General features: G+C 39.3%; 3 protein-coding genes across 3 annotated transcripts; 1 reads left to right on the top strand and 2 right to left on the bottom strand.

Annotated features, from left to right (window-relative positions):
• Positions 1-12,885: 12,885 nt before the first annotated feature.
• On the bottom strand, positions 12,886-17,034 carry LOC144474475 (uncharacterized). Its single transcript, XM_078189316.1, has 5 exons — positions 16,897-17,034; positions 16,680-16,815; positions 15,225-15,620; positions 14,531-14,673; positions 12,886-13,449 (listed from the first exon to the last, which is right to left on the bottom strand). The coding sequence occupies exons 1-5, from the start codon at positions 17,032-17,034 to the stop codon at positions 12,886-12,888; spliced, it is 1,377 nt and encodes a 458-aa protein (XP_078045442.1).
• Positions 17,035-40,129: 23,095 nt separating this feature from the next.
• LOC144474302 (peritrophin-1) lies at positions 40,130-61,536 on the top strand. The gene is made up of 3 exons (XM_078189024.1): positions 40,130-40,365; positions 55,916-56,326; positions 59,109-61,536. The coding sequence occupies exons 1-3, from the start codon at positions 40,314-40,316 to the stop codon at positions 59,417-59,419; spliced, it is 774 nt and encodes a 257-aa protein (XP_078045150.1). The 5' UTR covers positions 40,130-40,313; the 3' UTR covers positions 59,420-61,536.
• Positions 61,537-61,618: 82 nt separating this feature from the next.
• Positions 61,619-68,926, bottom strand: Cpap3-d (cuticular protein analogous to peritrophins 3-D). Its single transcript, XM_078189025.1, has 5 exons — positions 68,743-68,926; positions 65,646-65,864; positions 64,652-64,919; positions 62,036-62,170; positions 61,619-61,945 (listed from the first exon to the last, which is right to left on the bottom strand). The coding sequence occupies exons 1-5, from the start codon at positions 68,795-68,797 to the stop codon at positions 61,930-61,932; spliced, it is 693 nt and encodes a 230-aa protein (XP_078045151.1). The 5' UTR covers positions 68,798-68,926; the 3' UTR covers positions 61,619-61,929.
• Between the last annotated feature and the right edge of the window lie 3,163 nt (positions 68,927-72,089).

Genomic DNA, 72,089 nt, shown 5'->3' with positions numbered 1-72,089 from the left:
CGGTCTACGATCGCCCGTGTACGTGTAAACTCGGCGTGGCTGCCGTCGATTCTTGCCTCTACCTACGATTATCCAGCGGACAATTATCGAACGCACGTGCACTGTCTACCAAAGAAACCGCGACAATGCCCCTTCACGACCCGCCGCTCTTACCATTAACCCTTTGCTGCCATTTCAACTCTATTTCAACTCTGAAATCTAAGATCGTCTTTAATGGAATATGCAATGAACGCCCGTGGCATTATTCACGGAGCTACGCTACCCAGAAATCCGAGCGAACGCGGCGTCTTCAAATTTCCTTTGCAGTTATTAATATTTTGTATCTTTTCTTCACGTCTTGTAATCATATTTTATATTTAATCTATTCATAGTGTAAATTTTCACTCGTTACCATTGTATTAGTTTTCCAATCAAATTTTATTCGACATATTATTCGAAAGATTGGTCCAATGCAATCTCGTTCGAATAAAATCGTATGCGAAGAATTTATTCGATATACTAGCCGAATTAAATCGTACTTGCAGAGTGCCGGTGTCGGGCCCATTCGAACGGCGACGACCCGCGCGGTTTCTTCCGCGATCGAATTGAAAATAAAGTGGGCGGCGACCGGTTCAGGACCGGTATGTTTCGCGCGAAGAAAAATCTGCGGCCGTGCAGGAAAGAGCACCGGGAAACGCGGCAGCGAAAATGCGAAGCTGAGAGGCAGGGGTAACCAGGGTAACAGGACGGCGGCTTGTTTTGCATACGGTGGAAAGCCGTTTGTGTGGCGGCGCCGCCCGTCGTCTCAGTTTGCTCTTGTTCTCGCGGGCTTGCTCGCGCTTGTTCGCGCTTGCTCGCGCTTTCTCCGCCGCCTCGACCGGCCGCTGTCACTTCCACACGATTTTCGAGATATCGGAAATTCCTCCGACGGGTAATCGCACTTAATACCCGCGATCTACCCGATTCTAGATCCACGCGACTGCCGGCTTATCGATCGCGACGATTTCACGCGCCTCGCCTCGCGTCGATTCCAAAGCGACGAACAGAGTCCCCGGAATGCTGGGATCGGCGGAATCGACACCGTTCGATCTCTGTGATTTTATGAGCCTTGCGACAGCGATCGTAGGTCACTGAACACGTACAGGCTACTTGCACTTTCCTTCTTGCATTGTTCACGGTTGCGCTTAAGCCCGTGGACGCTCAGCATTTATTGTTGCCGTTAACATCGGGTAAAGTTTCCGCGTCAACTAACAGATTAAGAAGGAAGCCGAAAGCTGTTGCCGAATCCTGTTAATAACCCATGCAACAAATGCGTAACGATTCGGAGTGCGGTTATCAATCTTGACTAGGTTTCTAGATCATCGACTGGATCGACTTCGTTTTATCCGTGTCTTGAATAAACGCGTGAAAGTGCAACAGAACCAGAGAAAAATCAAACGTCACGGGACACTCCGGTCGCAAAAATGACAACGATTTTCAGGAACGTGTTTCTGCAATTTTTACGGCCATTTGCGGCCCTCGAAGAGCGAATTAAATACAGTGAAAGTGCGTCGGAGAAAAATCGGATGTCTCGAGATGCTGATTTATACGTACATATATATATAAACATAATGTTAATTTATATAAACATAATATTAATTTATATATGTATATACAAACAGACATCTCTAGATGTTCCATTTTTTGATGTACAAAAAACATTGAAATGTCCCAATATACTAAATAAATATTGTGTAGTCATAAAATATGTTCATATAATTATAAATTCTTATTATTACACTTCGAACGGGGTATCCACAATTTATCTCGACGTATGGCGTGACAGTTTACCTCTATGGTTCGATCGAGATCCACGATCACGGTGGCCGATCTTTCCGTTCCTTTTCCCGCGACGAAAAAATCTGGGTCACGGTCACCGAGCGACGAGGAACCTTGGTAAGTCGAATTTCGAGCGAAATTCGTCGCCGCGATCTCGATGTGAGAGCCCCGCGTTAATTGGAGAAGGCCAGAAAAGACGAAGAACGAAAAGACGAAGAAAGCAGCCCGTCCATGTCCGGCCGGTCGGGTGAAAGTCGTCCAAAATGTCACTGGAGTTTAACCTTACCGCGAACGCGTACGCACGAGCCGAGAGCCTGGCGAGCCAGAGGTTCATATAATATGCTGTTGCGCAACACCTTGCCTCCTTTTTCTTCTTCTCCGTCTTCTTCTTCTTCTTCTTCATCTTCTTCAGCGAATCGCATCAGGATGAAACTGCGTCGCCTCGTAAGGTCATGCGATTGCACTCCCCCCCCGGCGAAAAGCATTCTGCAGCAGGACTTCGTTACTTGTTCAGAAATGCATTTTCTTCTGATAGAAGAATCGTTTTGTTTATTTAATATCGTTTATATTGTTCATTCGTTTAGCCCATGGAAATCTTCTTGCCACCGACAAAGAAATAAAAGTAGAATTAAATTAATATGTAACGAGAAGATTTACAGAATATAAATAATATATAAAGTAGTGCATAAAAATATACGAAAATATATAAGAGTATATTAAAAATATATAAAATAATGTATAAAAGTATATAATAATTTCTGCGTTAATTTTGAATGGCAAAAAGTCACATATCTTTTGGTCATCTGTAACGTATCCGAGAAGCGAAGCGATTGGAATAAGATGTAAAAATCGTTCCTTGCAAGTGCAATGAGGAATATGAAGGCAATGCAGGAATCGTTGAACCTGTGAAGAGTTTAAAAATAATTCGTGGCAGGAAACGGATGCATTCCGCAGTTCGCCGGGTGCATCGATATTCGATAAGCGTGCGTCGCGAGATTAAACGCGTCGACACCGTCGTCGTTAGCGGGTTCGTTTGACCGGCGCGGCGTCCGATTAAAATGCACGCTTACGCCTGCGAATTATTAGTTACATAAAGAACCTTCTATCTCTCGGTGGGAAGCGAGCCCGCGCGGGAGTGGTCGACGGGTTTATCAGAGAGCGCGTACAAACAAACGCGGCACTTCTTCGCGAATTACCATGCGAATTTACACTCTGCTATCGGCAAACATGGAACTTATTTTTCGTTCGATCTCTCTGTACGTGTTTCTCCTCCGGTGAGGAGAACAGGCGGAATTGTTTATAAGTATGTCGTACATGTTTTCGCCAATTGACTTCAACTTTTTCGGCTGTAATTTACAGAGATTTTACGTAGTGTGAAAAATTCCCCTCGAAGCGATATAGAATTTTGCGATTCCTGTTATCGATATTAGTTTGACCATGAGAGTGAGCGCGGATAAAAGAATGGATGTATTGTTTTCGCCTCTGCAAATTTATGATAAAATTATTTGAAACGTTTTGGAACATTAGAAATACTTTTTCTAACGCTAGAAATATGTGTGTCTTAACCACTAAAAAATGATGTCATAAAATAAATATAAATAAATTAAAATATCATCTATATGTATTTTATAAATAATATAAATACATAAAATAATAAGTATTATTAAAACTGATTAGTTTAATTTTAAAAATATAAGAAATAGTAAGTGATCAAAGTATTACCGATGGTAATTTTTGCACTAATCTGACACCGAGGAGAGAAAGGTTCTAATCAGCTGGAAAGATATCGAAAGCAAGGGACCCAAATATAAAACTAATCGGGAAGCTAGTTTGTATCTATGGAACGATAGTTGCTAAGGGTTTTCCGTAACCACGATTCCGTGATATTTTATTGAAATATGCCGGAGAAGGCTGGCACGCATTGTTGAAAAGCGAAGAGAAAGGGAAAGCGGCCTTCCATTTCTCAAGCGTCCCCGACAGCCGACGCCATCGACCTTGCCGGATACCGATCGTTATTTTCCACAAAAAAATCCCATCGATCATCGTTTGTTAACGAATACCGCGCCGCCGATGACAAAATTCAACGACGCTTTCATTTCTCGTTCGTTCACCGATCTAATCGGACATTTTCCTTCTCCGTGAGGCGCGCGATTGGGCTAAAGACCTCCTCTTCTTGAGCAATACGAAAGATCTTCGCCGCGAGTCTGGCTCGTTGTTACCGCGCGGCAGATCAACGAAACACTTTAACAATGAAAATACGCAACGAGGAAATGCAAAGTTGGAGTTCGATGATCGGAAATCAGAATAAATGAAAAAAGAACTTCTAGAGTTTAATGTAAAATTGGCCAGATAATGTAACATTGGTCAACTTTGACTGGTAATAACTTTGCGGAAAATGATCATAGAATTATGACTTTATTTTGAAATTAAAGCTTGAAACCTATAGTTTCAAATAGTCTTTCTCGATTTTAAGTATCTTATATCTTTACCATTGTAAGTCTATAAATGTGAGCCCATGTTTGTCATGTTGAAAATTGCAAAGATTATTTCAAAGTTATGTAACTATATGAAAAAAATTGCAGCGAGTTTCCTTTTTTTTTTTTTTGATTAAAGGGAAAAGATCAAACTTATAAAGTTCGTGCATTTCGTCAAACTTGGTAATTTTCAATTTCACAAATATGGCGTCACACTGAAAAGGTTACAATGATGAGGGTGCGGCCGCAACAGTGTCTTAGAGTAGAAATTTCAAGCTTTAATTCCAAGAAAGGGGTCATCTTCCTGCCATGAAAAATGAAGACCGTATTACAAGCAACAGAAGCCATGTTGTAGCGGGAGCGGTTCAAGAAGTACCTGCGACACCGAATCTAGTAAAATCGAGCCGCGATAAAATCGAAAGGCGCGTCTAGACCGAACCGCGAGGTCTTCATCAAGCAGTCTTCGTTCTTGCATAATTGCAAAGTTCTCTCCCGAAGCCCGAGAAGCGGCGAGCCGGCTGTGGTTAACGCGTTCCAGGAATTTCACGAAAGTTTATCCGACCGGGCCCATTCCCCCGGACCGAAGCCAGAATCAGCTTCGCCGATTTTCCCAAAACCGGATTTTCAGTCCGCTGCGTTTGCACTGTCGCACAGTGGTTCACTCTGTATAGAGATGCGGTCTTTATTACTTTTTTCTGAAACACCAGGTTTTCTTTACTTTCTAGCTTTTTGGTTATGTTTATCTGTCCGATGCAATTATAATCAAATATTATTGTGGCATATCTGTCTTAAAATACTTTTTCTTTTCTCTTATTACTTTTTGTTTGCTTTCTTATTATTATATATTAGATACGGCCGTTAATTACTAAACAACCCTTACAATAAGGGTTGTTGTAAAATGAGGGTCCCAATTAGGATATTATTATTTGTTTGTCTAAAATTATATTGAATAACATACGTCTCCAACATTGTGAAAATAGGGTTTTGTCCGCTCCTGAACCGGTGTGCGTCGTGATCCGCCCCTGCACGCCCGTGTGTCCACACACATGGCTCGTATAGTTCTCTTAGGCTGCCTATCGGAGTTGCAAAACCGCCGGCAAGGTGACCCAGTTGCGCCTTCGATCGAAGTAGGTTGAAGAACCTCCGGATTTTGTTGAACCCGTCCGTCCCCTTTGTTCGCCACGGCTACTGTCGCAAAGGACGTTGACCGGCCGCTGTTTCAACATCCGAGAAACGCGAAAATTACCGGTTACATCGGCCACGAAAAATGTCGCTTCAGACCGCTTGTTCGCACCGCTAAATGAAAACTTAAATAGAGGAACACGCTGTTCTCTAAACTCGTCTTAAGGGGTGGCACGTCGAGTCTGAGGGATTTTTTAAATGGTTTCGCTCGCTGAAAAATTCTCCTGGAAAATTAGGATCTTTTTAAATAAAGGAATATTATAAGTAAAATATAATGTTTTGAATGAAAGATAAAATTTTAATTCAAATATAAAATCTCAAATAAAATATGAAATACAAAAACAAATATCATCACGTTGCAAGTAATTATTCTATCTGAATAGTTCTAGGTTATATTAATATTTTTTACATCATATATGGATTGAAATTATTTTATCTGAATTAATTTGTAATATAAGTTTGATTTACTTACTTTTAAGTGGGATAATATTATCAATTAAATGAATTGTCGTTATCGAACTAAATTATAATAAAGTTTCAATATGAATTTTGTCAAATAGATCTATTTCTTTATTACTTTATTGCGAGGGTTTTAATTTGAATAAACTTCTATTAAAATTAAGCAATTATAGTTAGAAAAATTGCTAGTCTTGAAATTACTATAATTATTTACTATTAAAAACGATATAGGGAATTGTTAAGAGGAGGAATACTAACAAACTCGCAAATGTCTGTTTAAAGAAACGATTCACGATAACCTAAGGTTGCTCCGACACAAGTGAATATTTTTCTGACCACGTCCGTACGTGGTCGACCATGTTGGGCAGCCGCGATAGCAAGGTGGAAAGGTAGGAAGAAAGGAATGGATAAGGAAAGAGGGAATCCGTGGAATTCGAGTCACACCTAGTAACAATGACTTCCAAGAGATATTTGCCTTTCGAAGGGAAAAAATGCCACGGCACGGCGTGCAATGGCGGCGAGCAGGTGGGCGAGGAAACGTAGAGGCGTCTTCATCCGTTTCTTTTTTCGTTCCTTTTCCAGCCCAAGGCTCTCTGAATCGACCGGCTGGTATCTACGGACGTGTCTCTATGCGCGAAATCTTCGTGTGCAGGATAGAGCCGCCTGTGCTCTCGCTGTGTGTCACTCGCGAGAAATGCAGTTAGCCCGCCCACGTGGCTAAGAGAACTCGGCCCTGAAACAATGTGTTAGGGTTCCGCGACCCGAAACCACAGCCAGCTTCAACTGGGACTTCGTTAGGCTCGTTTCGCTCTACCCGCAATCATTTCCTGCACCTTTTTCTGTGAATGAAATAAACAAATTGTGAATTTTGTGTAATTACTTAATCTTAACGCATTTATGACGTATGCGGATTTTTCTAATGCAAAGGAGAGTATAAATTAACAAGGACCAACAACATTGTTGTTTTCTACTCGCAATGAGTAACTTTTTAGTGTTTTTTGGAACAAGGAGACTTTCCTTCAATTTTAATTTTTCTGAGATGAAGCATGGAAGTGAGAATTTGCATAAGGATCTAGAATCTAGTAATTATTAGACCGTGGTTCTTTGTGCAAATTCCTATTTTTATAAAAATCTGAGAAGGAACTATATGCAATTAGTGTCTGCATATACAGGTTGCAAAAATCACGCTAACTTCCACGAAGCTCCCATCGAAACAGAATGAAGTGATAGTTAATTTTAATTTTGTAGTTCTTTATCTATTATACTTTTCCATTGTTTAACATTTTTTATTAGCTACTAGTATTGAAGAATTGACATCGAGGAATTGATATTCAAGTTTTATTCGAAACTCGAAGAATACTTGTATTGTTTGTTAGTACCTTTTAAAATCGTTAGTTTCGTCATCCTAATTATTGGCTGTCTAAGGAAAGCCAGTTTTGCTGTCAACTCTCGTAGATTTCAGGTTACCTTCATCCCGCACCGGATTTATGTAATATTCAACGATATAAATTAGCCTCGCCAATCGTGCAGTGATCGGCATTCGTTCCTGCATACGAATCCTGTTCGGTCGAAAGTTCCAATTGATTAGATCACTGGCGTCGGGCCAATCTTTGAATTCGATTTCATCGAGGATTAGATTCAAATTGCGGCTCATTTGCAGTCGTACTCGCACATCCAAAAATACTGCGACGTCTATAGATCTCAAAGATATCTACTTTTGTTCGGCCATAATTCTTCAAAACGGAGAAGTCGGTAACAAAAACTAAACCTGTCAAACATTCAAAATATCGTGTGTTCGTTTATAATAAATAAGAATAACAGGACTAAATTTGTATAAACTTTTTAGTATTGTTATCATAATCTTTTGTCAAGTATTATCAAATTCAGAAAAGTTTTCAATTATTTCTTGTAAAAGTGTTTTTAGAATTAGGTTAAGATAATGGCTTCAAAGTCGACGCCATATAAGAGAACCTAATTCTGCCCAAAATAATGTATCGCAATTATACCATATAATAATAAATAATAGCATATAATTTTTTATTAACGTATTGTACGATGATAAGATCACTATGTTAATGTTATCAAATTAGGTTTAAGGTTATCAAAATCGTAACGACCAATTTCGTATTAACTGAGAAGCTGACAAGCTATTTTGTTAGTGGCATAGTTATTTTGTGAAATGCTTGGGCGACATATTGATCATGTTTGCCGGAGCGTATGCGAGCGTAACACGTGTTCCTCCAGTCTAGTGTGTCCGAATCTACGAATCTCGCGCGTACCAAGCACGTAATCGACGCTCGTTTGCAAGCTTAACCGATCCCGAACCGGGAATATTAGTGTGAATTTATAGCTCGCCGATACGTAGCTGCCATCACGTAATCAAATCATCGACTTCCTTCTTCTGTTTCGCGCGAGAATCGCGCGATGTTGTTCAATATCCTCGGGAAAATTAGCCGGCCGTAAATTCCGCGTAAAACTTGCAATTAAAATTCACAGATCCACGTTCACTCCTTTATTCTTTTACGATTTTCTGTATTCTGCATTCCGCGAGGCCTTTAGACGTTCGTTAATGATTTAGATAACTTTTTCTTTCGTTGGAAAACAATTTGCATTTAACGGTTCGATGATCCGTTTCTTGGATTTTTCTAGGCTTCGTGGAATTGTTCGATTTTTGCTATGCTTTGCAGAATTCTTAATTTCTCCAGGTTTTGTAGGATACTACAGTCTTGCTCTGCTTTATACAATTTTTCTCAGTGCCGTAGACTTCTTAATTTTTCTAAGCTTCGTTGAATATTTCAACTTTTCCAAGTATCCAAGAATTATTGTTCAATTTTTTTAAGCTCTGTAAAATTTTTAATTGCTCTATTTTCGTAGAATACTAAAAAGATTGTACCAAGATTTTAGTTAAAAATTGATGTTAAACGCTTTTGTTAAAACGAGAGTTAAACGAACAGCCACGGGCCTCGTCTACATTTAACTAGATACCTAAACTATCGAGCTGCCAGTGCTCGGTGTCTCGATCGTCATAATCAGTCGCACTTCGCAATCCCCGCAGAATTTTCTCAGCGAAACGAACGTTGTCTCCCGAACGTTGCCGGCGCCGAGAGAAAGGAGCTGATGAAATTTCGTAGTGATAACCCGTAATTTTCTAATAGTTCATCCAACTCGGCCTCGCAGAGGAACGTTCGTTTGACGATGCGAGGCTCTCGTCGTAAATCGAAAGCTTTTCCGGAAAGGTCGAGGCCGTTCGCCGTGTTTAGACGGTAACATCCATTTTCGTCTCGAATCCTCTCTTAATTGCGACGACGCGCGATAATCATCGCGTTTTCTCCGCTTCGCGTGCCTGCAATTTTTACGGCAGCACTCTTTCCGTATTTACAGACAGAGAAAACGGCAATGCTTGCTCTTTTCTGACGAATAGTTTGTTAACATTACTATTCTGTTATATCTCGTTCCAGTTCTCCGCATATTTCGTTGTGAAACAAACAAATTATAATTTTTAGTGGTTTTACAGATCTTTGTTTGTGATTTACAGACGCTGGTCCATCTATTTCAAATACTTTTCACTTTTCATTTAGTTTTCTTTTATTTTTAATCTTTTAATTTTGATCTGTGTATATTTTTTATACTACTTATGGTACGTGATCCTTGAGACAGTAGACACGTACATTTTTAATAAATAAAACTATCGAGATAGTAGAGCAAACTTGGTTCTGATTTTTATCGAATTATCTGTGAACATTTAGATTTGCAGAAAGATCTGTTGGTCATTTAGGTTTCATTCTACCGTACAATCAAAATATATACACAGCATTATTAAATTCATTAATAATTTTCTAAGCATTCTTATCTCGATAGAAATGATTAATTGTCGGATCGATCAAAGCAAAAGCATAAAATTCGTTCTCACAGATAGTACCAGTAAATTCATTAAGAACTTCCGAAGCGATCTTATTTCATCAGAAATGATTAATGTTCTGACTTCAGATGGAGAACAATTTCGAAGTGTTCTCTCGGGTGTTCTAGATCAGTCAATCCTGGAGCAACGTATTAGCACGAAATTATGCTCGCACGGCGTTTCTTACCGCACCATCTTGGCCGAACGAATTTGAACAGGTTCGCGACGACGACGTTCGATTTTCCATTCCCGTTTTCTCCTGAACGGGGAGCGTAAAAGCTGTCCAAACTTGGCTCCGGCTTGTGCTTCGGCGAGAATATGAGATCCTCTTTTATTTCTTTCGTCGAGCGTGGTTAGTATGCGCAGGAGGCCACGCGTTCCGTTCAAGTTCGTACAAAAGTACGGTAGTCGGGCGTGGCACCATGAAAGCCGGGAAAGTGATATCTCTTTGCTGTCAGTGCGCTCTGTTCCATTCAGGTGCGGATTAACAATTCCATTGCCCCCGTTACCTTTGTTGCCGGAGGCCCACGCGTTCACTGTCACACGATCGTCGCCAGGATTCGACGCGCTGTCCACATGAAATACGTGCAGTTGCCACTAAATTGCTCGAAATGACATTCTCTGAAAGTAGAATATGCAAAGTCAAATTATTGGAACAATTGCCGGTCGAATATCGGCTCCAAAAGATCCAGCGGAGCGAAAACAATTGAATTAGTGAAAACGAAACTTGGATCCTAAGATCATAGTGATCGTGTAGTGGGCTTGTCAAATACTTACGTATCCTAAACGTTCTAATCGGTCTCATTTAAATTCGCGTTCGAGACAATTTCACTTTTCCTTCTTCCTTTTTCATCTTTTAGCGTCGCATCGGTAGTCTATCATTTTAATTTTGGAATGTTAACCTTTTACACTGAAACGGTAACTTCGAGACGCCACTAAAAATCGTAACACAATTTTCAAAATGATTAACATTAGATATGGTAAATTTTAATTCCATTGTTAAATTTATTCATGTCAAATCAATCGTTCGAACTGTAAGTGGTGACGAGCAAACGGTGGTCAATATTACATGCACAAAATGAAAGCAATTATCAAAAGTAAAAATAACTATAGTTCAAAAGAATTGTCTTTGTTCAGAATTGTCTTTGCTCAGAATTGAAATAACTTCGTAAAGGATTAATTACGGAGATATAATCTACGGTTAACGAAATACTTACGAAATTACGAAATTTTCTAACCATGCGTCGCTTTCGAAAATGGCGTCCACTGTTTTGGCTTTTCGCGCTCTCCCTACTACGAGCCGGCGATTGATCAACTGTGTAAATTCCAATTAGGGAGATAGTTTTGAAAATGGTCGTCGCTTGCGATCGGAAGTGGATGCTGATAGTTCTTGCGAGAATATTGTTCAAGGATGAAGAAAGGTTGGCCGTAGGATTATGTAAAAGCTTGAAGAAATCGAGCATGCCTCGCAGGCTGCTCGAAATATATCACTGGGGCAACGATCTACTAACGAACAGGCATACCCTGCGGCTAACTATTTCGAATGAAACTATTTTTTTGACTCCGAAGGATGACTTAAGATTTCTAAAGTTAATAATAAAATAAAAAGTTATATAAAACATATAACCAGCAATTAAAACTTGACCTTGTTCATAACGTCTTTTTATACTATCTAATTGAACGAAAGGATATTTATGGTGTTTCTTTGGTGAACTTTCTATTTTTAAAAGTCAATCTACTTTTCAGAATTAATAAACAATCGTTTTTATATTCTGAAATGAATGACAATCGTAAAAGAATAGTTGAAAAAAGATTGCGCTCGAAGATCGAATTTTTGTTAAATATTAGAAATATGTATCGGTGCTAGTTATAAAGCTGCTATTGTTCTCCAATATTTTTGAGATCCTTGCCATTTACTCTTTCCGTTCTGGAGAACGTGGAGCTACAGTGTCGCACTCTCGCAGTGGAGAACCGAACAGTTTGCCATTTTCTTCGTTCGGCTCTCGAGTTACCATCCAGAGGATAAATCCTTGGTTGATACAACATTTAGATTTTTCATATTCCTTTCTACGCAATTGTTGTCTGCCGACGTTGCACTTTCGATATGTTATATTTTGAGTTCGACTCGAATATTCCAGAGAAGAATAATTTATAAAATCGAATATTTAAAATTTTAGATCTTAAATTTTATAAACCTACTACTCATTTTTATTCAATATCGTCTTGATATTAGTATGCAGTTCATTAATTATTCAGCACTCTATGAAATTATTTTAAAAGTTACAATACACGATTGTCTTCTATCTCTGTTAGATTTAAATCTAATTCTCTACTCTCTTATCTGAAGATTTATCTTTCCAATATCCTGATACAAAAACATTCCGTTGCCTAAAAATTTCAGTCAAGTTCTCTACCAGATAATAACGTGTCTAAATAGTACAACGACTAAATAATAGAACGTTTAGGTTAAAATACACGTTTCGAAGAAGATTGATAGAATTTTTATTATAAATTTTATTTAAACTTATAAAATCGAAATCGAAACAATTCCAATTACTGAGCCCTTAATTATTCTAAAAACGGAAGAAAATACGATAATTTATGCGTTCAAAAAACAACAACGTACTCAAATTCTGAGGAAGATCGATGCTTTATTTACGTTTAAATGGCGATCGTACATAGTACAAAGCGTTAAAACTAGGTGACACGTTGATTAGCTGAAACAGAAACAAAAGAATACTGATTAACAATGTTTATATTTAAGAACCGATCGATTATTTTAGCCGAAGCCCGTCTATTCCCTGAGGAATCTATCGGACTATTAACCCTTTGCACTGTAATGACGAGTAAGACTCGTGATACAAATCTCATGCAAGATCTACTAAATATTTTTCTATATAAATTAATACAAATGTAATTTTCTCTTATCAAAGTCTAGAAACGAAAGTACATAAAGACAAAAAAAAGAAACAAAAAACGTTTGGTCCTATTATTGAAAATTTTAAGGATAAATAATTGCTAATCGTCACGGCATGAAAAGAGCGATAGTGCAAGGGGTTAAAGAAATGTTGACAATTACCATTTGGCAACGGAGATAGGTTGACAGGCGTCCGAGGATCTGTCGAACGCGAGTCCCGACGAGCACTGGACCAATTGTGGCCTTCCATTCCTGCAGACGACCACGTTGGTACACGCGTGGTTCAGCCTGTGGAGATCTCCGTTCTCGCAAGGCACGGTCGCCAGACTGGCAGGAATGTTTTGTATCAGGTTCCAAGGGTTCTGGGACTGTAGCTCGGGCTGAGGGGACCGGGGATGCTGTTGTCCGCTGGACAAATCTCTCTCGTCGTCGTCATCCTCTTGGTCGAAGTCCGAGGGCGGCTCCGCAGCATGCTGCTGCCAGCTTTCGGGATCCAATCTGCTCAGCCAAGGATTCTGATAGGTGTTTCCGCTGCCCGGATAGGAAGGGTTCGAGGGATATGAGGGATTTGGGTTCGACGGATTGGTCGATCCTTGAGTCGTTTGAGAAGTCTGAGTCGCCTGGGTTGTCGACGAGGGGCTCTGCGAAGTCGTCGCTGTCGGCTTAGGGGTTGCTGCACCCTTGCAGTCCACGTTGTACGGGTAGTCGCACACGCCTAGCACCTGTTGGAGAGGAAATGATGTTACTTCACTCGAATAGCAACATTTTTCACAAAGAATTTTAACCTGACCGTAGGTCGAATTAGTTATTTTCATTTTGAGAAATGTTTCGAGGACCCTGGAAGTTTCAGATTTTTATTTTCCAGTGCATAGTTGTCGCTGGACTGTGAATTTTTACGCATTTATGATATGTTTAGATTTCTAAAATGCAAGGAAATATTTAAATCAACAAGAACTACTAGCAGTTTTATTTTCTTGGTGCAATGAGTAATTTTTTAGTTGACCAAAATTGGCTAAAAGACGAACCTTACGATTTCTTTTAAAATTCTTTTTTGGCATTCATCTGTAAACATTGTCTTTCATACTGCTGTCATATTTAGAACATTGCATATTCCGAAATTCAATGGAATTCATCGTAAAGATTGTCTCAGTGCGACATTCCTCAAAATTACTGTCATACGTTGCACGTCAAAAAGAATTTATCTCAGTAAAATAACTAAAAACTTCGAAATCCTCAAAAATTTTCTGGAATTAAACTTATAAATTGTCTCGTTGTGTCATTCTCAAAATGCACTATATTATATTGCACACCGAAAAGAATTGATCTGAGGAAAATGGTAAAGAACGAGATGCCTTCCAAGATTTTTTGGAATTAAACTTGAAAATTGTCTTGTGACATTTTTCAAACTTGCTGTTATATGTCGCACATTGAATAGAATTTATCCCAGTGAAGTAACTAAAATTTTGTCATGGCATGCTTGAATCACGTTGTCGCATGTCCCACGACAAGTTATTTCTCAATGGAATTAGCAAAGACGAAGTCACCAGGGACATTGAACCGCCATAAATTCCTTTTTAAGGCAGAAGGATCTCACGAATTCCGGTCCGATATGTTTTAGTCATAGCGTGGGCAGGTTGCCGACAGAACTAGGAATAGACGATAACAACGAATTTGATTTCATGGAACGACGGCGGAAGTCGCGGGCGCGGCCTTTGACCGCGAACGTTTGAGATCGCCGACGGTGATTTCGCGACTTAAAATTCCGCGAGTGTTCTGCCGGCGATTTCAGAATGGGTTTCTTACGTCATTATAGACCAGTCCGCGAGGGCAGCTGAACTTGACGGGCTTTCCGAAAACGCACACGTAGAATTCCGAGCAGTTCGTCGCACTCCTGTAACGGCCGTTCGGATCCGGGCATAGTTGCGTACCGTTTTGCATCGGTGGTTCTGCATCGACGAAAACAATCGTTAACGATTACGTGTCATTCCATTCCCGTCGTGAACATAATTCTAATGCACGCAGAATATTCGATTCTTTTTTGAAAGAGTTACTTTTAAAAAAAACAAATTCTGTGTTCTTAATTCCTACTTTGCGTCTAATGTCGTACCTTCCATTGATATAATTACTAAAAAATACTCCATACGACTAAAAGAATCAAGAGAAATATAGCACGGGAGAATGCAAATATTTGAAATAATAAAAATGATATTACAAATCGTTTCTCGTAGCCACAATGAATGGAGACCAATTGATAAACTGTTTAAAGAGTTCAAAAAGGAATGACAGATTTCATGCATTTACAACGAAAATAAATGACGACACACTATCTTCGACTTATTATAATAATTTAAAAAACAGCTAAATATATATAATAACTCCTAACAATTGACTTAGGAAATTTGTATTCTGCAGAAAGACTTGGTATTTCCACAGAATCTACCGATCAGCAAAAGCACTTTATCACTTTTTAATTGGATCAGAAATCGTATTTACTCACTTGGCGTGGGTACGGGCCGGTTGCCGCAGTTCACGTTATAGTCATAGTCGCATACCAGGCTGACAGAGTTGAACAACAGACCGTCCGGGCAAGTTTGCTCGATCACGACACCGTCCCAACAGTTCAGATAATTGGCGCAGCTCTTCGGGCTCGGGAATTGTCCCCGAGGCTGCAGGCATCCTGGCGGTGGCTGGACAGTCGTTGTCGGCTTCGACGTCACTATGGGTCCTGGTAGTTCGTTCGAGGTGTCGGGATTTGTTTGTCCCGGATAACTTTGCCTTCCGACCAGCTTGATCGTATCCACCGACTCGGTGAACTTCGTCGCCGACGTCGGATTCTTGGTCCAGAAATCGGGGTTGTCCAGCTTCTGCAGCTCTATCAGGTCCCAGACGTTTCCTGCAGCAGAGAATTAGTATAGCCAATCCTTTTAACTCAAATCTGTTTAGTTTTGGTTATATTTAATTATTCGAATAATTGAAACTAAATGATATAGTAAATAATAATAAAATAGCAAACAAAATTGTGATCAATGGAATATAAATGTAGTCGAAGTCAATGAATAATCGCTCGAAGGATCTGGCTAGGATGATTCTCAAGAATCAGAGCCAAATAAAAGAAGGAGGCTAAATTATTATTTCAGGCTAATCGAACTTAGTTAAAAATTGCTTAATGGACCAAGTCAGAGTGTTTCTTAATGACCAGGATCAACTAAAAATGGTTGAGGAAAGAGACTATAATCTTTCCCAGTAGCCAGACCTAACTAGAAATGACTTGAAGGATCAGTGGAGAATTTCTCACAATAGCCAGACTCGACAAAAAATGCCATAAAGGACCAAGATAGAATTTTTCGCAGTAGTCAGACACAACTAAAAATTCTCTAGAGTATTTAGCTAATATTTTCACAGTAGTCAGACTTGGCTAAAAATGGTTCAAAGGACCAGATTAGAATTTTTTTCTGTAACCAGACTTTACTTAAAATTAATTAAAGAACCACGTTTAGAATTACACATAGTAGTCAGACTGAGCTAAAAATGGCTTAAAGGACCATTCTAGAATTGTTCACAGTAGCCAGACTCAACAAACAATTGTATAAAGAACCAATTTAAAATTGTTTACAATAGCCAGTCTAAATTAAAAATCTTTCAATGGACCAAGCTAGAATTTGTCCCAGTGCCAAACTCAACTAAAAATCGCTCGTAGGGCCGGATTAGACTAGTTTAAAGTAACCAAAAATTGTTTAAAATACTAAAGTTTCATGGACTAGCCGGATTAAACTAAAATTCTCTGAAATTGAAGCTAGAATTTGTCTCAGTAGCCAGACTCAACTAAAAGTCTGTCAAAGAACCAACCTTGGATCGTTTCCAGTAGTCAGACTCGATGAAAAATCGATCGAAGAACAAATGTAAAATTTCCACGAAGAGGAGTTTAAAAAGAAAACTGTCCGATTCGACTCACCAGGATGCGATCCCCGTCGTCCAAGAAGCTGGCCGTCCTGCGGTTTGTACTCCGTGGCCGGTGTGGTAGACCTCCTAGCGGCGTCGCCGATGGCGAGCAGGACGGACATGAGTATCAAGATGACCCCCATGATGATCTACGAGTATATCGTGGGATAGTGGACGGCAGTGTTCCGTATCGTGTTACCACCCGTTGCCCCTCGGTCTGATCGCTGAACGTTGAACTCCGCGGCCACCGATGGGAATCGGTCACAACGTCGACAACAAGGCACGCCGTTCGTATGTTCGAGTCCTTGCCCGATGTCCTGATGCTGGATGGCCTGGACCTGGACGGCTCGAGGGCTTACATAGGGCATCCCCCACCATCGGTCCTTCGTAGGGAGTAGCTTGGTCTTCGCAGGACCCCAATTACACGCGGGCGCAGGATCCTGCGGGTCTCAGGAAGTGCACACGGTTTCTGCACCGCTCTTGTATTCTTCCCCTCCATCTGGCTCTCGTCACCCGGGGTCGATGCTGAACAACGACGACCGAGAAGAAGAAGAAGAAGAAGCAAAAGCAGAGGAGGAGGAAGGAGGAGGAGGAAGAACGAACCGAAGCAAGGACGATTCGGTGCGCCGCGGTTTTGCGCGCTTATTGGAGGAGATTTAGAATGACCGGTCACCACCACCGGCCATCATTCGTTCGCCAGGAAAGAACGCTGCCAAGGTGGTGGTAGCCGTAGGATGTCAAGGTCCCAGGATCGACGTACTTGTCGGACGACGATTTTCGAGGATGCCTTGGTAACGGTAGTCGCCGCCTGCTCAACTTCTGACGATCAACGCGTCCTTATGCTGGCACGTGTCCTTATGCAACACGTCGATACCGCGCTATAGTGATCGCCCTCTATGGCTAGGAGCAACCTGATTGAGCATCCTGACACCGATCTTCTGGGCACCTTGCGGTTCTCCAGGCCTACGATACTGTTAAGTCTCTTCTCGTCTTCTCTATGACCTCCTCTTGAATCTTGCCGGTCGGCTACGATGTGGGCTCGATATTTGCATACCAGAGTTTGGCGTTATTCATCTGAAATAATTATGCTTTTTAGTTGAATAGTTAATTTTCAATAACGATTATTCATTCCTTGTGATAAGTAGCTGTTTGGTTGAATAATTTTGCATATTTCGTTCGAACCAGTTATTCGTATACAGATTGTAAAATTCTTCAAATGTTATTGCCGACTATGACGATGATTCATCATTTGTAACAAATTATTCTAGCTGTTTGTTGGAATAATCATGCATTCTTTTATTTGATCTAATTATTCCAAAAATAAAATAAATAAGTAATAATAAATTCCAATTTTGGGACAATAATGCGAATAATATGTTGAATACAAAAATGTAAATTGAAATTAAAACCGCACGATCTTGGGGACCAACGCCATCCAATGCAAAGGGGTTAAAGACCAATATTAATCAGTGACGCTTCGGGAATAATCCGCGAAGAGACGCGCAAGGAAAGTAAGAAGCCGACTCGGTACCTTAAACTAGACAGTTTATTCGGCAAATTTTGGGAATACATAAATCGAAATTAAAACCGCCCGACCTTGGGGACCAACAGCTTCCAGTGCAAGAGGCTAAAGACCAATATTAATCAGCGACGCTTCGCGAAGAATCCGCAAAGAGATGCGCAAGGAAAGTAAGAAACCGATTCAAGGAATCGTTGGTCCCGCGGATCCAAAGCAGGAATGCGAAGGTAGATGCACTCGGGAGATTGGCCTTCTCGCAGGACACTCATTACCGAAATCCACGGAGTAGCTGGTCCCCGAACGTTCTCGGGGGGGACGCATTGCGTGGATTTTATGGGAATTTTACGGTGCTGGTTACGTTGCCAGGGCCGAGGCGGCGAGGATCATCGGCTCCTTTATTATCCGGCAATAAGGAAGAATCCTTCGACCAGGTCCTTGAGAACAAAAAGAAGGGGAGGCTGCGAGCGAATTCTCGTAATCCTGAAATCCAGATATCCGGTCGGCCGACGGGCCAGTCGCGGCCCGGGCCCGGCCCCACGGTTCTCGCCGAAAATGCGCGCGCGGCCGTGAGTCACGACGCGTGACCTCAGCACATCGTTTTCATTCGTGAGACGATTTTGGAAATTTCGCTGGAACCGTTTCACGGTGCTCCGAACGATGTCGATGATCTCTGCGATTTTTTTCTTTGGGAAGCAGAATTTAACAATTGAACTGGAACATTCAGTTCGACTCAGAGACATTGACAAGTTGATGTGAAACGAGTTGTTGCTTCTCCGATTGTAAAAAATTGACTACGTTTTACTCATTTTTTAGTTTAATTATGACAAAAGTTACGAAAAATGAGGATATCCTATAACAATTTTCTCTGGTTCATTAACGTATTTGGTTATACTGTTTATTTGTATTTATTACTATAGAATATTTAAATGACATTTGAAAGAGATACGGATGTGTATAAATATAGGATATTATTTAGGATATCATAGGATACTCTAATGATAGGATATCTAATTATAGGATATCATAGGATACTCTAATTACAGCCTATCTAATTATAGGATATCATAGGTAATCACTAGGTATCTGTAAAAAACGTGAGACAATTTTTAATAATTTATGATATTGCAATGATTTATTCATATCTATAATAAAAACGTATGAATCATTTAGATCAAGAATTAACAATTAAGTATAAATAAATTTTAGAAAGTAGAAAGAAAATGATTATATATTAGTACGAATAAATATATAGAGATTTGTATAATATACTACTGGATTACACTTATTATAGTTGGATATACATATATTCACAGGCTTAATTTATTAATTCTAGAAATATATACATATACAATATACTGCAGGGTCGGCTAATAAATTATTTCGTAAGAAAAACATTTTTCAAAAATTCACTGCCACATGAAAAAAAATGTTTTCGCAGTATTAGGCTATTGTCGCGTGACTATTTCAGGGTTATTCATCGCGCGTCCTATTTCGTCCTTGCCACGTGAACCGGAGCCCCCGGGTGCCCATGCGCGCTCATATTTCTCTCTGGCCGCTTTATTTTTCGATTTGTTTTGGTTCGGAGACCGCGGAGGCACAGGTACAGGTTCCTCCCGATTATCCAGCGTCATCTCTAGGCATCCCTTGCCTGGCTAAAAGGGACTTTGAAGAGGAAAGTTGGCCGCGAACGAGAAGAGCAACCGGACGCATACACGCACGCACGCACGCGGCGGCTCGCCTCGGGACCGCAAAATGAAAACGATCGGGACAGATTAATCGCGCCCTCGGATAAATGATTTAACACTGTAAGCGTCCCGGGTACATGTCAGATTAGGCTCTGGTGTCAGTTTAAAGATTTCGTTACCACGATCTTCTCGAGGGCCGATTTCGAAGCTAAAACACGCCGTGGTAGTTGCACAGGGTGGTCCCAGAGTTAAGGGAGTCGCGAGCTGTCGGAAATTTACTGACGCGACACACTTTCCGCGATTATAAATTCGAACTGTAATGGAGTTTACTTTATTTTTAATAGAAATTTAAGATACAGCATATTTTTGGTAAAACTTTAAATTCTACTATATAATTGATAAAAATTTAAATTTTATATATTCTTATATTGCAGTATATTCTTAATATAAATTTATGTTATAGTATATTTCTAATAAAACTTTAAACTCTACTATATTTTTAATAGAAATTTAAATTTCAGTATGTCTTTAATATATTTTGAATGGAAACTCAGGTGCTAGTATATTTTTATAGAAATTCATATTCTAGTATATTTTCAATTGGAATCTAATTAGAAATTTCAAGTTATAATTAACTTTGATATTAAACGTTCATTATAATTGGTTATAATACATCGCAGTTTGACATAATTTACGTAATTTACATAATTTATTATAATTGATAATATATCCAAACGAAAACAAAAATCCATTGCTCGTTACATGTAATAGCAACGAACAATCGACTCTCGTTGGCAAATGTAACCGACACTAAATTGTACCTAACCGCGAAAGTCCGGCGTGCCATAAGCCCGTGTAAAGACTTCAGAATGTTCAGAAGAGCACAGTGGAATCGGAAATTCGACTCACGGACGCCCACGGTGTTCGGAGCCATAATCTTTTTTGCCGCCATACACGGTGGACGTATAATTACGAGCATCTGGGAACCTAATAAATGAAACCGACATGACGTGAACCTGTTTAAACTTGATCCAAAATAACCTACAGCCTTGTCGCCGTGGTAAATCTTTTGATTGCCTGTGCCTCCGTCTTTAATTACTCAACCACTTCGCAGATAAGTTCGTAGCTACGGGAACTTGAGGACGATTTCTGAAGGATTAACCAACGGAAACGGAACCATCGTTAGGTCATTTATTTTTCTTCTTCATAAAAGATCCAGTATCATTCGTTTGGTCCAATTAATTCTTCTTTCGGTTGCTACAGCACCGATATCTGACTAAATATAAAAATAGTGGTACTTGTTGGATTTGATTGTTGCATATGATGCCAATTAAGCCATTTTCTGAAGACAAGAACAATGCGGTATATTTTTATATAAGTTATTAGAGAACAGTATAAATTTGATAAAGTCTATTTGATATCGAAATTTTATAAATACAATATCAACATTTTACAAATTCTAGTAATTCGTTTTGACAATTCTTAACGTTTAATAAATCGATGTCAAAGTTTGACAAGTTTCATAAGTTAGAATACAATTTTATAAAACACATTTATTAAATACGAAGTAACTAGTATGATACGTAGATCGTCTTAAATCATAGCGCAACGCATCTGAATAACAAACAATTCGGACATTGAGGTTTCAAGATAAAAAGACAGTGAAATATTTTAATTGACCGTCTTAGGGCCAAAGTACACGGACACCCCTGCGCTGGCCGCTGAAAAGAGGTAGTCTAACTACAGGTAGCTCGTCTGTAGCCTTCCGTACGATTAATTTCGGTGGCTGGTGGTCGGCTAAAGCAGCCAGCTAGATAATTGCTGGACTATAAATTCGACGGAACTTAACACGGCCCACCGCTCGCAGCCGAACACGACTGCGTTATCTCCCGGGGACGCATACTTAAGCGCGCCCTAACGCGGCAATCCTTTGCGATCCTTCGCGATCCTTTACGAGAGTCCTGGGCAGATGTAGCGAAACATATCAATTCACGTGACGGACGCTGATGGACGGTAAGAAGCAGTAACCGCTTCTTCCTCTCGGCTCGGAGATCTCATTATCGTGTCTACTGGCTTTTTCTGCGTTCGTCCTCTCTCTCTCTCTCTCTCTCTCTCTCTCTGTGCTTCGTATTGTTCGTTCAAACGAGGCAGGAAATGACACCGCAGGACTCAAGGTCCCGCCAAGGACTTTTTAAATATAAAATTCTGCCCAAAGAAATTATGCTACAGAAAATTTTTCGATGGAAAATTCGACGAAAATTGCCAAGTTTGACGAAATGAGCGGACTTTGTAAAATTTCCTTCGGAGATGCCGTTTGTTATGGAATAAATTACGATGCTTTTTCCTTAATTTAAAATTGAAGTAACCTCGCTACGATTTTTTTTTGGAAAGTTGTAGAACTTCAAAGTAACCTTTGCAATTTTCCATACGGCAAACATGGCATTAAATTTATAGGGTTATAATGATAAGGGTGCGCCAAGCCGTAAGTTCAGAAAAATGATCTTAAAGTACAGGTTTCCAGCTTCAATTTAAAAGAATAGTCATCATCCTACGATGATTTTTCGCAGAGTTAACATAAGTCAAAGTTGGCCATTTCTTATTCAAAATTTTCTATGCTATGACTTTCTGGAGCAGCGCATTTTGATTTTCTTATATGTTGCAGAATTTTATTAATAAACTTTTGTTTAAAATATCTAGAAATAGAAATTGTAAAAATGCAATTTAATCATTAGATTGCAGATTGTGTGCATTTATGACAAAAATGATTAAATCAAATTCAAAACAGTGAGGACATTCAAAGAACTCATTTAAATTATTAAGAATACATATATAAATGTTTATTAAAACCTGCGCCTTGCCGACGACTCAGTCAACTTTCATTTTGCATAAACATCCGCAGTGCAATCATTATCAATAAACGAACCTCCAATTTTCATCGATTTTAAGTCGGTCCGACGGTTTCCTTCGACGAGCTCCCGTAAATACCGAACTGCCATAAGTTGCCAGCAATTTTGAGCATCCTTGCAACAATAAAACGAAAGAAAGAAGAAAACTGCATGTTTTACGACGCTTCGGAGAACGATTTAGACAAGGTCGTCTCGCGGGTTACGAGAAAACGAACGAAAGCTCGGTTCAGAAAAATGGCGGATCCGTCGGAGCCGCGCGAATAAATTCGATCCGTCCGAATGTATTTTTAGCCGGTCGGTTCTTTATATTTATCGCGTCTTCAGCGTCCGAAGCGTATTTTCAGTCTAAGTACCTGCCGAGGACCTCGGTCGCGGGCCCATTGAATTTTGCAGGGAGTCGTTATTCACGCGGAAGAACGACGCTTCCAAGGGAATTAATGTCGATGCCCTTTCAAGAGTGCCATAGTTGCTCGATCCTTTTTTTATTTTTCTGTCAGTTCGAGCACTGGACCCGGCCAAAATCAACCGGACATCACAGTAGGACGGTTGGCGTTAATACTAAACAAATAGATTTTCAAAATATGATATTCGTCGTAAGAGAAAACACTCGTAAATACATATACTCAATACTTTCTGAGTGAAACTTTGTTGTATATATAAGTTATTTGTTTGTTCGTAAATAAATTGAAAATATTTTATTTCAATTGTTCTACACAAATTTGGAAGTTATTGTGTTCGTAGTTACTAACTTTCAGACGGGATAAAGAAAATAAATAAAACTTCATTTCTAAAAATTAATTTCTCCTGTTTCCTTTAATTTGGTATACGTTTTATCTGCTTCCGACTGTTCTGTCATGAGATATTTTATTTTGTAGAATACATTTAAAAATGTCTACATTTCATAATTATTATATCGCTCGTCAATTTATTAGTTGACGACAATTATGTTATAAATTAAATTCACTGAGAATAAATATGATAGCGTTACCAGTAGTAGTATTAGAATATAAATATTTTAATAGAAAATTGATTTTTTCAGTGATATACTCGTCACACCGTGGCGAGAACAAGAACGGATACCAATGAAAATGCAGGGCTCGCGGTCGGATACCGTAATGCTCTTTCGAATTCATCGGAGAGGGTCCCGCGGAGGCGTAGCTCGAAGGGAGACTGAAATAGGTGGACCGACTCTGTCCTTTTTTCTCGAGTTTTTGTCGCGTTTCGATGCCGTACCGCGAAGAACGGGGAATAAATTGCGCGAGTAGATGATAGCAGCACTCAGCGCAATCGTGACTCAGAGTTTTCGGTAATTGCTGCTAAAAGTGCGTTTCAACCGATCGGCACTTTAATCGCATTTTTCGGCACGTTTGAATAGTTTTGGCGATTGAGAATATTTACCAGCCTCTGGATATCTTGGCTTTTTAGTGACATTGTTTTTTTTATGTTTTTATACGGTATGAACGAAATAAAGAAGAGCCGCTTGGGGGCTTTTTTCTCTCTTCAGTAACTTTAATTGCCCGAAAATAAAGCGTGCAATCTAATGATATCGTTCTGGAATAATTCGACTTTGTGGAACCAGGTTTATAGTATTTAAATAAAGTTTATACAATTTTATAAGAATTGCATCAATTTTATACAAGTCTCTACTGTTCTATATAATTTTATACATCTTTATACAATTATATACAAATTTTCTAAAATTCTGAACAATTTTATACGATTTTATACAATTTTATTCAAGTTCATATGATTTTATAAAATTTTTAAACAATTTTAAACGATTTTATACAATTTTATTCAAGTTCATATGATTTTATAAAATTTGTATACAATTTTGAACAATTTTGTATAATTTTACTTAAATTTATACCATTGTATAAAATTTGTATACAATTTTATACAATTTCGCACAATTTCGCACAATTTCATACAACCTCTACAACTTCACATAAACTGTACAAATATTTAAAGTTTCACGTAATGTGTCGAATTTTTACATAATTAAATAACAATAATTTCTTTAATCGTGTTTGCCGAAAAAATTGTCTGTGGTATTTATTGATGTTTGTTCTTGACATTTTGTGAAGAAGCTGTCGAAACGTTTATTCAAATGATCACTTTCTTTGGCCAATGTATGAAAACAGGATGCTGATTATTGCACCTTTATTATACCTGCGACCAGTTTCGCTGGACTTCAAAATTATGAAATGGACTGCTTCCGAATGTCGCATATAAATTAAGCAATTCATTTGGCGATCAGAAGTTATCGATTTAGTTTTGAGTCGTTCGAGTACAGTAAATATTAGAAATATGCAAATGAAGTTTCACTATACTTTGGAGGAGACTTTCTCGTTTTCCTTATGCCTCCTAACCGAATTTAATTAGGCTATGTAGTCACGTTGTTGCATCGAACCCTCTCTTTCGACATTTTTTCCTCTATTTGATAAAATTATTACGTAAACCTAGTCATGAAGAAGTAAATAATAAATTAAGTCATAGGAATGAAATAATTGATTAAACCATACATATGAAACTATTGATTCAACCATAAGAATAAAATAACTGATTAATCCACAAAAATTCAATAACCGATCAATCCATAAGAATTAAATAGTAGATTAAATCACAAAAATTCAAAACTTTAGTTGATAATAAAGTTAAGCAACCAGGATTAAGTAATCCCAAGAAACGGAAGTTAAGCAATGAATTTCAGATATTTCCAAAAATAGATGCATAAAACAAGATCCACTGGCCGTTAAAAGATTCCACGACGTCGCATGCAAATCAACCGGTTCGTCTAAATTCGAAACTAACCTCACCAGAACCACGTACCATTTCCTTCATTCGCATACTATTTACCGGTTCCCAATTTCAATACACGGTTCAACGGCCGTGGTTCTAGTTTTCACGTAAGCTCCGCAGTCGAGGGAGAAAAGTGTGATTTTACTTTCTCTGGGACTTCTTTCGCGCCGATACCAATTACAGCGGGGGGGGGGGGGGGGGGGGGGGGGGGGGGGATGCAATGCATTTCCATTGCTTTTCGGCGGCAACGTAAAGCGCTGCCACGCTCTAACTAATCAATCGGTAGAAAGTTATCCGACTATACTAGTTTTACTTTTCCCAGTGACCAGAAGAATTTTCCAAGCGAGAGGAAAATAAATGCTCCTTAATATCGCGGACTAATCGCGGCCAATTAGATGTGTCGTGTTTAATTAGGTTTTACTAGTATTCCGACGAATCGATAGAAATCTTGAACCATAATTTCGGATTGATTTAACGTTATTTTTATAGATGGAATTTTATGCGGCTTATGTAAGTTCTATACAACTGTATAAAATTTTTATGAATTCTGTAAAATTGTATAAAAATTACATAAAAATATGAGTTGTATAGAGTTATATAAAATTCATGCCACTTCTATAAAGTTGTATAAACATTATACAAGTTCCATAAAATTGCTGGACGCTTACATAATTTGGAAAACTTCTACGGTACAAAAAATTCCTAAATAATTATTTTCATTAGCAGAAATTAGGATGGAGTATTATTATTATTAGGATATGATTACTAAATAATCGTTAACAACAACGTTGGCATCACCCCGCAATCTCAAACGCCGCAACAGCGTCCTAGCGCTGCAACCACCCGCGAAAAAATGCAAATAGCAATTTATCTCATTCCGCGGAGTCAGTGGATCACGACAAGGCCGAGTCAGCGAGCGGAATTAAACGCGTCCGGTCCGCGATTCGAAAACAAAAGGGGAACCCCCTTGTTAACAGCTTATTCGCGGAGAGGATTACAAGGTGGGACGCGTGCGAAATTACCGAGAAATACTTCAATTCCGAGAAGACGAGCTCCCCCTGCGGAGAGTTACATTCCTTTCTTGCGCCGTTGCGGTTTCGCCAAGGATCTACGAGGCGGGATCCGAGTGGATCCGAGAGGATCAGGAGGATCCTTCTTTCGCGCGAGTCGTTTCCTCCACGGCGATTCCCTTCGGCACGCTTCGATCCACGCCTACCTCCGGCGTTTTCTTACGATCGTCACGCACCTCTGTACCGTTACCATTACGCAATGCGATGCGTTTGCTGGAAGGCCTTGAACGCGGACCTGCATTGTCCGAAAACTGTAATGGTAACGCGCGGCCAGGTGCCGGAGAATCGTTTGCCATTTCGAAATCCTTCGTTTCCCTGTCTCCGTTTAGTTGGAATTCTTTTTTCTACATTTTCCGAAAGAGTCCTGGACCGGTGAAGTGGCGACCTCTGTTTTCTCATTAGTTCCTAGCTGTTGCAGCTGTTTATATTATGCGCAATGTATAAAATATGTGCGCGTAAATAAATGTGCAATGAATGTGAATAATAAATATGTATTATACATACATTAATTATACAAATAATTAAGTAAATGTGTGCATACAGAGAGATAACTTCCTTACTGATTTTGCACAAGATATACTCTAACAATCCATATAAAAGCAGTATCAACAACATTGTTCCTTTTGTATCAAATAGATTTACCAAGCAGAAAATTAATCGAAACAGAATAAAAAGTCGAATGATAATCAATGCGCAATCGCATAAAATTCTACGGGCGATGCAAATGCAGGACACAGACGGTATCGAGGTGGATTGACGCCAGTGGGATCGTTTGAGGATCGCGTTCGAAACCAGCCCTTGGACGATCACCATGGCCACCATGACCATCTTGACCGGCCAGAGTTGGAGGCTGGGTTTTCCCATGGCTCGGTTAGACGACCTAATGAAACGAATGCGTTTTTGGGCGTCGCGGTCTCGGGCGAGGAAGAAAGAGAGAGAACGAAGGGCAGAGAGAGAGAGAGAGAGAGAGAGAGAGAGGGACAGGGGGACGATAAAACAATTAAAAAGGATCTAAAGGGGCGGCGGGATGAGACGGTACCGCAGGAGGGTCCGGCTACGAAGAAAAATAAAAGATAACAGACACCGGCAAAATAAGAGGAGAGGAGAAGTGGTGGACTCGAACTCGTCAAGGACCAGAGGTCCTTGCTCTCCGGGTCATAGCTGCCCGCACAACACTTTCTGCACGTCAGACTTCTCCGGAGGCTACGGGGATTTATTCTATGTCCGACGACTGTATCATGGGACACCGTGGTGCCGCGCCGTGGACATTGTGTAACGGAAACTCTGACATGGACACCCTCGACTTCTTGATTAACCTCGAAGTTTCAGGCTCTCGGACGATTATATTAGAGATTCTTGATGTTCAACGATGACTGCTTGATTGTATTATGATGTCTGTCATTTTTAAGTTGATTAGCTCTTGTTCGCCATTGATAAATCGACGCGCTAAGTGCACAAGTATTCGAACATTCAGTATTATACGATTTTTTTAACTTTATTTTATTATCACATTCACTTGCAATGAACATTTATGAATTCTGTTAATGTGTCATAGATTAAACAATTTAAATTATGAAATATTGCGTTCACCTATGTGTTCGCCACTTTCAGCAATATCAATTTTAATTACTTGCAATAGTCCTGCAGTAAGTGTGAAAAATTTTTGAGTGAACTTTTTTCTTCAAACTTATAATATTATTTTAATCGTAGGTAGTTTAAATAAACCTAATCTAGTCATAGTTAGCAGCTACGAAGATGTATAACGGAAAATGATAACAGAAAGGCCGGCATAAGAACCATGTTTAGTAGATCATATTATGCAGGATATTAAGAATTGTCTCGCAGGATATCAAGAAGGATAATTAATTAAGTTTATTCGTAGATCGAAGCGTGAGAAAGTTGTTCTTCCTCCAGCAGAACGAATTCGAGCACTGCGAAGAACAGATGCAACGAGTGCATTTATTTATGGTTCGGTGAACTGTTTCTGTGGTCCTTATGGGGTAGACACGAACGGCACGGGAAATCTCGCATCCTTTTATAGTCGTCTGAGAAGCAATACAATCCTCGTGGTAGTTTGCTACAAATTAGAATTAATTAGACTTCGCTGTTTCCAGAGGCGGAGCATTAAAGTCGGCTCTGTCTGCGCTAGCATTTCATGACTTTCACAATTTTTCTATTACACTGTCTTTAGAAAATGTCTATCATTTCGCGAGAAGAACGGCTAGTATTTAGCGAGCATAAGCTCTGCAATTTCTACGCAAAGAATCGTGTTGTAAATAAATTATCGTGGCAACAAAAAATTGCGAGCAATTAACTATCTGCGATTTTTACTGTCTGTAATTTTTACGGAATTTCTATCTAATTTAAATAATTCTTATCTAAATTTACAGAATTTATCTTTAATTTTCAAAGAATTTCTGTTGTATTTTGAACAATTTCTGTCGCATTTGAAACAATTTCTATGTAATTTTCTAACTTTTATTTTCAAAAATTTCCATGTAATTTAAGAAGAATTTCCACCTATTTCTACAGCAGTTAATTTATTAGATAAAAACATTCGCTACATAAATATTCTTGACGGGAAAATTAATTCATTAGATTACATTATTGTTTAGAATAATCGCTGTACGCTTTCTCTATTTCTAGACTCGCGATTCGATAAATTAGCCATGTCAATGGAGAATCGTGCACGGATTGTTGAACGAGGTGCTTCGTCCATTTCAGACATCGCGAGCGCGTCTCTCGTGCGGCAAAAAATATCGTAATGGATATCTGACGGTCCGAGTCAGCTGAATTGAAACGTCACCCTAATACGGTGGCGCCTTTGGCTCCGAGCAAGATAGCAGGGTGTTGATGCATTAATCGCTCAAATGGTACAGAAGTGTGTAATGAAGTCGCCGATAAGGATTTGCCACCGGTTAGGGATGGAATCGCGTCCATATATCCTCGAGCCAGGCTCGTCCCAATGGTCAAGCTTTATTTATTTCACCTGCGCTGCACCGGGACTAGGCAAATTAATTTATCACAAATCAATATTACTATTAAAAATCAATTATGAATGTATTAAAAATTAATATTCATATTAAAAATCAATTTTAAATATATTAAGAAAAATATTAATATGAAAAATCAATTTAAAATGTATTAAAATCAATATTAATATTAATAATTAATTTTAAATGCATTAAAATCAATATTAATATCAATAATCAATTTTAAATATATTAAAATCAACATTAAAATTCAAAATCATCTTTAAATGTATTAAAGTCAATATTAATGCTAAGAATTAATTTTAAGTATATTAGAAATCAATTTCAAGTTAGAATTTTGAGCACTTTATTTACCAGAAGCTTATTAAGAATAGAATTTTTAATGACTGAGCTGTATGTAAACGAAGGTAACATTTTTCTTTTAAGTATTAATTTCTGATCAATTTAGTACATTTTAATAACCGTAATAACTTATTGAACTGTGAATTGAACTATTGTAACTTTCGACCAATTTTTAAAACACTGTTGAATCGTTGATCTTCGATTTCAAAATGGTAATGAGAAAACCGTCGGTTAAATGTAAATGAAATAACGTCTTGAAACAAGCAATTACCTCGCTGGCAGAATCACGCAACACTGTGTCACAGTTTCAACGAATGTACTGAACGTTCACGCACTAAAAATCGCGAAAACGTTTCCGTGATAATTGCCCCGTTCTGCCGACGTGTGTGATTTAATGTGAAACTCAATAATCATCGGAACTGGATCACGATATACGTGTAAATGTTCCCGTGTAGTAACACGTTCGTGACCAGCTCTGCAAATTTTTATTAAACAGGGTTTCTAGCCTAGTCTAGTCCGTTTGGATCGCTTTGATACGTACGGCAGTAGAAATTTTAGAAAATTACGCATTCTTTCGAATTTGCGGTTCAGCTCGTTCGATGGAAGAAAAAGTTTCCCCGAGTGTATTGCTTCTGCAAAGGCTGCGACCAGTTTCGCGCCTGTGCACGGTTGTTGCCTCTCTTTCAGGCGCCGGTGGTCTTTAAAATTCTGTATTCACACGTGCACGCGAAAAAATACAGTTTTTAACATTCAGATCTTGTTTTATGGCGAGCAATTCATCGAATAAGCAAATTATTTTCTGTCGTATAGTATTCTGTCCTGTCAAAAAGTTTTTAGAATTTTTATTCACTTTGCACATCGTCCTTCTGACAATTCTATACGTTATTGTTTTATTAATAAATAAACTTCGGCGATTCTTACGCATTACAAGTGTCCCATCTTCTTTTATATCATTATGAAATAAAATAGATGAAATAAAACAGGTAAATAAAATATACAAAACTATACTCAAATAAAATGCAATAACTTGTGTAATAAATTTTAAATTGTATTATTATTATTTTATTTATACTTTCTACGATTTAAAGCGAAGGTCTTTATTTTCCTATGTGAATGAAGCATATTCTGTTTCAATGGTTTAATAATTTTAGGATGTTCTTGAAAATAATATCAATATTGCTCTATTCCAGATATAATAATCGAACTAAAAATATATTCACTCAGATATTCAGTCCTTAACTATTACAATGAAAGGTTGACTTTCAATGTTTTTATTCATTCATGATCTAGCTTAAAATAAAATGCAATGAATATTTTTATATAGAATGACATTAAGGACATACTGTTTCAATATTTATCTCGGGTCTGTTACGACCCACAGCAATTTTTGCGACACTCGTCGCATTAAAATATGACACTTCTCGTCGTCGACAATCTCTCTGAAAAAAATATTTCTGACCTCTTTCGCATAAATTCGCGACTCGGGCTGTCACCGAACGAGCACCTGCTTCTCGAAAACTGCAGAGGAGTCGTGAAAGCATCGGACAGAAAAAAAGTGTCAATGACGGAGCGCGATAAGAATCGCCAAGGCCGCGTTGCAAGACCGACACGTTCGATCGACGTATTTGCATAAAGCGAGGGGGAAAGAAATAGAAAGAGGACCGGGACGAAGACGTTTCGCAATGAACCGAACACACTTCCCGGAAGAAGGAACGCTTCGGGCGCGCGGGGTTTAACAAGGATTTTCACCTTGTGTCGCCTTGTGCAAGAAAAGAGAAGGAGAACCTTGTTACCCGGGACGAAGATTTATCACGATGCTCGGTGAGAATGGTCACAAGAGGAAACGGGACGCGTAAGAATGAAAACAATGGCTGTCGTGTTTCGAAAGTCTTCACGCGACAAGACGCGGCCAGCTTGCCACTGCCAACCCCGTTCGCTCCCTTCGAGCCTACCCTCGTTTTGCCAGCCGACAGATGATCGTACGACTCTTTCGGTCGCCGACAAACGAACCGAATCGACTATCGGCCGACCCGTTCTCTTCGAACTCAATTATCTTCGGGCCGCTTCTTCCGAGATTCGTTTCAATTATTTCCGAGACTTATTCACTATTTTTTTTCGATAATATTTTTGAGATCAATAGATACGCGCTCTTTAATTTCATGATATTTTTACAATTATCAAATTAGTTCTCTTTAATTTCACGACGTTTCCAAAGTGTAGGTTTAAATACTCTTCAATCATGTTTTCAAAATTAATAAATACCTGCTCTTTAATTTCATGTTTTCAAAATTAACAAGCGAGTAGTCTTTAACCCCTTGCACTACGATTCCTTTCACGTTGCATTGATTAACTCTTATTTGTCGTTAATATTTTCCTTAATAAGACCAGTCAATTCTTGTTTCTTTTATTGTCATTATCTACTTTCGTTTTTAGACTTTGATAACAGAAAAATAAATTTGATTTCGATTTAAAATAAATTAATAATAATCGCGTATTTCGTAGATCTTTCATGAAATTTGTGTAACGAGTCTAACTCGTTATTACAGTGCAAGGGGTAAAATTGACAATGTTTTTAAATATTCATTAATTCGCCGATGTTTATAAGTACTCATTAATTTGATAATGTTATCAATATTGATAAATACGTACTCTTGAATATAATGCTATTTTCAAAATCAATAACTAAGTAGTTTTAAATTCAACGACATTTTAAACGAACTGCTCCATAATTTAATTCAGGTAAAGAACAATGAGTGCCATAAAAATTTCCGGCGATTAAGACAGATATCAGTGCATAACAGTGGACGTACTTTCCTGCTGTAACCAGAACTCGACGCAAACTAGTCCGTAAAAGCACGGATTTGCATCAAAACCTACTAATCGTTTACAGTCGCCGGTTTCCCATTTATAGGAGGCCCGTTGTGCAACTAAGTGGCTCGTAAAAAACACTTACGCCGTTTAGTATTATTATTAATTCCACGCGGTGGAATAATAGAGCGGATTCTTCCCCTTCCTCCCTCCCTCTCTCTCTCTTCTCTGCGCGCCGCGGTGCCCCCCTACTCTTTCGTTCCTTTCACTCGCTTCGAAACGGTCCTGTGAGAATTTTGCAAAACTTGCAAACAATGCCCGCCGCCGTCGCTCGCGCAGAAATATTTCTACGACTCGTTGAACCTCGGGACAAGGAGCGAATACGCCACGGCTCGCACGGCGTCCGTCGCTTTCGCTGTTTTCGGGCCGAGGAAGGAATTACCGGGCGAATTATCGGCCGATAATCGACGACGATCGATTACGGATCGGGAATTGGGAATATTTGGTCAGCTGATTAGAAAGTGCACAGTACGTTTCATAACGCGCGGCCGTAACACGTGGAATCGACGCGAACCAATTACAAACGCTGCTTTAGAGATTTATAAGTATCCGGAAGATTGATTGGATCGAATAATGAATAGAATTTTATTCGAGGAATTTCTTCGAAATATAAGAGCAAAATTAAGATCGCAGTTGAATCTGTTTAATCGAAGATCAGACGTAATGACCCACGACCGCTTTCGCTCTAATGCGGCTCATGCCAGTTCGATCATTCTCTGCTGTTCGGCCACGCGCGATGAAGCAGTCTGTAGAACTGAAAGACCTCTATGTTTAGAGTGCGTTTAACACTTTCGCCTCTGACTAAGCAGAAGAAATTTTTGCGACCAAGGTTGAGACCGAATGAACGGTAACGCGATCCTCCAGGGAATGAAATCTCTGATCGCTGTTCGGTCTTCTGCCGAGGAAAAACCGATTCGAACTGTATTTTAACAGATATTTTTGTTGCAAACTGTTCTCGCAAGACGTGAACATCCAAAGAAACATCTGAGAATTGCAAGTCTCCCGAAAACTGAAAAATACGCAATTCTGATATTAATTTTCTAACAAGACTATTAATTCCTTCACAGGAAGCCGATATAAACTGAATTTGTCGACGTATCTGCTGCGAGAAAGAACGTTACGCTTGTTGCATTTACCGCAGGTGTACGTTAAGTAATTTTAAACGTTTTTAATAGATTGCGGATTCGATGCATTTATGAGAAAAATGAATAGGTCGAATGGAAAACTGAAATGACAATGAATAAATTTGAGGATATTGTTACGTTATTTCGAACGTATCACAATTGTTAAACGGGAAAAAATTGTTTCCATCTAATTCATTTTGTATTATTTTATATTTCGCGCAGCGATCCGTAATTTATTTATTACTAGTTTGCGAATGTTTATGTAAAAACCTATGTAAAAAGAGAGTAGGTTAGAAGTTGCATTCTTTCTTTAATAATTTCAGTATATCCTCTTCGTGTAATGTTTTTTATCTTTTTACAAATTTCCGCATAATACCTCCGAAAACAATGCAATAGGCGTTTTAAATGTTTCAAACGTTTCTATTCTCTCCCATGCGATACGAAGGTGACCAAAAAAGTAATTATTAGAAAAATTGTCTGATATCCTTATAAAGCTCTGCGAGAGTTTCGGGAGCATCGATAAAAGCTGGGGAAACCTTGCAAACATCAGGAAGGAATAATGCTCGTCTGGTAAAACCGTAGATCGAGGATCTATCTCTGAACCGTGCGCGGTAGATCTTATCGAATCACTTTTAATTTCTTCCACGTTGCCGCCAGTTTTCCGCGGTTATCGTGTCGGTACACGAGAGGCTCGCGAGAGGAACGCGATGGAGATCGCCGGGTGAATTTCATCTGGTAATCAGGACCGTGTTTCACCATTATTTTCACCGAGTTATCGCGTGAAGCGGCTCGAACCGGGTGAAAGAAACCGTGAAGGCCTTGTTTTGCGACGCGACGGTGCGCCGAGCCGAGCCGAGCCGAGCCAAGCCGCTGTTTCTAATAAGCCTCGGAACAGCTGACTCGGTCAAGAGAGACAATCTCGCTTATTCAAATCGTCCGCACGAACATCGGCCGAGGATTATACGAAAGATCTCGCCGAGAGCTCGCTCGAACGATCCTCGGTAGCCTAATCTCGGCCCCGTATCGAGCAAACGCCCCTCGGGATCGGTTTCGAAAGTATGAAAAACGGGCCGCGTCGTTAGACGCGCGATGCGATCGCCTCTGTTAATCTTGCATAACGTCAAATCTCGGAGATATTCGATCGAAGATCACTGTGATAGGCCGGGTACCCTTCCATTGTTCGCGCTAAACGCTCCGAGGATGCGCGGATTTTCGCGTAATCGTCGGATTGCCGAGCTTCGGTTTGATTTACCGTCTTTGCAACGCGACTGTCGAGTCTCGCATTTCTTTTTTAATATCTTAATCATCTTTTACTGATCTTAATTATCGATATTTTCCATTCTTCTTATCTTCATTAATTAGCTTTTATTCTATTTTGTCTTCTTATTGGATCACGTTCTTTCTTGTTGTCGTATTGTTATTGTAACACGAGGACTTCGGTCGATCAATAAATTATTATTACTTTAAAATATTTTTAACGATTCCTAGTAAATATTATAATACGTTACTATTATATTATTACTTATATCGTTATTATTATGTTACTATTATTATTATTATTTTATTTATTCTCTCATAGAGATCGCGTGCAACTTGATCCCATAGGATATTGTTTAGCGAACGCGAAAGGGACCGGGAATGCTCGCGGAACGGAGAACGCTGCAGTTTTGGCGTGCAACAGGGAACAATGTCGGCGCAGAATAATGTATAAAAGATTCCGGGAGATGACATAGAAAGCAGGAAGGATGCCCGAACACTCCGGCCACAAAAGGAAAAGAAAACGGGAGTGAAACACGATCGCAGCCGACGATAGAGTCAACGCGATTTGCTCCTGGCGCCGCTCCGGAGTATCCGAGCGTGAAGTATCGCGCGATAAATTCAATTACTTCGTTGTTAAATCATGCACAATGGCATCGGGACGACGGGATCTTACGGTCTGTTTTGATTGGGATCGATGATCGCGGACTAATTATGGTTGATTAAATCGTATAGGCGGGTCGACACCTCTGCGATATTTAAATAATCATGTTTCTATAATTACTCGTTGTTCTGTTATGCGATTGGTGATTTTTTAGCAAAAATTGAGAAATTTCAATTGGAATCAATACTATAGTGCGATAAGAATTTAATAGTAATGATATTTATTGAATTTTATTTCAAATGATCTTCGGGTTCTTAATGTTGCACATTAACGTAGGCGATATTCAGATAGAAGATATATTCGGTAGAAAATATTCATAAAATTCCGATACTCGAATAACACATTGCAAGTCTGTGAACATGAGAGAGATATTGCAAGAACAAAAAATTATTATTTTATACTTCATAAATATTAAATACGTATTTAAGACGTGTATGAATAAATCTTGTGTTTAAAAAAATTATATGTTACAACATAAATATAACAAATGTGTTTATAGTACAGCATGTGTGCTGCGTAATGCAAAGATAAGTTAATCAAGATATTAATTAGTGATTTGTAATTATAAAAAATCATATGTTCATCAGAAGAATCCGAAATTAATTCTTTTTTTTTGGGTTAAGTCAACGATATTGCATCTTGTAATTGTTGCGTCTGTTTCATTTTGTCTCGATTATTCTTCACACCTCACAAAGTGTAACTATACGTGTGTGATATGCTCCTAGCCGAAAATGGCAACCACAAGGAAGCGAGACAATGGCGGGAGTCAGGTGGCGTTGCTCGTTTACAATCGGCCAGTCTCGAGTCCCTCGTTTTCTGTAAATTGTGTACTAATAGGACGGAATTATTTATGCCAATAAGAGAAACGCGTTCACCCTATTCTCTGTGAAAGCGTTAACACGGGTGACTTGGTGAGAATCGTTCCTACATTTTTCTCAACGGACTTATTCTAAGCAACTGGTAGGTTGCACTTTATATTTTATATCGCTTTACAGTAGCTTTCGCTGCTGTATACATCGGGAATTCCATTTCGGCGCAACACCACTTTGCGTCGCATCGAAAAATCACCGCGCGAGTGATTTATTCCCCGCGGATCAAAATGTGAAGGCGCGACAGTAGCGATTAGACAATAGATTGTCAGTCCGTTATTTATGCGTCGATCGTGTGCGAACGATAAAGTAGCAAACTTGTTGCGCTCCGGTCAACGGCGATAAGCTTCCTTCTTGCCTCGACGGAATTCTAGACTGTCCAGATTTTTCCCCACCGTAGGCTGGTTAATCAATTTGCGATCCAAAGGTTGTAGGTGATCGCGGAGGAGAAATGACTGTCGTTAATGCGAAGGAGGAGGCCCGATCCTTATTACGATAATGTTACAATGTAGGAAGCTAATTATCTTAAGACGATTACGTCGCGTGTATTTCACTCGAACGATTGTGTTCGCAATGTGAATCCAGATGCACTCCGATTTATCTGTCGCACAAGATTTCTCCTGCTTCCTAATACGGTTTTATTGAATTCGGGAGACGTAACTATCCTTTGTACAGAACGCAATTCGTTACTCGAATAATGCAATGAATTCTGTATTTAAATAATTTCAATAATGTTTTCTTCGAGTAATTTGAAAAATTCTGTATTCAAATAATTCTTTATTCGAATAATTCAAAAAATTCTTAATTCAAATACTTCTTTATTCGAATAATTCAAATATTCTATATTCAAATAATTCTTTATTCGAATAATTCAAAATATTCTGAATTCAAATAATTCTTTATTCGAATAATTCAAAATATTCTGTATTCAAATAATTCTTTATTTGAATAATTCAAAAAATTCTGAATAAATCGAAATAATGATATGGAACAAAAAATCGATAAACTATGGGGGAACGCTATATTTTACCATATTTATTCAAATTATTATTTTCCGTACGAATTCTTGTACGAAATAATTTGAATAAAATCTTATTGGAAGAAATTCTTATTGGAATAAATTCTTATTGGAATAAAATCTTATTGGAACAAATTCTTATTGAAATAAATACGGATAAATTCGATTGAATATTTAACCGATATAGTCGAATAAAATTTTCTTCATTAGTCTTTATCTCACACTCTATACAACCTTCTTTGAGCTACCTCGGACGATCCAGAGATATTCAGAGGGACTTGCTCGTAGCTCATCCGTGAAATGCAGTCGCTTCCCGTTGCATTCGATGGAAAAAGAAAACAGAAAAGAAAGGACGGAACCAATTCCCGTAATCAATCGCCGCAATAAATCAATTCTTCGATGGACATTCCGTTCGTCATCGTGCGCGGATTCGCCGCATACCAAGGTTTCCAAGCGGAAAAACGAACTGCTGAAGGACTCTCCATCTGGCGTGCTCCTCAGCATAGATAAACTGCAAGTTCTCCTGCAGACGTGCATCTTCAAATATTAACCGTTTAAATAATCAGCTGGCGATGGTCATGGATCGCGCGCATATTAAATGACATTTATTCAAAATTTAATCGTGCCCAGATTGAATATTACTTTTACTACGTGTAAATAATACGACAAAATAATTTAATAGCAGAAATTCCCTTTTTTAATTTTAATTTAATTTCGAATGAATATTCGAATGGCGGGAGTCTTTATAAAAATTTTTCGGAGATGTCATTTGCAACAATTTGATTTAGTTTAAAGAGAAGGAAACACCGCTGTGATTTTTTACACAAAGTAATAGTCCTTTAGGATAGTCCTTGCAATTTCCAATGTGACAAATATTGGATTTATTGTAAATAGAGCTTCGAAGCTCGAATTTTAAAGTAGTTATCATTCTACGTAGATTTTTCATCGGTTTGTCAATTTTTTGTCAAGAATTTTTCTATGTTACAATTTTTTAAAGCAGTATATATTTTTTATTTCTATGGTTATATTATGTAGAACTGCACATCATGCGGGACAAATGCAAGTTAGAATTCTGCAAGTTAGAATTCTGCAGCAAGAAGTACATTATTTAAGCATTAAATGAATCGCAAACTTCATTTCATGCCAGTCATTCTGTGAAACCATGACTTTCTTAATTACGAGGGATCATCGCCATGGAGAAAAGGCTAATTAAGAGTCAACAGCAAGTTGAAAATCTCGTGTTCCCGTTTCTGTCACGTCTTCTACATTCTCTGCATAGAATAAGTACTCTACATACATTACAAAAGCAGAAACTAATGATAGTAACAATGGACCTTCGTGTAAAATAACAATTAATCTTTTTCTTCTAGAAATTCGAAGTAATTCAACAATACTCAGCCTACCCGTTTGCATAAATGCACCATGCGTATAATCACAAATTCATTAAATCCGTAGTCGAGCAATTAAAGTCTTGTTCTTCAGCAATTTGCATGAATCCTGTGAAATAAAAATTATTTACATCAACGCGAAGAAATTAAGTAGGAATCCTTTCTCTGAACATTTTAACAAATAATGCGACAATGTTTGCAAATGATTTGAACCTTTCAGTTGGAAAGTTAAACCAATCAAATAATATTTTTTTTCAATTAATTTTCATCTTTTTTCATTAATTTCCAAAGTAAAAATTATTTGTAACAATTACTCCGCGAAGAAATTAAGTAAAAATCGTTTGTTTAATCATTTTAACTAGTTCCAAAATAACGCAACAATGTCCTGAAATGATTCTCAATCATTAAAACCATATATTTCTACCCAATGCAATAGTATTCTAAAATTCTTTCAATTTTCCTATTTCGAAATTCGTAAAATTGCAACTACATAAAATCCTCAATTTAGTAATTAATAATAGCTCCTTCCTTCGGAATGAAATCGAGGATAAAAATGGCGTATATTAATTACAGTATAGAGGAATTAAACACAAATCCTCTATTCAAAAATTTCTTTTTTTCTGAATCTCCTTAATCTGTATATGCCTACAAAATAAAATTAGCCACAAAACGATCGAATAAACCAGGTATCAAATCAAACCACAAACCCACGCTCTAATTGGTCGAAAAAATTGTCGATTTTCGAAATTGCCGTCGAGGTGGTCGAACCGAGCCGAAGCAAAGGCAGTCGGGTACGAGCCTGGTTACAATACACTTGATCCCATCTCGGCCCGATAGAAGAAAACCAGGTGTGTTCTCCAGGGAGGCCTTCCTATGCGGCAGAGATCGGACCTGCCGGAAGAGTGGGGAGCTCATATAAGACACGAAGCCAAACGCCTCTCCCAGTGACCAGTCTCGACACGAAAACTCATCAGCCGAGCTTCTTCGGTTCTTATAAACAGTCTCTTCACGCTCCGAGTGCCGGTCTCTGGACGGCAAACGGACACAAACGCCGATCCTATCGAAATTCGAGGTAGCAATCGAGTTTAATCGAATTGGTCTTGGCCCGAAGGCCGTGCTGCCACGGTTCCAGACAACGCACAATGCTGTCGTCGCAGGCTCTCTCGCTTCTCCTGCTGTTCCTCGCTGCGCACGGTGAGTTCAATGCTTTTCTTTTCGTCCAGTTTTCTACCCCTCTTCTTCTTCTTCCTCCTCGTTCTCTTCTTATTCTTTTCGTTTTTTGTTGCTCCTCATTTATTTTCCCCCGGTCCTCCGGCGTGTCTTATTTCGCTTTCACGCGCGTTATCCGTGTCGCTCTTCGTCTCCACCTCCGCCGCAGGACCTCTTCGCCTTTTTGCGGCTGTTACGGCTCCTTCGGCGTCTTCTTCACCGACTACCTTCAGCTTCTTCTTCGTCTTCTTCTTCTTCTTCTTCTTCTTCTTCGTAGGCCCGCGATCGATGGCGTCATTCCGCCGGCAGATTAACCGTAACCCACGCGACGCGAACCGCGGTTCTGCTTTATCGAGTCGTTCCCAGTGTTCCCCGAGGACCCGTGCATAAATTCGAGAGTTTTAGGACCTGTCCGGCTGCTATTCTTCCCGTTGAAAACGTAATTTATCGACGCCGACGTTAGCTGTATTTTTCAACGAACAACGAAATTGCAGAGTGCGCTCTATGCAATTGCTACGATTTATGCGGCTGTTCGGGGCCGAGTGTTAATTAAGAAAAATAAGACGCGGAAATAATAAGGAAATTCTGATTCTCGAAGCGTGGTTTCACAAGCGTTGTTTCTTTTTTTGAACTGGAAATGGTTTCGAAGATCGAATAGACAGTGTTCACGAGAATTCTTTTAAATTATATTATAACGATTTGTTTCTTCGACTCTCGGTGTCGCCAGAGAAATATATACGTTAAAGATTGTGTTTAGAAATGCGACAATTTTTATCAATGCTAATTTCGGAATCCTTCAACTATTTTGCGAGAATTATCGAAAGTGAATCGTTTTATTACTGGCATAATCGATTTTTGGAGAGAAGCATGACGCGATATTTTTATCCGTAAACAGTGGATTTTATGCATTTGTGATCAAAATAAATTGAACAATTGCAAAACTAAGAAAGCAGTAGAAGAGTTTTACGATATTGTTAAATTATTTTCAATTTATTACGATTGTTAAAGAAGAAAAAATATTTTCGTCTAATTTATATTTCTTACAATTAATTTAGACAATTTTTATTTTGAATAAAGATCCGCAGTCTATTTATCAATTAATAGACTTACACTTAATGTCTGCCGTAAAACACGCAGACCACGTTAGCAACAAATTGTCACACAAATTGTACAATTGAAACCTCTTCGTTTCCAATACGAGCGCACATGCACGCACACGATCATCGTAACAGCAAATAAACAAACAGCCATGAAAGTGAGTCCATTATCTAGCATCAGAAATGTTGTCGACCATGGCAATTGCGCGCAGAGCGCAGGTACATAGAGTCGTCGACTACAATAAAATGGAAACGAGAGAAAGGCTGGATCAATTATTAAAATGAATTAGATACGAAGCCGCACAAACGATCCTTCTGTTTAATCGGCTCGCGAACTCGGCGTAATCCCATGTCGTTAATAAATTGATTTCCCAGAAAAAGAAAATTAGAATGTGCATGAATTTTCCCTAATTAAATTTAATCGAAGCTTGTCTGGTACATTTTCCTCGACGACTTTCTCTTGCCATCATTTTATCAGCGGTGTTCGGTTAACTATATCTATTAGAAATGTTGTTGATTATTTAACGTTCAACATGATCATTATAAAACAGTAAATGACACGGACAGTGATTCGTTAGATAATCCAATTACACTGGAACATGGTCGACCCGAGTGACATCTTTATTTCAATGCTTACACATAGACGAATTAGTTTAACTAAATTTATTATCATTATTATTATTGTTAGTTTACTCATTTTTAGCTTTCTTGAATCAATATTTTGATTTATTACACTTCTTTCTATATATTATATTTACTATATTTCTTCTTATATTTCCTGTTTTGTTTAAAATCTGCACGATTCAAATATTTACGTTTTTCAGTACCATGCATACTAAATATTACTTTATAAATGGATCCGATATATCAATGACGTAGTTTTTCGTCCCATTAACATGATCAAGGGCAGAAGAAGCCGAGTATCGTCGTCGCAAAATATCTGAAATTCGACTTCTGCCTTTCACTTTGCGCGCAAATTGTTCGTTCCCACGGCATTTAATACATTGTCCGCGTATTTCAATTTGCCAGCCAGATTATGAGAAAAACCAGCCTTAATGTCCGTAGAGTCGGCCGGTTTTTCTTGGCGACGGTCGATCGGGCAGAGCAGTGGCAGAGATCGGGTAAAGTAATCGGCAAGTGCAAGTGAAAACGGACTTTCTGTGATCAGACGAGCGAGTTTCTTGCAGCCGCTGGATCTGAAAAGTGCGCGTCGGCCTACTTTCGCGGAACCAGTAGCGTCTCCCGGCTCTGTCTCGCGATCCACGGTGATGCTTCAATTAACAGCCGAAACGTGTCCCCCGCCGTGGAATCAAAAGTGATTCATGCCTGAACCGATCGAGCCGAGACCGATCTCCGGACCAAATGTTCTATTAATACACGGGGGGCCGTTCGATCGTTTTCACTCGGCCATCCAGCAGAGCAGCGAATTTCACTTTCTAAACTTGACTGGGACCTCCGGAGTCTGCGAGCCGTTACCTGAATTTCAATTCTTGCCGGCCGATAACGATCCATGATATTTTCAACATCCAAGTACCAATGAGCCTCTCTTTCCTTCGATCAACGAACTCGTTGAGGTCTCCGATCGAAGAGAAATTTCCCGTCGACGTTTCACGGTTTCTCGTCTCGTACGCAAACAACGCGCTCGATACAGTTAACTTCTCGGGAACAATTCTGTTTAGGTCGTTTCTTAGTTAAACTAATTAGCTCGATGTTTATCGCTTCGGATTAGATTGCCGGGGATCGGTATTACCATCGGGATTTACCTTGTTACAGTTCTCACTCTCGGCAACACTCGGAACGCATAATTATACACGCCGATAAAATGCCGGTGCATGCTAATTACACGGTAATTGAACGCGGCAATTAAAAGTTATGAGGCAAAAAGTCTCCGTAAATGCGAAGACGAAACGGTTCTTGGCGTGTCTGCATAAGCGAGTCTCGTTAACGGTGTAAGTCACGCCAACTTATCTTTCGTCTTGAGAAAATTGCGTCGAGAGATCCATTTACGCGTTCGATTCATCGCCGATTGATCAATTACGAGATATCGGCTGAGAGGGTGGCGAGTAGTCAAATCTAATTATAAATTAACACTGACAATCTAATTAACGATCTAATCTAAATTTCCCCCCTTTTTTATTTCACAATTATCGAGGTCGTAAAGCTGCTTTCATTAAAATTCAATTCTATTTTGTTATTCTTAATAGTAGATTCTGGATCTTTATACGAAATAAAAATTGTCTAAGTCAATTGTATCTTGTGCCTTCTGTTAATAAATTTACTCAATTAAGGAGAATGCAAGGATGTCCTTCAATCCTTCCGACGTCTTCAGCGTTTGGAATTTTACTATAATTTATCATAATTTATCTAGGTTTGGCGTTGACACCTTGACAGGTGGCATTTGCACCTGACGGAATTATTTTTATAGATTAGAACATTAATTTGTACTCGTCAATTTATTTTATCTGCGCAATTTGAATAGAGTCCGCGAAATGCGAGAATGTCGACAAAATTAATCGCTGACGTAGAACTTAACTTTTCAATTTTAATTTACTTCGTTAAATAAAATACTTTAACTCTGCGGAATTTTTAAGGTTGTCGGCATATGGCAATCGAAGAGTTAAACGATTCCGTACGGTTAATGGTTACCGATGTCTGTGTCAGAACGAATCTGTAGGTGTTCACGCATGGAATAAAGATATTGGAATTGGAATTGCAGCTGATGGTTAACAGCTGTCGTCGCGGAGAGAACTTTTCAGGGAAATACGTTCGATCGGCACCGATCGCGATCTTTCCACTCGCTTCAGACCGGTTGCCCGAAGTATGCGACTCCTCGCCTTTTTTTCCTCATTACACAATCTTCATTAACGTTTGAACAGAGTGTTCGTAACTTCGAAGAACACCCCCACCCCGGCGATTATTACACACGTCTGTTCGTAAGACAATGACGGCCATTCACCGGGTTTCACACATCTCGAGAACTTTCTCCGGTGTCTCGGGAGTGAAAATATGAAAGTAGCTCAGCAGACAGATCTCTCTCTCTCTCTCTCTCTCTCGTTCTCTCTTGCTCTTTCTATATACATATTTCTCTCTTCGCTCAATTCTGCACCCGCGGTTCGCAAAATAAATCAATCTTTCGGCTTCTCGCATTCTAATTAATAATCGCGGGTTTCGGGTCCATTTCGACCTGGAATACAGATATAGCTCATTTCAGGAATCTTTTTGACTTGTATACACGTCATGAGGAAATGGCAATTTTACATGTTACAACATAAATACTTATCCTACGATTAAAGTTAAAATGCTTATGAAACACATTCATAAATTTCGAATACTTTAGAATAATTCTAGAATAACTAAAAAAAAGACTATACCCAGTGTGATCTATAAAACGCATAACAAAATTTATCTTCAAAATATATTCGACGCACCTAAGTGATTAAGATATTCAATAGCCTTATTTCTCTACAATAAATCTTTTGTAGACCTTAATGAAGCTCACAGTAATGTCAATTAGCACTAAATTTATTGAACTCCTTAATATCACTCATTCCAAATGATTTGTTGTTAAAATTTTTGTTTTTAAATTATCGAGATTACAAACGTTTCTTTATACCTTAATGGAACATGAAAATTTCTTTTAACACTAAGTTTAGCGGACCTGTTAAAGCGACACGTTCCAAATTATTCCATTTAGAGCTGTTCAGATTAATACACCATTATACACCACGTGGTAATATTTATTCGCGTGTTACATTATGGTCGGTAGAAAATTTAGCGTGACCAGAAAGAGGATCTTATAAAATATGTCGACAATAAATTCAGAAATAATATTAAATATAATTATAAATAATATTAAATATAGTTATGAATAATTCGAAGCATGATCATAGTCAGTTATGAAAACGCTGATTCAGCAGGGTTGTGAAGATTATTTTTTTCGGGCTTGCGACAAATTGTTTAAAAAAAAACAAACGATAAAGCTAGTTGGTTCAGAACGTGAGAACATCGAGAAGATAAAAAGACTGACTGTTGTAACGTGCACGGGTGCACTAGTGCAACAGTCCCCGTTTCATTAACCTAGTAATTATTTATCTGCATTCAATTTATTCAGCTTCGTTTCGACACGAAGCCTTGATCCTATCTGGCGATTGCATAAATAATGCAAATTCTCTTCTCATATTTTTACAAGATGCTTCATGGAAACACGATATTATTCATCTGTTTGAAATCGAAATAAGATAAATAATTTCTTCATTATTAATGTTTATCAAAAATTATTAATTCCTTCAACTTAATAGCACTTTATTTAATCAACTTGACAATTAAACTTAAAATTTATTTAATGATGATATTAGAAGACTACAGACGTGTAGAAATGTCTTAAATGCTAAAAATGGATAAATTGAGGAATAAATAGTTTAACAGCATTTTTATTTTACTTTTGCATCGAGCACTTCCTCAGTTAACGAAGAAAACTTTCCTTTAATTCTACATTTTCTAAACCGACGCACCAGAAGCGAATGGTAGACCACGGATTTATCTGCTAAATTCAAATTGTATAATTTCATTATAAAAAACATAAGTCGGATGCAAGCGTCTTTCCTCTTTTAATAATTCTAATAAGTTCTTTAATATTTTATCTAAATATATTCTCAAATTCTTCTTATGTAATTAGAATCTTGTTTCTGATTTTTGTCAAAACCTCATAAAAATTAATGGTCTAGTCATTGGTGCGAAAGAGAAAGAAATGCTATATCAAGGAATTAATTCGAATTTTTCAAAGACGACGTATGGAAACGATCATTTCCATGAAGGTCCGAAGTCCGGCGATGTCGGCAAGAGTTCTAAGAAAAAACAGTGATAATTCTATAAGAAGAAAGTTTCGACTGCTCGTGTGAATTGCGAGTAAAAGGGGGAATCCATAGATCAGTGCCCGAGGGCCAGGGCTTCTGGTAACACGTGTTCCTCCTAATAAAATATTCATCAGCGTAACTTTTCCAGCGAGGTGTTGCCGTTACGTCGTCGCCTCGAGACGCCGCGTATCTCGAAAGAGACACTCGCTCCTCCTGCATCTATCCCGTTTCCGATCCTCGTCCCGCCGCCACGTTTTACGTAAGAGATACTACTTTCTACCGCGGCGCACAGTTTTATTATAGAGATTATTTTTTCGCGCTGACAGATAACCGGTGCCCCACGTAATACCGTGATTGTTTATTTACCCGCGCGCCGAGTTCCGTAAACGCTTTCCCGTCGGTCGCGGCCGGAAGCTTTCGGACTCGGAATCGCGCGAAGAAGCCGTTCAAAATTCGTTAGAAGATGGATAGATACGTATAACTTAATTTTAGGTCCCTGGATTTACTTAGGTCCCTCGATCCTAATATATTCATTAAAAACTTAGTGTCTTTTTCGTTGATTTCGCAAGTTACTTAGAAACTAAAAATAACAGTGTTTTAATAAAACGGTAACAGTAGAAAATAGTCTTTTAACTATTTCAATGACAGGCCTCCTATTTTTTAATTGGCCTTTTCCCTGCCACGAAAAACAAGTATTAGATTGGAAACTATGAAACGGGCATTTTTGTTTAGTCTATGTTCAGCTGCGGCGCCCGTTTCATAGTTTCCAATCTAATTCTTTGAGACTTTTCCAAGTAGTTTGTATTTCTCTAGTCTATTAAATTACTAAGATAAAAATATGTTATAGCAAAAAAACTCCTGCTATCAAAACTCGTCAATTTTTTTTTTTTAAACTTATATTTCATTTACATTTCATTAATATGATATTTTAAAATATAGTTGAATACCTAACAATTCAAATCGTGGAACTAGAAATACCTCGAATGTTCGCTGGCTGTTTGAAATTCAATTTAGTTCAACCACCGTATTGTTTATGACATCGTCGGTAATATGTGTCACAACGTGTGTGCCGGTGCGTTCAAAATGGCAGAAGTATTTGGTTGGAATGGTAACGGCAAAATGGCGGTAGCCGAAGAAAAGGAAGCAAGGCGTGCTATCTCGTAAACGTCGTGCCGTGGCACGTTTATTACACGGGCTGACTTTTTGACGCGGAACGTTGCACTTTACGGAAGGAACGCGACAAGGGTGGGGCCACCGACTATCGATAGGGACTATCGAGAGACTATCGGCCCGGTTGCAGCTCTCTACCGGTCTCGGGAAGGACACCGATATTCGCCTATTCCCACGTTCAGGAAGGAACGCGTGTGCTCGTTCGCTGCGTGACTGTCGACCTGCACGTACTTCTAGTACTTGGACATACTTGAACACGCTTCGGCAACTTGAATTCTCTCGCGCTGCCGGTTTCGAATCGCGCGCCATTTTCCGGGTTGCGACACCCGCTCGATTTTTCAGCCCACGAAACGATTTTAATGCGCAGAACAATTTTGATCAGCAGAAAAATGTTGATCGGCAGAACAATTTTTATCGGCAGAATAATTTTAATTTGCAGCACAATTTTAATGCGCAGAACGATTTTAATTTGCAAAACAATTTCTCAGATTGTAAAATGATTTTTCAACCTGCAAAATAACTTTTCAATCTGCAAAATAACTTTTCAATCCGCGAAATAATTTCTGCGTCTGCAAAACGATTTTAATAAATGACTGTGGAAAGCACGCATACGTTTAATTTCTGAACATATGTTGGTCTGATAGATTCATGACTACTTCTTAGAATTCGTATCGACGATCAAATGTTAAAGATTACTAGAAATCTGGGAGAAAACTGCTAGAAAGTAAAATCGGACGATATTCGTCATTTCTAAACCCGCTGCGGTGCATTGTCCTCGAAACAACGAAAGCTATACTTCGATAGGAATCTTCGTTTCGCGCCCAAGTTCCTTGAACAGAATTTCTCGGTATTTGGAGTGGGCGACAAACATGTGTGAACACCATTTAAAACGATATAACGTTCTTAAAGTAGTAGCAAATTTAAAGAAGGTAATTCAATCACTGTACAATAAACTAGTGGAATTCTTTACTTTTTGTCGTTATTCCAGGTAATAGCAAAATTAAATAAAATGTTTTCGTTGTTGTACAATACACTAGTTTCTCTAACATTTAAACGAAATTCAAGCCCTTTAGTCCAGTTTGCAAAAAGTTCATTGTTCAAGTGTCCTTAGGTATTAATATTGCCGCCACATAATCTTCGCAAAATATCGTAATAAAGTGTGCATGCCATCGAAAACAGCGTGTGCATTCGTCCGTAACGTTTCGGAAAATGTTCTCGTATGCGGTGGAAAGCGATTGGAAAACCGGCGTTCCTCTGCGAAACGGCGAACGTAGAAAAGTATCGACCTTTCCCTCGGTCCATTCCTCGCGAAGCAGCGTGTCGACGACCGTTGCCAGCGGAACGATCGTTGTTCATATATACGTTCGGACACGCATGACTAATCCAGCGGTGTTTCCACGCGATTTCGAGACGACACCTTCGCCGAATAGTCGGCATTCCCGACGGTTTTCTGCGCCCGACGGACTTTCCACGCGTTGAGAACCGGCTGCGCGGAGCAGAGGCCGTGCTCGCGGGAAAGATCGGTCTTGTTCCTCGAACGGCAACGAATCCACGTAATCGTAACAGGGCAGACGTGAAAACGGACCGGCGCGCGCCGCGAGAAAGCTTTCTACTTTCGTTCTTTGACTAACTAACCGAACGGTCGCCGGGTGACACGCTTTTTATTAGAGAATTTTTAATAACGCCGCGGTGAAACTGGGCCGCACGCTCGATGAAATCGCTGCTCGAAATAAGTAGAGACAAAGGCGAGTCCTTCGAAGACACGGAATTAATCGATTAACGATCGCCGGAATGCGGATGTTGTGCAGAAATGGGTGAACAGAACGTGGAACAGTAACAATATTACAGCGTAGGAAAGTTCCGTAGGATATTTTTTCAAATTAAAGCTTGAAATCTCTACTTTGAGATCATGTATTTGGAATTTATATTTGACGAGCCCACAACGCTATAATTCTATAAATGTGAAATCATGTTCGCCGTATCAAAATTTGACAAGCTGCACGGACTCCGTAAAATTATTATGGAAGACGTTTTCAGCCGAATAAAGTTTTATCTTTTCCCTTTAATTAAAGAAAAAACCTATATACAACTTTTTCCCTATAGTTACAGCACTTTAAACTAACCCTTGCAATTTTCAATATAGCAAACCACATTTAAAGGGTAACGGTGGCGAGGGTGCATAGAACTTAAAATCCAGTAACATGATCTTAAAATAGAGCTTCCAAGCTTTAATTTTGTAGAAAAGTAATCATCCTACGATGATTCCTCGCGGAATTATTGTCAGTAACAACTGCTCAATATTTATCCGAAGTCTGTCTCTGCTACAATTTATCATAATAATAATAGCAATAATAAAATGACAGCAACGATCAACGTATTCGCATTGAACGAATAGAAACTCGATTGGCGGGAATCGTAATTAATAATCGCTCCCAGCTGGGCGTGCGGGGGCGTTGTCGATGGAAGGTAAACAATCCGAGGGGGCTTTTAACGTGGAAACGCTCTCTCGCGTTCGAATCTTATTGTTAGAAGTAACTGTTGACCTACTGCGAGCACTTAGTTCTTCGCAAGGAGTCGTAAAGGAAGGGAAAGTAACCCGATGCCACGACACTGCTAATAAGAGCCTCTGTTACATAACCGAGCAGGCCTAACCGGGGATGTGTCCACCTACAAAGTTGGCAGGCGACGATGTCTTAACGATTTCGACGTGTTTGGAGCTGGCCGAGTGTGCTAACTGATTTATTGCGTCCCGTTGATCTTGTTGCGATCCACTCGCGTCGATTGGAATTTTCATTTACGCGCGACAGATTGATAGCAGTTGACGACGTGGTAAACGAGAAACTAACAATTATCGGCGATTACGAACGAATTGAATCTTTCAAAGAATAGAAAACGATAATGATAGTTTTCTAGTATTAAGAATGATTTATTTGCGGCTGTATGAATAAACAGCGGCATTGATTAATGGACAGGAAAATTCAATAATACAATCTTTTCAACTGAAATTAATTGTACGAAACTAACGTAAAATATTCATTAGTTGGAGAGTGGAATTGAAAATTCATTGTACCAACTTACTGAATCGGAACTGAAATAAAAAGTTCGTCGAACAAAAGTCAAAGCTAGAAATTGGTTGTACCAGAAGTAAAATAAGAAATTCATTGGATAAAAAGTGAAGCAATCAATCCACTGCATTGAAACTGCGATAAGAAATTTATTGGATAAAAAGTGGAACTAGCAATTCACTGCATTAAAAATGAAATTAAAATACATCGGTTAAACTAGAAACACATTGTACTAACATTGAAATTCAAACTATACCGGATACACAGATCGATTATTATACAGCTTTGAATTACGATTGAAAGAAGCAGTCGAGTCATCGATGACTAACCTTCACGTTTGGATGGCGAACGATATCAGTAGCCCGAGATGGAAGGAAAATCACTCGATAGCAGATAAGCCCGGATATTTGTCATGATTTTCAGTCTCGCTTTCCTTCCCTTATCTATCGGATCCAGTCCAGCGAGTCCGTCGGTATTTGTTGCGTTAGCGTGTGGCGTTCCTTGATTTTTCGACGAGCAAACGGGGATTGCATACCTGAAGAAATGCAACGGCGGTGTGCACGGCTGCAACGAGCCTTTCGAAATGGATCGCCTTTCAGGAGTTCGGAACGGTCTGGATAGAATGCCGTTGCCGCCGGACATTGCTCGTTCGAATGATCGTTTCATTAACTATGATCGACCGGCGCGCTAGAAATCCCTGCTATCCGATCCAGAAATTATAATAACCGCTAGATAGCGGATGCAATGAGTTTGTTGGAAAAATTTTACGAGATGAAGAAGAAATAGTGGATAATAAATAATTAAAAAATCTGGAAGAATTTAGGAACACATTAAAATTATTAAAAGAAGATATATATTATAGTTTTATTTAGTTCGAGTTTCATGCAAATGCTGCACATGTTGAATTTGCATGGAGACTTGCATAAATTAAAAGTTTCGTTCTTCCTGCGAATAATCTTAATAAGATGCGAATAGTGTGACGACATTCTTAAATTTGTTGTATCTTTTTATTGTTGTCACGATCGTCTGATAAATGAGCATGGTAAAACAATAACTGTTTTACGATTATTAATATTATTTTCCTTGAAGCGGAAAAATTCTGAACAAACGCATAATTTTAAGTAATTTAAATCAGTGCAATTTGAAATCAGTTTTATCTCTGAATGATTTCACACCCCTTATTCCAAAAACAGGGCGAAGTCTCTCACGAGCGTAATCGTCAAATAGCTGTAACGAATACGCCAATTCCTCCGAGTAACTTGATCTTTAAAAACAAGCCTAAGTGCTGGACCCACTTCGACTTGTACCCCGACGAAACGGAGATCCCCCCAGATAAGATTATCCTGTTTTGCATAATTTAAGCGCGCGTATCCTTGACATTCAGCCAGCCGCCACCGAAAAAGAACACGTTTCGAAATAAAAAAAAAAGGAAAAGTAACCCTGAAATCCCCGCGATCCATTCACAAGTTACAGATCAAGATCCATTTGCGAAAATCACCGAACAACCTTTGAATCATTCCCCCGTTTTTGTCTCTCCTGTTCTTTAAGCTTCGGAACTACTATAGATAGCGGCTAGCCCCGCTCGTTCGGATCGCATTCCAACGCCAGGAGGAAGTTGCGCTGTTCTTAATAAAACGCTGACGCTAAATTATTGGAGACTTACTTTCGAAAATGATTGAATACTTTTCAACATCTTTTGGATTCAAATATTTTCTTAGCCAGTTATTTATGTATCGATTAAACTGTTTAATTATCGTAACACCAAGTACTTGGAACAGCTAACGAGGAATTGAAAAGTATTCAGCAAATTCTTTGTCTTTTTTAAATGTTTAAGTCTTTTTAGTTCTTAATACCTTTTAGTAGCTTTTTCAATTTTCGTTCTGAAAAATGTACGTAAATATAAAAATATCAGGTGGGTAATTTTTCATATTGATCATGACAATGTTTGGGTGCTTAACCCTTTACACATAAATGACGATGTTTAGGAAGTTTAATTATGACGAAATCAAATCTATTTTCGTATAAAAGAAGCGAAAATGATGACATAGAAAATGTATATTGTGTCAAAAGAAAAATAATTACTACAAAGATATTAAAAACGCAATGAAAATCGATTTGTCTTTATTTAGAATGCCAATTAAAATAAGGAAGTTCGTATCCTGTTATTTGTCCATTTCTCTCTCCAAAAATCTCACCCTTATTACTGAAACAACCGGAGCCAAACGCACTTTAGCACGTTCCGTTTAATCCGAGAGGCTTGTTTACTGGCGATCGGCAACTACTCGAAGAAAGATGAGAACAAAGTCGGCTAAAACGTTGTGAATCGAATGTTGGACTTTATGGAGCATGGTACGGAGGAAAGGGGTGCCCTGAAGGTTGCAAGTCAAGGCTAGGCACTTTCACTTGGGAGCGAAGCGTGCTCTCTTGGGAGCGCGCTGCAGGCCGGCTTCCCACCTTACTTTACTATTTACTTTTCTACCTGGCCACACCGAATACAGACCGAATTACACCCATTAGGGGGGCCCTCCCGAGATATTGCGTGGGCTACGTGTAGAAGTCCCCTGTGGTTAAACCGTTGCGCCGTGTCGCGTCATGCCACCGGGATGAGCGAAAACGCCGTCCTGGAAATTAATATCGCGCCGCTCTGCATTTACTTCTTCTACCCGGCGAACAACAATCTTTCTGCCTTCCTCGGCGGCGGCTGTTTTTATCCGGTCGACTGTCGAGACTCGCGGAATTACGGCAATTTACCTCGCGAACCGGCGACTATTCTGTCGAGATTTATTATAACGATTTCTACCTTTCAATTTTCTGCAATATCCGCACGGTCGCTTTAATTAGACGTTTTGTAATCGAGAAGAATTCACTAGAAAAATTGATTGAAAACATTCATTAGAAACTTTCATTAGAAACTTTCATTAGAAACATTAATTAGAAACATTTATTAGAAAAAACATGCATTATAGAAAAATGTATTAGGAAAACTCATTAGCAAATGTATTAGCAAAACTCATTAGAAAAATTCATTAGAAAAATTCATTAGAAAATATCGTTTAAAAACTCGTTAAAAACATTCGTTAGAAAAATTGATTAAAAACGTTCATTACCGAGAGTTATATTAGGAACAGTGAAAATCGTTTTTCACCTAACAGAACCATCGTGCGTATTACTGTGAGATTTACATTCAGAAACATCCATTAGAATCACGTTAGAATTACATTTATTAGTATTACGCTGGAAATCAAAGCTCCTCAAGGACAAGTACCACTTTCCTCTTCACATTAGTTCCATCTTATGTAATCCCGATATGGAGGGACCGCGACGAATAATTTATAATTTTCTTGAACAACGTTCCGTGAGAAAATAAGAACAAATAGAAAGCGATATCGAACATATTTGCACGCGACAACTCTGTATCTAGTCTAAAACATTATAACGAATAAATGAATAGATAAATAATAGAATCATAGTATTGCTAACAACTCTCTGGAGAGTTTCACAGCGTAATAAAAAAGAATAAATGAATTGGTGAACTTCGGAGCGTGGATCGTAGTTAACAATAAAGCTCGGGATAAAAGCCTGGGGCGAAGCTTGGAATAAAACTTTCGTAACGTCCGGCGATTCTTGTATTCGCCGATTGTATCATTGTTTTCTCACGGGTCTGCGATGATGATTATAAGGAACATTAACGCCTTTCCAATCGCGGCTGGCATCTGAGAAAGTATCGCACGGGGAATTGCATTCTGCGTCGCGCGTGCACGCGCGCGCGCGGCCTGCATCAGCGCGGCTTGTCTCTCTGATTAAAACGCGTCTCGATGACGCGATACGCCGCGACGCGTAGTCCCGGCCTGACGTAAGGACAATCGAAGTGAACACGATAAAATGAAGATAGCGAAGCGATACTTCTGGACGCCTTCTAACAGCCGCGCGCGGTAATTAGAGTTACTTCATTGTTGCGACGACGCTGTTCGAGCCTTAACCTGAATCATTGCGATTTATGGACTATTGTTCGTCTCGTTGAAACTTGTTCGCGGGGACGTCGCGCTCGGGGAAATATCACGTTGTTTTACATTAATTTAGAAAATCCGTGCGAAAGCGCGTGGAATCGCGAATGGAATAATTTCGACGCTGTAACAATACATAGACCGTGTTATTCGATTCAAAATTATGTTTAATTTTAACGAACTTGAAAATATTAGTAAGTAATAAAATAGTATATAATAATAATAAATAGTTCTATTTATTAAGCCAATTTAGAAATGCACGTTATTAACGACCAGGAACAAGTTCAATCGATTCAAACATTTCCGCGTCGAGAAAAATTCGTATTTCCATAAAAAAAAAACTAGTAAACTTTCTCGTAACGAGAATAAAACGTTCGAAGAAAAGCAGAATCGTAACACGTCCCCTTGATCGATGTGCCAACGGACGGTGACTCACGATCGTTCGATCGGATCCAGCGAGAAATCATGTTACCGTGGCTCACGGTCGCCGGGAACGACGTTCCTCGCTCGAACGGAATCAATTGCAACGTGCAACTTGATATTTAATTGCAAGAGCCGTTCGCCTCTCTTAATGAAATCGCTCTTGATTTCCTGCTCGCGTTATTCCGGAATAGAAAAAGCGCGTAAACGCGCCTTTAAACTCGAACGGCGGGTCGACGAATGTTTGATCTACTGCCAAAGACTTCGTAATTGGCGTTCGTTAGTCGTTCCAATCATCGAGGAAAGAATTTCGGTCTGTAAATCACTTTTACGAGTCTCTCGATTCTTGAAATCTCCCCTGTTTAATGTCGAACAGTTTTTCCTAGGATTTATGGGACTGGGAACGGCTTGCGGTTGCGTTTCCATGATTGTGAAGAATTTATTTCAAGGACCGTTCGAACTTTAAAGTTTTTTAAACGATGATTTCAATGATCGTCCAAGTTTATAAGCTTATTCAGCATTTGTTTCGGTGACCAGTTTTAAAAGTTTGTTAAATAATTATTTGAATGTTTATCCGAGTTTTAAAACGCGTTTAAAAATTATTTCTATAACCATACGAGTTTATATACTTATTAGAAATTTATTTCCAGGATCGTCTCACTTTAAAAGCTTCTTAAAAAATTATTTCAATGACCATCCGAGCTTAAAAATATATTAAGAAATTATTTCAATGATTATATAATATTTGCAAAATTAAGAATGTATTCGAAGGACACACTTTAAAATTTTGAAGTTAATTTAAAAGGAATACGTACATTAGAGTTCTCCTTTCATTACGTTAAAAAGATTACCATCTAAGATTATTAGTAATGATTATTACGTATGCAGGATTATCGTATTCAACTAAAATACAATGGTCGTTGCAGGTTCGTACGCACAAAAGCAGCAACAGGAGGACCCATGCCAGACAAAGTCGCGGGTCGTTGGTGACATAGAATACTGCGACCGCTACTGGGAATGCGTGAACGGTCGTCCTGAATTGTTCGACTGTCCGAACGGCCTGGTGTTCGCTGGGAAACACCGCGGCGTGACCGAGGGTTGCGATTATCCTTGGAGGGCGAATTACTGCGACGGTAAACGCCAGGCGAACCCGCCGATACCAGCGGACCACTGCGACTGGCTTTATGGTATTTTCGGCCACGAGACATCCTGCACAAGGTATTGGACCTGTTGGAATGGCACCGCGACCGAACAACTCTGCATCGGTGGTCTCTTGTACAACGAGAGAGCCAGGTCCTGCGACTGGCCTGAGAATGTCGAGGGATGCCAGAAGCATCGTGAGTAACGCCGATTCAATCGCCATGGCATTTTATCGCGACGCGGGAGATTTTATATATGGGAAAAGTTTTCACTTGGTGATGGTTGCGCTGATTCCGCGATTAATCATGGTTAATGCTTATTAATTCATTTTATCTTCGCTATATTTGCTGTATTTTAATACCGTTTTAGTTGTGATAATAATTCTTCGTTTCTCTAGGTCGACGTTCATATGAACTTTAATTGATCTTACTTTTTTATCATTCTCCTTTCTAACGTTTTCTTTTTTTTATAGAAATGATCCTCGATTTTCCTGTTTATTTATTTAATTTTGTTCTTTATCCTTGCTGTCTTCAAACAGTGTTTTCTTACGGAAATAACTCTTGACTTTTCTCTTTATTTATTTCATGTTTCCTTGTTGTCACTGCTGTATTCTGGTCCTTTGCGGTCTTCGATCAGAATTCATGATTGCGGTTTACGATACGCGTGTCGTCCTTGTTGTTTGGCTAACTAACTTTTACTCACTTCGGGAAACAGCTGTTCCCGTGTCTCTTACGCAAAACATATTTACCCCGGAGCGATGGCCGCGATCATTCTCACTTTCGAAAGCGGCCACGTACGAGAAGGAGCACGAATATCAGCATGCACGCGCGTCTCTCCTCGATTTTCGTCTCCCTCTCTCTCTCTTTTTCTCTCTTTCTCTCTCTTTGACAACGCGAGAGGACTTGAAGCGAAGTCATTGCTCCCTACGGGGAAAAAGAGGCGAGCCGCCTAATTAGCATTCGAAGTGAGCTCTCGTCGCGCCTTCGGCTGCCCCACGCATCACCAATGGTGAACGAATGGCTGACCGACTGTTCGGCGAACTTCTCATTGAGAACACGAGAGGCCTCATGTAATCTTTGTAATCTTTGTTTAGCGATTCTTACTTCGCGGTCATTGCAACTTTGTTAGATCGTAGATCTTCCCGTGGAGTCCACAATTTCCTTGCAAATGATTTCGATAAGCTCAAAATAGAATCAACCTGTAACGATTGAACTTTGGATTTCTAAATTAATCGCGATTCTTTCAATCATTCAAAACATCATTTTTGTATCAATATGTTTCACGATTTTGTACCCTCGACGCGCTAAAAATTTGAGAACTGCCTTTAGCGCTGCCAGATTTTGGAAAACTTAATTCCATCGAAGATGCGACTGATCTGGTTCAAAGCATTAACAGATAAATTAATAAATGAATAAATAATACGCATTCGTTTCTTATTTATTGCGAACGGTATTTACAAGTTTGTGAAAAAGTAAACGTATTCAAGATTTGATAGCCACAAAATGAATATTTTCTGTGAAGTAATATTTGCTCGGCCACAAAGGTTACCGGCTCGAAAGAATTTATAATTCATCGCCGGCTTCAATCCCCTCGATACTTAAACGCTTCATGAATATTCATGCGGCGCGAACATTTATCCGAGAAGTTGATAAATAATTTATAAACGCCTTTCGGATCATTGAATAAATCATACCGGGTTTACATGGTATCGGAGTCGCACTAACCTTGGCGGATTTAATCTTGCACGCTTCCATCGAGATTGCTTCTCTCGCACGTGTCCCAAAAATGCGCAGGCATTGTCGCATACCTTCATGCTTATAGATCTTCGAGGTTTTAATTTGTAACATCTTTGTTATTACTAGACTGCGGATTTTACGAATTTAAAAGAAAAACGTGTAGACAGAACACAAAACGTTGGAGAGAGTATAAAATTTGAAGAATTCTGCTACGTTGTTTTCAATCTATTAAATACATTAAGAAAGAAATTGTTTACTGTAATTTGTTGCCATCGAGGTGGAGAAGTTTTATTTCGAATAAAAATCCGCAGTACAGTTATCTCAAATGACGATCTCCAAAAATTATTCGCACGATTTTTTGATTTTCCATTTATCGTCGACCATTCGAGCTGTTATAATTTCGTGAAAACGAATCGTGGGAACTTACTCATTTTCAAGCTTGAAGCCGGTACTTTCACAATTCGTGGCTCAGTTTTTCTAAACGTACTTCGAAACGGTGCAACAGGTGGAAAACTGAGGACACTTTTCTCGCAAACTTTACTAATTCGAGTCTGTGTAAAATTATTGGACAATTGTTCCTACGAACGACTCTGTCATAGATTTGAAGACTGAAGCTTCCCCTTTGCAATGACTCCACAGAACTTTGTTCACGATTTTTCCGAACCAATTTATGCAACAGGAACAAGGGGCACATTCCAATGTGACTTCTCCTACTATAAAGTACACAGTACGTGTACACAGTCAACGTGTATCGCTTAAAATTCAATAAAGCGAGCGAAAGAGCTACCCTACATCGAAGCTCAAGTAGTTATTTCAAAGAGGAAGCTTCAATCTTCAAATCTACGTTAGGATCAATCATGGAAAAAATTATCCAATGTATTTAAAGAAGTTCTCATCCGTAACATGGTCAATAAGAAGCGTTGATCCAATTTCGAGCCTGTTAAATTATGCATACACGAAGTTAAAATATACGAAGAATGTCTAGTAAAAAAATTCAAGCTTTAAAACGAGTATGGAATTATCGTGACTCAACCTCGTTCTTCCTGAAATTCTAATGGAACGTCGACGACGAGAAATGTGCAATATTTGTGAGAGATCGGCGGGATTTCGCATGAATTTCGGGTCGGAAATAGCCTGCAACCGTGGCGCTGAAGGTCTCCGGATGCCGAACCATGACAAGGCTCTACGTTACAAGCCTGTTACGCCGAAGCTATCCGGTTACACGTAATCGTATCCCCGACAGCTCTGTGTAACGACGACGCGAACGGAAACGTCCCGCTGGGCAAGTCCTGCAACCGTTACTGGCAATGTCAAGGCGGCTACCCGCGGCTGCAGAGGTGCCCGGCGATGCTGGTGTTCGACCGAAGGTCGCTGAGGTGCGTGGTCCCGCCCACGGAGGACTGCGACGTGCCGACGACACCGCCGAACCTCGACGGCGACCTTCCGGAAGGTCGGAACGAGCAGGAACCGGAAGAGGAGAACCTGCCGCCCGGCGTGCCGCCTCTGCCGGCGGGCGCGCTACCGATTCCCCTTCGACCTCGTCCCAGAAACTAAGTCCTCCGGGCACGGGTAGCAATGGTTCGGAAGCAGCGCGATCGTGAATCGATTCGATTCAGAACTGAGTGCAGGATCGGATCGCCGCCGACAGTCGGCGGCGTCTCGTCGATCGAGAGAGGATTGATAGGTGGACTGCGGATTTCATGCATTTTTTGACAAAACCGGGAGGGATTTAAAGCGCTGAAGGAGCTGAGATAAGAGTGAAAAACAAATCGATACACTGATCTCGGCCACTTAAAATTACGAAAGAATCAATGAAATATCTATCTAAACGTTGCAGGCATTTCTTATTATGCATAAAGATCCGCAGTCTACTGATAAGCATAGTCAACGCGTTTCGCAAAACCGTCTAGAATTTCACAGGAGCCGCCGTTACCCTGACGCTTCGACTGCCGTACCAACGGCTTCGACTACCTCGACGAATTCACTGACTGGGAACAGTATTCGATCAACTGATCGCAGAGATCTATGTACGAAGATCCCAAGAATATGTCGCGAAGATCACATAAATGTATATTCAAAGTATTATCGAAACCTAGTTTGATCTTGAAAGGTCGACACATGGAAGAAAAGTGGGGGTGAGATTGAACTCAATTATAGAATATAATTCATCTGATAATTAGACTGTCGTACTTTATGCGAAGTCAGCATGTTCTGCATTCTTTTTTAAGAAACAGGAGCCAAACAGAAATCTCTTTTCTCCTTTAATAATTTTAATAAACTGAAAGAGACATGTATCAACAATCTTGAATTCTTTAAATTCTACTTCTGTTTTGTATTTCATTCACTCGTTTTTATAAAGGCATAAAATTTGCAGTCCAATGATAATAGATTAATAGATGACGATGAATAATAATAATCAGCAGAGATTAACGATAAAGATAGATAATATCGAATAAAAGCCAAACTCCAAAGAACAATCAGCATCCTTATTTTTCTTTCCTTCTTCGTTGATCTTTCGAAGTCATTTAAAACCTTGATCGCATTTTTAATTAACATCTTTGTGATCTTTGTAACATATACGTGCTTCCGATCTGTGTTAAAAGATCGGTGCGATTTTGTCGTCGGTTAAATAGTGTTCCTTGTAAGCACTTCATTGAAACTAATTCAATCGTAAAGTTACAATCCGCATTGAATCAGGAAAATAGAATTGATTAGTTAAAAAAGAAATCTCGGTTAATTATTTTGCAAGCGGCGGTCGAGGTAATGATGTAAAATTTCTGTGCGAGATCCGAGGGATTCTCCAGCGATCGAACGTCAGGCTAACGTAGAGGGGAAAGGGTACAGTCGCACAAGGGGGTGAAAAGAGCCCTCGAGGAATTATATTTCCGACGCGCCGTTCGATGGTGCAACGACACAAAAGCTTGGGCAAAATTTCAACCCCGTATTTCAATCAATAGAGAGGGTAGCTTCGAGGTGATATCGAAGAATCAGGTTTTGGCCTAATCTTTCTAATTAGTCATCTTGTAAAAATTCGAAGAAAAATCTGAAACAAGCGAAACACCAAATACATAGTCTGCGATTTGTTCTAGATTCTTAGATAAAAAATTCTGCTCGGAAAAATCGAAGAAACGCAATTTTCATATGAACAAATTCCAAAGTGGCAGAATTTATACTTTGATTATATCGATTATATTGTTACAGATATATTTTTTCAGATTTTTCAAGTCGGTGCATCACTGTTGAAACGAATAAAAACTTTGATTTCGACGTTCTACCCGTGAGAAGCTAACCTAACCTCGAAGTCTTTTTATTTATTCCGCAAAAATAAATTCGGCACTGTTGAGCGACGAACAATTAATTGGCGCGAGCAGAGCGAAACGCGCTGAACCGAGTACTTTTCATAAACGTGTATCGTATAACGCTTCGTTCTAGTATGTTCGTAGTCGAAGGATTTATTAATCTTGGTACGTTCTCCCCACCCTTTTCTTATGGTACGATTGTATCTTTCTGCATTCTCTCCGGTCGAGCCCGTAGACCGTCTGCACGTAGGCTAAGAGGATCTAATCGTAAGGAACACGTTCTTCCACCCTTATAGGTCGAAGTGTAAATACTACTCTATTTACCCATCCCCCCCCCTCTCCCCGACCACCGACCCCAACCCCTTTATCACCTTGCCCTTCGCTCTTAATCGTAAGACTCTTGCTATCGGTAACGTTCACGCATGTACGATTGTAGACTCGTTGAAATAAAGTGTACGTTGTATATGTTTTTTTTTTCGTACTGGTGTCCACATTTTATTCGAACATGCTCGTCGTACAGATCATTCACCTCTCCGACGAATTTGACGTCTCTTCGACGTCCTCTCTCGGTAAGCAGTGCCTCAAGATTTCGATTGCTTTCGGATCGAGCTGATCAAAGGGAGAACTATGCTGATGGTCCAGGTTTTAGCGACACTTTATGTATGCCAAAGACGGGATTGGGTCGCGCCATTTCGTTCCAGGAGTTGACTTTTTTAGATTATCGGCTGCGGAAATTATCGGAGACTTCGGATGTCGCTTTTCTATTTAGAGATCGTTGGCACTGAAACAGAGACGATCGTGGAATTATGATTATTGCGAACGCATGGTTTATGGTTGGTTTAAACGGTGGTTTGAAAGATCGGGCGAGTACCAGTGAGGCAGTTCTTCGGGCTCCAAGCAGGTCAGGCTCACGGAGTCGAAGAGTTTGCCGTCGCCGCAGGTGAGAAGGCGAGGATGGCCGTCCACGCAGGTGATCAATCTTCCGCAATCACCGGGCACTGGGAATCTAATGAAGAAAAATGACTTAGTGCTCGCAATACCTGTGAACAAATCTCTACGTTCGATCGATCATTCAATCTTCGCGCATTCGTTTCGTCCTGATAAAATCCAAGATAGAGGCAGATTTTATGCGCAGTCCTTAGAGTAATCTTTAGGTGTTAATAACTTGACAATTTTCGTCTATTTTATATAGATCTTTTTGTACACGTTTGTGTAGATACCTTACGTGTAGAATCGTTTTACATTTGTACTTGTTTTATATTTGTTTTATATTTGGTATTTGTAGCTCTTGGAATCCAAGATGGCGACGACAAATCAAGCAGCATTGTTAAAATAATTTCACTGGCGAATAGACCTTTCATTGTACGGAACTTGAAGGATTTTCTTTCGAATTTTCCTACCTTAATTACTTTCAGTCGATGAATAAATTTTGACACAACGTTCGATCGGTTCTACGTGTTGATAGTGGCCGATGGTTATTGAAATAAAAATGGCGGCGAGAAATATAATTCGCGCAGCTGCGGAAAATTTCTTACGGAATGAAATTGAACCGAATAATAAAAAAAATAAACTCAAACTGAACCATACAAAGCGAACTTCGACCGAATGAGCCATAATGAAGCTTCCACGAATTCTGTAAACAAAATTTCTACAGATCTTTCAAATGAAACTTCTACGAATCTTACCAGTCAAATTTCCATAAATCTTGCAACCTTAACTTTCACGAATCTTCCGACTGAAATAACCTCTCAAACAGCTCGTAACCAACGAAGGACAAACTTACGAAATAAATCAAAGGGTTGACAACGCTGGCAAGCTTAGCTAATTACAACAACGTTGGAACAGAGTTGCCGGAATAATAAAAATCAGAGACAACGCGACCGCGGAACACGGGAAAACGACCGGCCTTAGAACACGTGTCTTCCCGCAGCGGGTGCACGGTCCACCGAGATGATTTTAGACCGGTTTTTAATTTGCGCGCCGGGCAAACGTAAATCGTCCGATATTTAAGGACTGCTCGTTTTGGTTTCGTACGGCGCGGTATTCCCGAGCGGCGGTTCTTTCACCGGCCGGCTGTTTATCGTGAAAGCCTCTCCGTCGACTTTCACACGTGTACGCCTTTTTTGCCGGGCGTGCAAGAAGCCGGCGATAAAAAGCCGCGATTTGCAGCCGATCCCGGGCATTCCTAAATAAACTCGCGAGCAACTCTTTTCTGTTTCTTGAGAAACGAGAAAAAAAGAAAAAGACGCGTAATCGGAAGGTAGTCGGGACGTTGGCAAATAAAGATTACCGTGCGAGGTCTTTAGGAAGCTCCGCCGATCTGGAAGTTGTGTAAACGCCTTGCTTCGAGTTAAGAAGAAATTATGCTTCCTTGTTTGCCATTAGTTGGTTGGTTTACGGAACGCCGCCGAAATGGTTTAATTTTTAAATATTGTGTTATCGAAATTTTAATGATAAATGAATGAATTTATAGTTAAATTAATTTATGAGCTATCTTAATCATTTTTGTTAGCAAACAATACACTTGTCAGTAGATAATAATACTCCTTGTTTTTCGTTATGATTCTAACACAATCATATATTATGAAAAAAAATCGTTAGAAAACTTTACTGTTAGTTGTGCAAAATACGTTTCTTGCTTGTTATAAAAATAACAAAAATATGGAGCAATAATAAAAAAAAATGGAGCAACATAAAATAGCTGATCTTTTTGCTTCGTAAATCTAGTATTAAGAATAAATTTGTTAACTATACTGTGGATTTATATGCACGTAAAATTTGCAACAAATGTATGCCACTTAGGCTCATAAAATATGCAAATATACACGAATGGTATGCGTTTATAAACGTACAAGTATGTGTTTATGAAAGGAAAATGTGCGTTTGTGAATGGAAATATTCAACAGAATTATACACTGTAACGAATATTTAACACTTTCATTTTAAGTAACAATTCATATGTTGTGCACATATTTTCCGATTGAAATATGTAAAACTAATACGATATGCAAAATCGTAATAGCATATCGAAACGTGCATTTCCATAAAACTCTGCATATAGCAATAACTCATTAAGATTGCAATGCAAGCATAAAATTAATATTTGACTAGACTGGAGTCATGATAAGCATACAAAGAGACCGGCAACTAATTAGCAGATATTTATGCAACATGAAACCGTTCTAAATTGATTTTAACAATCGACAGTTGAATGAAAATATATTTCGCCATTCAATAATTTCCATAAATAGAAACTGGTATAAATAATATATCTAAAGTAATAGATATATTAGCAGTATAAATAATATATCTAAGTATCACCGCAATTATAGTAGCCACAAGTGCATCGAATTAAGCCAACAATTAGCACTCTGTTTTCCAAAAGCGAGAACTTCGGTTCGAAGCAAAAATTCAGCAATCTCGCTGCAACTGATCGAGCGATTTCACGATGTTTGCAGCAGTATAGTTCGTGGATTATCGTACGTACCTAGGATAGGGCCAGAATTTTGCGGCGGCGCTGTGGGACGGCACTTTGTGCGGGCATTTGAAGCCGACGATTTGCTCTGGATTGCAGTAGGGCAACAGTTGATCCGGCCAGACGCAGGTGTGACTCTTCTCCTCGTACACTAGTCCAGCGTCGCACGGGGTTTCCTTTGGAATCCCGTGGACGCACTTGATGTACGTGTTGCTGCACGCGTCGCTGGCCGGGTACATGCCGAATTGGTACTCGCAGCCGGGACTGCTCAGCGGAGTGACTAAAAACCAGTTCGCGGGAGTTACGCTCACGTTTCGGAGAAAGCAGCGCGGACAGCGAGGGAGGCTATGTTTTCACCAATTGACAGTAAAAATGGCGCTGTTTGATGAATAAACAGCCCCGTTAGTAAAACATAAAGATCGTAAAATGGAGAATAATGAAAACGAACAGATAATTACTCAAAGAATTATGATCACGAACAAATTCATTCAATAATTCAACTGCACTATTTTGTTATACCTAATCTCTATATTTTCTAAATTCTCTTTTTCTTCTTCTATAATTTTATAACCAACGAGCAACTTCTTGTATATATTCAATAAATAAGTAACTAATTCAATTACATTATAATTTTAGCACATTGCAATTCGAATCTCCATTCAATTGAATCGCAATGAAATTCGTAATTGCTATTGGTGTACGATTACAAAATACTGAATAATTAAATTACAATCTAATTCGTCGTTTCAATGGGTTCCGTAAATCTCCTATTAAATGTCCATCAACCGTATGATATCGTAATTGTTTAAAACACTAAATTTTCATCGCGCAAGCCTGCCTTGAAAGAAGAAAAAGAAGGCGACAACAATTGTTACGGATACCCGTTATCGAATTGCGTACGCGACGCTGCCATTGTAAAAATGCCTGTTCACCAGCGAAAGACATATCCTCGGACGCGTATGTTGCGGCATTGTCGCGATTATCGGGAACGCAACGCGATACTCACGGTCAGGTTTGCGATCGCCACACTTTACCGCCCAGTTATAGTTGCAGTGCTCGTACACGGATCCGTGGCCGTCAAAAAGCAGTCCGTTCTCGCAGTACTCGAGGGTCAGGGTGCCGTTCGTGCAGAGGAAATAGGAGTTGCAGCTCTCTGGATGCGGATAGGCATGGATGCCCCACGGGTCTGGGCACGGCGGTGCTCCAAGAAGCGTTGCTGCCTCGGCTGTTGATATCAAATTCGCCGAAACAATCGGACGGTGATTAATAAATCTCGAATTTTTATTGGTTTGCAGTGAATGATGAGAATTGGATAACGATTGCATCATTCACGCTTAGAGTTTTTGAGTTATTTTTAAGAGCCATTAACATTGAATAAGTCCTATAAGAAGATACTTTTAAATCGATTTAATTGTATCGTAATAATTGTAGCATTACATTGTCGCGCATAATGAGTAAAAAATAAGCTTAGGACAAACTTTCTATTTAATTAGTAAATTATGTAAATTTATCTAAATGGAAATCAAGTATATAATTCTTAGTTGTTATAAATAGTATTAATATTTTAATAACAGCATAATTTTAAATTCGTTGTCTAAATTATCGTATTTTATTTCCATTGAATTTATTGTATCATATTCGACTTTAATTATTTTAATTATTCCATTCCATTTGATTTGATTTTCTTGTCTTACTTTATCTATTTCATTTCATTGTATAGTATTTGACGGATAATGAGATGAACCACAAGTGATCTATAAGGAAATCAATAAAGTTTATCAATAAGCTCGAGACAATGGAACGCGACAAAAAAATCAACGACCAAAGATCGACGACCGGAAGTCTCGTGACGCCTCCATTTTATTCCGCATGGCGGAGCGCTGACGCCGACAGTGCTGAAAAACCGAATCATTGTGCATTCATGCATCATCGCGTCGAAACGAACGTTTCCGAGCGCGAGGAAGGGTTTAAAGCGAAACGAAATAACAGAATAGTCGTCTTTAATAGAAATTCCGACCACAATAGAAAGGACCTGGAACAGAATAGAGGAGCAAGGAGAGGGGGAAACCAATCTGGCGTGCTAACGAAAAGAGAAACCCGCGATCGTGGTAAATTAATATGCACGATTGTCCACACGTAAATTGTGTTGCAGTTATTGTTACAGCACCGCGAACACTCCATCGAGCACGATGTTGCGGGGTCGCAAACATTTATGCAACTTATCTTGCAAAAACCAAGCGATTTTATCAAGATCGAAATGAAACCAAAATTTCATTCTGGACTAGGTAAGTTTTTCTCTGGTAAAGCACAAGATCAACGAATTATTAATTATTGCTAACGCGCGTGTTTCTCGCTTTGCAGATTCGAATAATGCAGGAAGAATGCAGAAGAGATCGCGATCCAGCATGCAAATGACTACGGAAGATGTTTCCTGGCAAGAATGCGTATCTCCATATCGAGATAACTCAGGTGCGAACAATTTAACTGTTAATTACGAAGATTGTGCGGTGAATTCGCGAGTGATGCAACTCTCGCGAGTGAACAGGAAGAATCGAGAACTCGAGAATGAAGAATCACAGACGAACAGATCTACGATCTACCGTGAATCGCGAGAGGAGCCGTAAAGATGCCGAGCATCGATCACTCGAAGAAGCAGCCGATCCGGGAGATAAACGAATCTGCGCAGCGAAACTATTAATATCGCAGCGAATAACCGTAGGTAACACGTGAGAACGGTAGCACCTGGCGTCGTAAATAACCAACACCGGGGGCTAATTGAATTCTGGAACCACCCGTGCCGGCGATCCTCTTGCTCTGGCCTAACTGCGGAGATTCCGAAGAGGCAGAAGCCGCGAAAGAACGATCAATTACAAGGAAGAAGGATGACCGACTAACACAATTTAATCGTAGAATAAGGATGTTTATAACTGTTTAACTGAATTACCGTTTCATTAGGAAGTCGAGTACCGGAAATCAAATCCCGAAATGTCCACGAAATTAATTACTTAAGTTTAACTTTATCATTCATTTCACTTGACTTTTTAATATTTTTACATGTATAGATTACATTTTGAGAAACAAGTAAGTCGATATTTTCGAAAATGTCACTTGCGTCACTATGATTCTAACTACATGTTTGACTAAATATCAGCGACTCTCATAAAACAATGCAACGAGAAGAAATGTACTATCAACTGTAATCGTCTTTTTGCACTGTTTACTTGCACAGTTTCTAGTAATTCTTTCAAAATCGAAGATCAACAGTTAGGAATCTCTTGAAAAATTGTTCAGAAACATCATTCCTTCATCTACAATCCTTCGAATAATTTATATTCACGTCAGATAGCAAGTTCTTCAAAAATATTATTCGAAAAAAAATGATTAAGCTTCTCTTATACACTATTATCGAAAATCGTATTAATAAGTTTCTGGTAGTTAATGCGTGACCATAGCACCATTTCATAAGCTTGAATTTCAATGATCCTATATAAAAAAAAATTTGTGACTTTTCAAAATGGCGTGTTACGTCAAGCCCGATGTTGAGAGATAGGATAGAAAACGTTTCGAAAACCGATCTATCGAAGGTCATTCGGGTCCCGTTTCCTGTCACCGTTGCAGACGAGTACGACCGCGTACGAGGATTCGCAGGACATCCAAGAAAATCGAAGTTGTAACACGAATTAGCGAGATGATGGACGGCGAAGGCGTAAACGTTGCACGGTCTCCGCCATTATATCATAGGTCGTGCCATACGTAACCATATGGCGCGGAAAGTGCCGATGGCGGGACCGTTGGTGAAAGCTATTGAAATTCTGCCACGTGGGTGTCGCAACGAGACGCTTAGGCGAGACGAGCAGCACGAGAGAGAGATGACACGCCTGCGGGAGAGATGCGGCCCCGGTAGAACGGCGACGCGCGGCGACGCAGGATGCAGGACGCAGGACGCAGGATGCACACGATGCAACCGATTGAGAGACGCCGCGCGCCGTGGGGGTCCTCTGGATGCAGCCGCGCATCGGCAGAGTTTAATCGTCGGCACCGGGGGCAAAAGGATCGCGGCGGGACCGGGTGGTGGTTGCGCCCATGGGCGGGAAAAAACTTACCGGAGGCCAGGAAAGCCACCAGGGCCAATAAGGTCGCGCTCCTCGGATAGCTCATAGTGCACGGGCTCGGGCTCTGGATCCGCCACGGGTCGACTCTGACTACTGACACTTAGTTATCGACCTCGGGACACAGAGCTTCTCTCCCTTCACTTGCTCGGTACAGTTGCCCGGCTCTCTTTCGCCGTACCCCACCAGCCGCGGTCCCCGCGACTTCGTTCTGCCCGTTCGATTCGTGTCCGCTCGGTCTCCGCGGCGAATAGACCCGAGCCGGCCGCTCAGCTTTCTGCGCGACCACTTTTTCTTTCGACGGAGATCGGCTCCGATGCCCGCGATTCCACGATTTTACGATTTTTCGATTTAATCTAGAACCTCTCTTATCCGACAGTTTATTTTTTTAAAGTCCTCGCACTAAAATATTCCATTATATTGTAAATAATTTGCTAGATAACTTACTTGGACAATCATCTATCTAAATGATACAATGTTGAAATAATAAAACGTCTGAATACCTGAATATTCTAAATATAAAAGGTTCAGATAAAGGAGTTTCTACTGTTGGTCTCATGCGGTACATAGAGGAATAATTGTCAGCCAATAAATTGTGGATAAATATTTTCAATAACCAATTTTCTAAATTTATGGTACACGGCTAGGGAGTTTTTAATTAATTTTTTAGTAAAGCAATCTTTAAACAAGATTCAAATGTCTGCGGTTACATAATGTCCGTATTAAATTGTTTAGCGATTTTTGAAGACTTTCAAAATTATTCATGGTACCGATTTTGTACCGGTTTTATCAGATAAAAATTGTCAGGTTATGTCAGGTTGACACACAAATGTACATCTCGCATAGATCACTCGACTTCGTAGCAGGCGTTTAATAATTCCGCGAAAAGCGCGAGTCACAGTAGTATCAACTTAAGGTTTGAAGGATTTCCGGAACGGTATTTATTCTTGAAAACGATCCTTGAACACCTGATCGCCTTCAGTTATGCAACCCGGGGCATACAGAGGAACCCAGTTTTCCTGACATTTTAGAGGCTGCGAGAGAATCCGTTGCACCTAGGATTCTGGTGGATTGCATAATAGATCGAAAAAGCCTGTACCCATGGTTAATCGCGGTAGATGATCGGTGGATCGGTTTGGCTTGTTTAATACCGGGGGAACGCAGAAGATGCTCTTCGATTAGCCGAAGAACCGGTAAACGACGTTTTATAATTACCAGAAGTATTTCCTTGTCGTTAACATTTCCACGCGTCTTTCATATTTGCGGACATGTGGAACCTCGAGCGGCGATTATTAAAATAAACGTCGTTTGCATAATCGCTTGAATCATCGGCATTAAAATGGTAATTACAGTGCCCGATGATCCGATAATGTGTTGTTAAATGCGATTCGATAACTTTAAGTGATGTCTTCGAACTTGTCTTCCTACAGTAATTTACGTAGGAATGAAATACTTGCTGTTTTAAGTACTTATTTCTAATGCATTTAGCATTATGAATTTATTTATAATTTATGATAGCATTACTTATTTATTTATAATTTATTTAGCATTAAGTATTTATTTATAATTTATTTAGCATTAAGTATTTATTTATAATTTATTTAGCATCGACAATTAATCTCTGATCTATTTAGTACTGAGTATTTCTTTCCAATCTATTTAGCATTTACTATACTTAATTATATTCTTTACTATACTTAATTGTATTCTGTGAAATCGACAACGTCGGTATAATCACCGTATTCGATGATCAAAATTACAGCTGTGTCCTCTTCGCGATCACTGTAATTTTCAATTCAGAGTTTATTAAAATTTGATACAGTGCCTGCGCGTGGTATAGTTATCCATCCGGGAGGATAACCGGCGTTATGCAACAGTCATTGCAGCTTCGGTCCCGAACAGGGAACCAGATCTCCCAGCATGGACAGTGAAAGCCAACGAATACCAACGATCTCGATACTCGCGATCGGCATTGTCGGTCGACCAGTCAGACAAACGAAATGAATACGTCACGGTCATGTGTGTCTGATGGATTGCTGGAGAGTCGGCTCCGACGAGACCCGAATCAGAAAATGGTCCCGGCGAGCAATTACCGAGAGAAACCACGGCTCGTGACCTCTTTCTTTGGCGCGTTCCATTCAAAACGCGAAATAATATATTACTGAAATATACTACTAAATAATATATATATATTTAAAGTTGCATAATATGTATTTAAAGTTGCATAATTTTATTTAAACTTGCATAATTTTATTTAAACTTGCATAATATATATTTAAACTCGCATTCCGATTGATCGTAAACCTAATTTCATTTTTTGGGAAGTCATTTTGTATTCTCATCGACCATCAATACAATGTAACAAGGAAACGCGTCGTGATTCGATGATGATGAATACGATCGGTGAATTCGAAACGGTGAACTGGGCTTGGCTACAATGTAAATCGTTGGACAGGGTCGCGAGAGCGCGTTTCGTCGAGCACATCGTAAATTACGTAAGGAGAAAGGTTGCAATCAGGCGAATTAAGTGAAATTGTCTAGCAGCCCGAGGAACCATTGCGCGCCGCTTATTGTATTCAAACAAGATCGATTTTGTCCATGATTTACATTATGAACCGCGATTGTCTTCTCCTACCCGCGGATACTTCCTTCGGAATCTAATAGGCTGCATTGTTCTCCACAGGGTTCATTGATTCGGCATAAACGATTTCTTCCTGCTGGCTTACTATACGGTTATTGCGAATCATATCCTTTGTTGTCTCCTGTTAACCCTCTATAACTCAGTGGAACTTTCAAGTCGCATACCGATTTATTAATGTTTTTTAACATCATTGAATTATTATATAACTTCGTTTAATTTTCGATCGATTTAATTGAATTTTCATTTAATTCCATTTAATTTTCAATCAATTTAATCGAATTTTCATTTGATTCCATTTAATTTTCAATCAATTTAATCGAATTTTCATTTATTCCATTTAATTCTCCACTAATTTCATTTCATCCTCATTTAATTTCATTTCTTTTTTATTCGTTTTCAATCTCATTTCCATCGAATTTCATTTAATTTGCTTTCAACTTCGCTTTCATTGAATATCATTTAATTGGCATTTATCTACATTTAATTGCATCCAAATTTTAGTTAAAAGAATTTGTAAATTTTTCATTCGGAGAGATTACGCATCGCAATTTAAAAATCATACGCTAGAGTAAATCCATCCTCTCCGAAAAATTGTCAATTTATTATTAATTAATACCGAAAGATTGCGTTCCTATATTCCCCGATTTCACGTTACATGGATCATTTTCAAACCGCGCAAAAAATTTTCGCGCATAAAGGC

The sequence above is a fragment of the Augochlora pura genome, chromosome 8 (genome assembly GCF_028453695.1).
Source record: "Augochlora pura isolate Apur16 chromosome 8, APUR_v2.2.1, whole genome shotgun sequence".
NCBI lineage: Eukaryota > Metazoa > Arthropoda > Insecta > Hymenoptera > Halictidae > Augochlora > Augochlora pura.
Note: the sequence above shows the minus strand (reverse complement) of the source record. Positions and strands in the feature narration are given on the sequence as shown.

Excerpts from the sequence above, each read along its gene's own strand:
- LOC144474475 (XM_078189316.1), bottom strand. The coding sequence starts at position 17,034 with ATGCCCTATGTAAGCCCTCGAGCCGTCCAGGTCCAGGCCATCCAGCAT. Across the intron at positions 15,621-16,679 it reads ACGACGGGGATCGCATCCTG|GAAACGTCTGGGACCTGATA; the intron begins GTGAGTCGAATC and ends TCTCTGCTGCAG. Across the intron at positions 14,674-15,224 it reads CCGGCCCGTACCCACGCCAA|AACCACCGATGCAAAACGGT; the intron begins GTGAGTAAATAC and ends TCGTCGATGCAG.
- LOC144474302 (XM_078189024.1), top strand. The coding sequence starts at position 40,314 with ATGCTGTCGTCGCAGGCTCTCTCGCTTCTCCTGCTGTTCCTCGCTGCG. Across the intron at positions 40,366-55,915 it reads GCTGTTCCTCGCTGCGCACG|GTTCGTACGCACAAAAGCAG; the intron begins GTGAGTTCAATG and ends TGGTCGTTGCAG. Across the intron at positions 56,327-59,108 it reads CGAGGGATGCCAGAAGCATC|CTCTGTGTAACGACGACGCG; the intron begins GTGAGTAACGCC and ends TATCCCCGACAG.
- Cpap3-d (XM_078189025.1), bottom strand. The coding sequence starts at position 68,797 with ATGAGCTATCCGAGGAGCGCGACCTTATTGGCCCTGGTGGCTTTCCTG. Across the intron at positions 65,865-68,742 it reads GGTGGCTTTCCTGGCCTCCG|CCGAGGCAGCAACGCTTCTT; the intron begins GTAAGTTTTTTC and ends TGATATCAACAG. Across the intron at positions 62,171-64,651 it reads AAATTCTGGCCCTATCCTAG|ATTCCCAGTGCCCGGTGATT; the intron begins GTACGTACGATA and ends TTTCTTCATTAG.